General features: G+C 44.2%; 2 protein-coding genes across 2 annotated transcripts; both read right to left on the reverse strand.

Annotated features, from left to right (window-relative positions):
* Positions 1 to 19,620: 19,620 nt before the first annotated feature.
* LOC113010280 (cytolytic toxin-alpha-like) lies at positions 19,621 to 45,546 on the reverse strand. The gene is made up of 5 exons (XM_080292940.1): positions 45,489 to 45,546; positions 42,836 to 42,942; positions 33,136 to 33,245; positions 22,247 to 24,681; positions 19,621 to 19,641 (listed from the first exon to the last, which is right to left on the reverse strand). Exons 3-5 carry the CDS (start codon positions 33,230 to 33,232, stop codon positions 19,621 to 19,623), a joined length of 2,553 nt encoding a protein of 850 aa, XP_080149066.1. The 5' UTR covers positions 33,233 to 33,245; positions 42,836 to 42,942; positions 45,489 to 45,546.
* A 5,360-nt stretch (positions 45,547 to 50,906) lies between these two features.
* On the reverse strand, positions 50,907 to 59,217 carry LOC145421741 (uncharacterized). The gene is made up of 2 exons (XM_080292444.1): positions 59,072 to 59,217; positions 50,907 to 54,928 (listed from the first exon to the last, which is right to left on the reverse strand). Exons 1-2 carry the CDS (start codon positions 59,169 to 59,171, stop codon positions 51,636 to 51,638), a joined length of 3,393 nt encoding a protein of 1,130 aa, XP_080148570.1. The 5' UTR covers positions 59,172 to 59,217; the 3' UTR covers positions 50,907 to 51,635.
* Positions 59,218 to 72,089: the final 12,872 nt, after the last annotated feature.

Below are 72,089 nucleotides of genomic sequence, written 5' to 3' on the forward strand. Positions count from 1 at the left end.
TTTCAGTTTGCCATCTTAGGGAGAAATCAACACACATGGGTGTAGGTCCTCTGTTGCTGAGATTTATTGATAAAAACAGTACAAAAAACCAACCATTTGCACACATATTTACAAATAATAATAAAAAGTGAGTGAGTACATTACAACATTTTCAGCAATCACTCACAATCCTGGCACTGCCATGGTATCTGTAGTCTGCATTTACCACATGTGTATCTGTAGCAGCGAACACATCGCACAGTGGCATGATTGTTCTTGCATTTGTGTTTGACCTGACACATGACTCTTTTCCAGGGCTAGGTGTGGAGGGTTGTGTCCGAAGCAGCTGTTCTTTTCTTGCCTTCTTCTCAGCTACATGAGAGTGAGCCAGCTCTCGTGCAAGCTCCACCAGGAAGTCCACCCGTCTTTCCTTCGTCCCGGTGCATGCTTGATACAGCACATGTGCATTCAGTGCTGCCATGTCAATCATGTTGTAGAACACGGCAACTGGCCAGCGCCGTGTTCCTCTGCGGACAGTGTACTCCCGAACCATCTGGTCCATCACATCCACGCCACACTTTGTTTTGTTGTAAAGGGTGACAGTGTTTGGCTTCCTTTTGGTGGTGTTATCAGTCTGAACCACGCTGTGCATGCTGCTAAGAATATAGACTGTCTTCTTCCGTTTGGCCGCATACGCCGTCAGCGTGGCATCAGAGGTTGAAAACACCTAAGAAATAAGATAAATTGTTATTTCCATAGCCCTTTTACACACAATGAAATACATAAACATAATGAATTCAATTAGTTCCAGATATCAGATGCACCTTCCTGCCCCACAGTCAGAGAAACATTGGATCATGCTGCAGCTGTGACGACTGAAACCTCAGAAGGAAAAACTCAACTATAGAAAGCAAATAAAACAACTCTGACTTTTTATTGTTTGAAATCAGCTTAATGTTTTTCACATAGAACAGAAAATATATTAATGCAACTGACAGAAACTTGTAGGTAAGTTCGAGCCCCGGCTTGGACAGTCTCCGTCGTTGTGTCCTTGGGCAAGACACTTCACCCGTTGCCTACTGGTGGTGGTCAGAGGACCCGGTGGCGCCAGTGTCCGGCAGCCTCGCCTCTGTCAGTGCGCCCCAGGGTGGCTGTGGCTACAATGTAGCTTGCCATCACCAGTGTGTGAATGTGTGTGTGAATGGGTGTGTAAAGCACTAGTCCTTAGGGACGAGAAAAGCGCTATACAAATACAAGCCATTTACCTCTTAAATAAATGTAGTCTGAGACGACTAAAACCGCCCTTCCTTCTATGTTTCTCAGTGCTCCAACTCGTTCCTCCCAGCCTTGTTTGGTCTCGGATCTTTCTCCAATAATAAGCAGCTTGAAGTACTCTTCAGTGGAGAGAGGTTTTGGCTTCACTGATATCTCTCTCAGTCTGTCCAGACACTGAGCAGATCTCTGCAGTAGTGTCTTCACCTCATTTCGCAGATGACGCTTTTCATCCCACAGGTTTGATGTCAGTCCTTCAACAACTGTCTGATCGTTGTTGGTTTTTGGATATTTTTCTTTCAGCTCTTTCACTGTTTGTTTCTCTCTGACTCTCTGATACTCCCAACTGTACTTCTGTAAAAAATGTACATTAATGTGACATTTGCCTGGACACTCAGTGCAGAATCCATGTGATGCAGCTTCTTCACAGCCTTCCTTTACTGAATCCCTGGATGTGGAGGAGGGATAGTAACAGGTGACATGACACTGCTGACAGTTGATGAGGAAGTTTCCTTTACCAGAAATACGAGCTTTATAAGGCTTCATGACAGCGACTGTAAACTCAGGGTTCTTATTTCTGTTGATTTCTTCCCCGTGTTCACGAAGTTTTTGTCTTGTGTTTTTTAACTCTTCAAGCTTGGCTAATCCAAGTTTAATCTGCTCCTGCAAATCTTCCACTGAATCCTCGAGCTGCTTTCTTCCTCTGAGGACCTCCTGTGTCAGTGTCAAGCTTTTAGTTTGAATCACATTCAGAGCAGCAAAAAATATCTCCATGCTTTTCGTCTCCATGTTCCAAAACATCTCATTAAAGCTAATGACATCATTATATTCATCATGATTATATTGTTCTTCATCATCATTGTAATTGTCATCAACAGCATCATCTGTGCGTTTTTTGACACATGTGTTTTCTGCAAACAAGGCTGAATCATTGAACTTGAAGTGAACCGGCAGCCCGTCTTTTGTTTTAGGACATGGGACACCTGAAGCTTTTACTGCGTCTAGAACTGGAGGACGTTGGCTGTTTGTGAATGTCACCAGGATCCTGATGTTTTCTGCCACATCTTTGCCAAAGATTGAGAGCACTGAATCAAACACATATTTCTGTGTTGCTGTGAGTTGTGCTAAACCAGCCTGAGCTACAAAACACACAGCATCGATGTCAGTGACACCGTGCTGAGCAGAGAAGAGATTACGTAGCTGCTCTGTGATCTCTCTGTCTCTTTCTATGCCTCTTGTATCTCCAAAGCCTGGAGTGTCAATAATGGTCAAAGAGAACGGGATTTGAAATCCATCCTGGTGGTTGATTTTGTAAACAGTGACTTCAGAGGTCTGACTGTGAGCTCGTGATGTTGACTGATCCTCATTAATGAATTTAAACCTGAAACTGTCCTCCCACTCTACACCAACAATGTAGTTGATCATCCCATCGATCAGAGTGGACTTTCCTGATCCTGTCACTCCAAAAAGCATTATTGTACGATTCTGCCTCGTGATTTCTTCTCCAAAGTTAAACTTCCTGCATCCATCTATGTTCGTGTGTTCTTCTGTCAGAGGCAGTTTGTAAACTGAAGGGGAATCAGATTTGATCTTTTCACTTCTATCTCTCTTCTGCCAAACATGTTTCTTTGTTTCTGCCACTTGAAGTTGTTTTAATAGAAACTTGATTATCCGGGCCGACACCTGCTGAGGTCACTGCTCTGCATCTGAACACATACTCTGTGTTTGGCTTCAGATCTCTCACTGTGACTTCTTCAGCCTTTGCTTCTGTCTTCTGCTGCCATCCATCCTCTCCACTGACACAGTACTCAACAGAGTAGGAGGTGATGTTCTCTGCTCCAAACCTGGGTGGAGAAATCTTCAGTGTCACACTGTTGTGGTTTATGTCAGCTGCTGTCACAGTTCATCCTTTCCCAGAGAGGTGAAAACAAAACACACAACATGCTCTGCACTCAGACTTTCCTTGTACAGATCATTTTGAGACGAGATGATTTTGGTGTTTTCCATCATCCTGGTAAAAGACATTAAAGTGTCAACTTCTCTCTCTTTACAGTCCATCCACTCGTTCAGGTTTTTGCTGCTGAAAGGTGAAGAAAGTCTCTTCTTCAGGATCTCTGCAAGCTCAGCTTCCTCTTCTCCTCCTCCTCGGATTGATGGAAGTTTCTTGGCCAAAGTTTGTTGGAATTCCAGCTTGAACTCAGAGCACATTCCTTTGGCAAAACAATTAAATCTTTCAATCTGTGGGAACTGCTGTGCAGTGCTGGTTCCCAGTACATCATTGCTCCTCATCTCCAGTGCACTGAAGTCCTCCAGGACTGTCTGTGCTTCTTGAACTAATCCTGTAGTGATCTAACGAACGAGTTCAGCAGCAGAAGAATCTAAAGCTGTCAGTGGCAGCAGCCAGACCTTCACTGGTACAGATTTGTCTCCCAGTAATCCTGGCAGGCTTTGGTAGACTTCTACTGCATCTTGAAAGGTTGTTGGTGGTTTTGGAAGACAGAAGTCTCCATAAAACCTGCAGAAGAATTTATGAACACTTTCTTTGTCCTTCTCTTCCATCTTCAGGGAACCTTCACCCTCTATAGAAAGTAAGGGAATCTTCTTGATGGTCACGTTCAAGTTACCCTGAACATCTTGATGATCTTCGTGTTCAGAAACTTCACGGTCAAACACAAAGAAAGCTTGTGCTCCATAAAGAATAGCTGTGACTACATGTGTTGCTAAGCCTTGATCAAAAACATATGGATGCTTCACATTTTTTGTTCCAAGATGATTCATGGACAGCTGCTGGAACTTTGTGGTTGCCTTGTACTTCAGTGTTACTCTGGCCTGATTTCTTTAAGATTTACTATCATTCAGATATTTGGCAGATCCATCAACCTGAACCAGCCCACCTAAGAAACTTGCCTTCAGTGAAGCATCAACATTAAGAGCTGAAGATTTGCCAGAAATCGATTCAGATGCAACAATTTCGAAATCATTAGAGGGGGTTCAGGCCTATGCAGAACAGCAGTGGGGACAGAGCATCTCATTGGTAGATCCCGCACTTGATGGTGACTTGTGCTATGGGCTTGGAGTTGGCCTCTAGTGTTGTACGCCACATCCCCATTGAGTTCCTAATGAAGGCTCTTAGGGTCCCATTGATCTTGTACAATTCTAGGCATTCCAGTATCCAGCTGTGGGGCATTGAGTCATAGGCCTTCTTGTAATCAATCCAGGCAGTGCACAGGTTGGTCAGTCTGGTCTTGCAGTCTCGGCTGATTGTTCTGTCTACCAGTAGCTGGTGTTTTGCGCCTCTGGTATTCTTGCCAATCCCTTTCTGTGTCCCGCTCATGTATTGACCCATGTGCCTGTTCATCTTAGCTGATATGATGCCTGGGCCCTGGTGCTGTCCAACTCTTCATACTGGAGACCCTTTCTTGGATATCTGCCACTGTGATGCTTACTGGACCCTGTTCAGGGAGGTCACTGTGGTCTGCCCTCAGATCCACTAGCCACTGAGCATTGCCGTTATGGGTTGCGTCCTTCTCCCATATGCTCTTCCAGTATTGCTCCGTCTCCAGCCTTGGTGGTGCTGTTCTCTTATTATTATTATTGTTCCCTTACCACTGAGAGTACACCTTTGCTGGTTCTGTGGAGAACAGCTGGTTTATTCTCCTGCCCTCTATCTCTCTGGTGTACCTCCTCAAGCGGCTGGCCAAGGCTGTGAGTCTTTGCTTGGCAGTTTCCAAGGCCTCAGGTATGGACAGCTTGCTGTATTTCTTATGCACCTTCTTTGTCGCACCTTTCAGCAACTCCGTTAGTTGGCTAACAAATGGAAGAAAGCAGGCTTACGTGCATTGAAGGACATATCCTGGTCAAAAATCACTCCAAGGGCAGGGATAGCTCAGTAGGTAAAGTGGTCGCCCCATGATCGGAAGGTCGGCGGTTCGAATCCACTTAACGGCTACCCTGAGGTACCCCTGAGCAAGGTACCGTCCCTACACACTGCTCCCCGGGCGCCTGCTTAGTGGGCTGCCCACTGCTTCACTGAGTGAATGGGTCAAATGCAGAGAAAAACAAGTAATTTCCCCATGGGGATCAATAAAGTATCCATTATTATTATTATTAAGATTCCAAAAGGTTGATTCTGTTCATCTGGACGTAGCGTTTTTAGTGAGAGAAACGTTTCGTTACTCATCCAAATGACTTCTTCAGTCTCAGCTGACTGCAGGTTTCCCCAACCTTATAAACAGTACATTCTGCCTATTGCAATTGGATCACAGGGTCAAAGTGTGGAGAAGACACAGAGAATTCTATCCTGACTGCAGAATGGGGAATGGGGATGCTATTGCACAATAGTGTGCGCCCAGGCTGGTGACCAGCATGAGAAGGAGGTTGCAGGCTACTGTGGCTGTCTATGGCTCTTCCACATGCTACTGAGACTTCTTTTTGTTAAATGAATAATTTGTAAAATTGTCAATTATATTTCAAAAGACAATCATTCAAGTCAATAAATTACACCACACAGGAGTCAGTGGCAGAAAAAGCTGTTTGGCACTGTCAGAGAAAATTTTCCTCATAAATAAAGTGCCATTTAAGGGGAAATAAATATTTTTATCGACAACAAAATGACGAATGGAAAATTAAACAGAAAAAATTAAATCACTTCTATTCAGTAAGTAATTATATTACAGTTACAGATCCTGGTACCTTAAAAGGGAAACCATCTAACAAATGTGACAGTATGAGGCCCGTAAGACTGTTGAATTCCAATCTTAAAATTTTATGTCAAATTTGAGCAGAAAACAAAAAAATTATTAATTAATAAAGGCCAGAATTCATATGTAAGCAGAAGGTAAGGTTCAGTGTAAGTAAGTAACATTTATTTATACACCATTTTTTTTCAGAGAGAAATCTACTACAAAGTGCTTTACAGGAAAATAAAAATACATCTGACAAAAACAACATATTACACAAGATTCTGCTGTTTTTTAAAAGAGGCCACAGAGTCAATGGTGCATATGGGGGGGGGGTAAACTGTTCCCCAATTTTGGCGCTAAGTATAGGGCTTTTGAGATGGGCCACGCCCCCTTCCGCCATGAGAGTAGGCCAGACAAAGGATACCATTTCAGCTGTGGATCATACGTGTTGTGTTGTCAGTTGCAACGTTAGATCTCACGATCATGAAGGCAAGAAGCTGGATAATGGGCTCTCTCTCTTTAATCGTTTTCCATCCTGGAGGCAACGTGAGGGATCCCATGTATCCGATATTACTAAACAAAGACGTCAGGCTTGGATTGACTATGTGCACGAGAAAATGCTAACTTCCTGGTTTGAGACCGGATGTGGGGTTGTGCATTTCCGGTAGCTTTACTTTGCGGTCAATCGCTACTGCGAAGATATACTCCAAAATCATGTCCAAAACTCGAAAATGGAAAGATTGTGTTAAGTTGCAAAGAGCAGAAGGTGGGAACACTCACTGCTGTTGTGTCATAAAAAATCTTATGATCAATTTTGACGTTTAAAGAGTTTAGATCGATCAGTTGTTTACATCACTCAACACAAGCAGAACTGCATCACTGCAGCAGAAGACACCTCGTCCACATTCAGAAGCACATCTCTGTATAGTGACTGGTCTCATGATCTAAACAGGCAAATGTTCAGCATTCAAACTACAGGTGAACAATAGTCAAACCAGATGTTTCCTCGTTATGTCGAGATCAGCTAGTCAAGTACACACCTAGGGATGGGTATCGTTTAGGTTTTATCCGATACCGGTGCCAAATCGGTACTTTTGAAACTGTGCCGGTGCTCAAACCGGTGCTTAAAGAATGGAGAACACAAAATTGGTCCAAAAACCTCTCATGTTCAGCTGTTTTTTGTAAAAAGATAACAATGTTAGCCTTTCTGTAGCTATGGGGCATATATGGTATCACTCTTGGCTGGAAGCAGTGCTTAAACAATGGAAAAAACACAAACTTAAACCCTCTCATGTTTAACTGTTTTCCACTTTTTCTGGGCTTTTAAAAAAAACGCTATGCGTCGCCAGGTGTTTCATCGGATTTGAGGTGTTACCTCCTTTGACAGTATCAGCTTAAAGCACTTGTTGCAGGCTGCTGAGTTTGCATACTTTGCTGTGAAGTACAGCCAGACTTTGACCGCTTCGCCTTGGGCATTTTTAATCTGTAGCTCTGTACCTGGCCCCGCCTACTATCCTCGGAAACGTAAAATGATTGGCTAGAAGTGTATCCCAGCTCAGGAAAAAAAAGCACCGAAATAAAGCACCGAAATGTGCGCTGCTTTTCGGTCTGGTTACTACCGTTTATGTCAGAACCGGTGCCATCATGGCACCGGACACCGGTACCCATCCCTATACACACCTGCACAGCATGTTAACAAACCGTGAAAAAAGCCACACAAAAAATGAATGATTGCTGGTAAGGGTTTCTGTACATTAGTATTTACGAAGGGTATGTTGTGACTTACCTTCAAAATTACAGCGGTCCCTCGCTATAACGCGGTTCACCTTTCACCTCGCTGTTTCATGGATTTTTTAGTGCAAGTTTGCATTCTTTTTTTACGTCACATTGTGTCCTGATCGCTGCAGACGATCTCCTCCGTGACGTCTCTCCTGTACAGTACAGAATCGCTGCATCGATGCTAGCAGTGTGACTCTGAAGTGCAGTACTGTATGTCCACGATGTCCACGAAATGTTTTGCACTGTCAAAAAATAAAATTGGCTACTTGATTTTACCTCTCGCTGGTTATTTTTTAGAACATAACACCCGCGATAAACGAGGGACAGCTGAGAAATATAACATTTGAATCCCTTTTCTCTTTTGCTCTGAGGCGCGGGGGGAAAGATATCGACAAGTCGATGAACATCATTTACAGATATGTTGGGTAAATGCCCAAGACATCTATAGAAATGTAAATCTCCGCTTGATTCATTCATTTGCTTAACTTGTTTTGGACCGTAAACCAGGTGCGAATAGGACACCGGAAACAAAGCTCCCCACAGGAGTTTCCGCACTGGAAGTAGCATATGCTAACGTGCACATAGTCAATTGCAGCGGTGAGACGAGCGGATATCGAGTTCTCTGCAATCCCCAGCTTTTTTTGGTTTGCTCATGGCATTTTCTTTCCGGTGAGTTCTAAATTAATTCATATCACTCTTGAAAGGCTTTTAGTGTTATTTTCAATGTGCTGAGGTCATAGATAATGAGATAAAACATGCTAATGTGTGATGCTGCAGAACCACGTCATGTCGACTGAGTAGCTTATGATTTGGCATTATTACAGGCAAACCAGCATATGAAATGGATGTAACAAATCCAGACTGGGCACCAACACTGCACATGGGGCACGACGACATACCTGTATCAGACTCGGACCGGCACTCAAGGCATACGCAACGGAAGCGAAAAAGAGCACCCATCGGAGGTAAACAACCCCCCCCCCCCCTCTAAAAATATACTAAATTGCTATCACTGTACACTAATCCGCACATAACTTCCAGATGAATCACACACCTGTCATTGGAATATTGGTGTACATTTACCTTATGTCTAATTTTATCTTACAGGCTTTCGCTATGCAGCTGCAGAGTCTGAAGGTGTGCCCCGTTCAGAATCAGAATCAGAATCAGAAAGGGTTTTATTGCCAAATGTTGAGCAGGTTTACAACATTAGGAAATTGCTGCGGTGCTTCAGTGCAAACAGTGTCATAAATTAAGCTTAAATAGACATGAAAATAAAAATAAGAATAAGAATTAAAAGTGCTAAGTAGATAGATATATACATGATATATACATGAGTGCAGGTGGTGATCAGTGCCAAACATGGAATGATGCAGTGACACAGCGTAGGGTCATGTGTTAGTGGTGGGAACAGTCATATGGTTATTGTTCATGTGTCTGACAGCAGAGGGGAAGAAACTGTTCTTATGGCGAGAGGTTCTGGTGCGAATGGACCGGAGCCTCCTGCCTGAGGGGAGCAGGTCAAACAGACTGTGTCCAGGGTGAGAAGGGTCAGCTGAGATCCGGGCTGCACGCCGCAGTGTCCTGGAGGTGTACAGGTCCTGCAGAGATGGGAGTCTGCAGCCAATCACCTTCTCAGCAGAGCGCACAACACGCTGCAGTCTCTGTTTGTCCCTGATAGTGGCTCCAGCGTACCACACGGTGATGGAGGAGGTGAGGATGGACTCGATGATTGCAGTGTAGAACTGCATCATCGTCCGTGTTGGCAGGTTGAATTTCTTCAGCTGCCTCAGGAAGTACATCCTCTGCTGGGCTTTCTTAATGACGGAGGTGATGGTGGGCTCCCACTTCAGGTCCTGGGTGATGGTGGTACCCAGGAAGCGGAATGAGTCCACAGAGGTGATGAGGGTGTCAGTCAGGATGATGGGGGGAGTGGGGCTGTGTGCTTCCTGAAGTCCACAATAATCTCCACTGTCTTCTGGGCATTCAGCACCAGGTTGTTGTGGCTGCACCAGGACACCAGACGTTCAACCTCCCTCCTGTAGGCAGACTCATCCCCGTCCGAGATGAGTCCAATAACGGTGGTGTCATCTGCAAACTTGATTAGCTTGACAGACTGGTGGGTGGAGGTGCAGCAGTTGGTGTACAGGGAGAAGAGCAGAGGAGAAAGAACACAGCCCTGAGGGGAGCCGGTGCTGATGGTCCGGGAGTCCGAGACATTCTTTCCCAGCCTCACATGCTGTTTCCTGTCCGTCAGGAAGTCAGAAGTGATCGATGAAGATATGACATAAGACCAACAACAAAATCACAATGTCATGGAGGCAGTGGACAGCAGTTGTGTTGGACAAGTGGAGGTTGAGGTACCAGCTGCAAATGTGGACAGTGGTGATCGGACAGACAGCATCACGGAAGCTAAAGGGCAGACGAAGGATTGTGTGTGCAATGAACAGGGCAGAGCAGAAATAAACCGGCTGTTGGAGGAGAACAGACTGCTTCAATCACAGTTGCAAAAGACAGAGCTGAATGAACATTTCTTAAAGGATGATACTGAAAAAGTAAGATATTACACTGGACTACATTGTTATGCTGTCTTAATCTCCCTCTTCAACACTGTCAAAGATTTCCTGCCAATATCGAAGAAACTGACAAAAGGCTACTGTCAACTTGATGCAAGGGACTTTGAACAAACGAGAGCAATTGCCCACCTGAGAATTCATGTTGAGCGAGTAATAGGTAGTTTGCGCAACAATTTCCAAATGCTAGAAACTACAATGCCAATCCGATTACTCTTATCATGTGAGGGTGAAGACACAACACTGCTTGATAAGATTGTTAAGGTTTGCTGTGTTTTGGTGAATATGTGCCCCAGTGTGGTTGTCAAACCAGGGCCAAATGAAACCTGCTCTTGTTGAGTATTCATAAAACTGTTGTGTTGCATGTGTAGTTCATTGTAAATAATTGTACTTTGTGTGAAGTGGTTTCAATAAAACAGAAAAGAATAGTATATATATATATATATATTTTTATTCTTGATCTGTTCACATGTACTTAGCAAGTACATAAAAATGAAATGCAAACTATTTACATGGCAACACACAGCTGGCACCAATCTTGAACCACAAAATGAAACATTACAGGCTATTTAGAGCAGCACGTTGTTTGGAAAAGTATTTCCCAACAAGTTCAGGAAGGCACACTTTAAGAAAGAAGTCTTGTGCTTGGTTTAAACGCGGTTCCCAGAAATCCACATCAGGGAAGATGCGCATCACAGCAAGGTCTCTCTGTGTCCACACAACGAGGTCACAGTGGTCGTCTGGGTTTCCACTACACTTCCTTATTTCATACGGGTCCACAGTGATAACAGAGCTGTATGTTTAAATTTGTTTCCAAAATCCCTCAGTTAGGACATGCTATATTGTATTTAGATGGAATCTAGCGAGCTAACTTCCTGCTAATTTCGTTTTCATGGATGCCTGGATGATAAACTCAATTGTTACACATGGTAGAGCAGAACGCTGATCATTTTATTACAGATGAAAGACTTTAGATAGTTTTTTAACACTCAGTGATGCCACGGTGATCGTGTGATTCATGGACCTGCAGCGGAGTTCGAGCCCAGACACGGCTAGCGATGTCAGACTTAAAGACCGGATAAAGAGTGATATGAACATATCTATAACTTACCGGAATGAAAATGTCTGGAGCACACCAACAGATATTTGGAGATGGAAGAGAACTGGATATCAGCTGGTTTCACAGCTGCTATCCAGACTAGTGTCACGGACCGCCGGGGCAGACCGTGTGGAGTGAGTGGAGGACCCAAGAGCAAACAGAGGTGAGGACACAAAACCGGACTTAACAGAAGGCGAGCCTTTATTTAGGGCCAAAAACATAAGGAACAAGGCAGCAAAGGAACTGAGGGAAAACCCGAACATAGACTGGGAAAACTATGGCTAAACAAGGTACAAACTAGGACTAGTTGAGGCTGGGGAACTATGACAAGGGGTAGGGGAGATAACACAGACGACGCGACACAGACTACATGAAACACAGAGACCAAATACACAAGAGGGATGATCAGGGGAAGTGGCCACACATGGGAACACAGCTGACACAGATAAACATAACAAGACATGGCAGGAGTAAACAACACTGACGGGAGACTGTCAAAGTAAAACAGGAAGTACACAGAGGTGCAAACAGGAGGAGAGAGAGAGAGCACAGGCATAGTGGGCTGGGGAAACATGGAATAAAACATAAGGAGAGACGAGGGCTCACAGATACACAGAGGGGCACACAGGGGGCAAAAGCCACGAATGGAAAACACTAAGGGAACAACACAAGAGGGCAACTCAGAAAACACGGCCTAAAATAAGGAACGAAATACAAAAATACAAAGAACTAAGAATACTGGGCCCACATGGCCCAGGACCATGACATCACCCCCCCCTAAAGGGCCGGCTCCCGACAGCCCAAACCCGAGAAACAAAACAAAAACAGAAAACACCCCACCCAGGGCGGGAGGCGGGGGACCAGGACGGAGGGATCAGGACGGGAAACAAAAAACAAACAACAGAAAACACAGGAGCACATGACCGTAGTCCAAATAAGGTTCAGGGGGCCGACCCAGAGCCCACAGGCACAAGAGTACACGGGTCACACGGTGGGGGGGCCGACCAGGCGGGTGGCACAGGTGGCAGAGTTGGTCCGGAGGCCGGCCGTGCGGAAGGCAATGGCGGCGGCGACGAAGGAGACGACGGAGCAGTTCAGGGGGCCGGCCGCGCGGAAGGCAGCGGCGGCGACGAAGGAGACGACGGAGCAGTTCAGGGGGCCGGCCGCGCGGAAGGCAGCGGCGGCGACGAAGGAGACGACGGAGCAGTCCAGGGGGCCGGCCGCACGGAAGGCAGCGGCGGCGCACCAGTGTCAGGCGCACTGGCTGAGGCCCGGTGGACACAGGACCAGATGAGGCTGAAGACTCCGATGAGGCCGGACCAGACGAGGCTGAAGACTCTGAGGCTGAAGCCGGAGCCGGACCAGGCGGAGCAGGAGCAGCTGATGCAGAGGCCGGGCCGGGCGAGGATGAAGGCTCTGAGGCTGCAGCTGACGAAGCACAGGCCGGAGCTGCAGCAGACGAAGCACAGGCCGGAGCTGCAGCAGACGAAGCACAGGCCGGAGCTGCAGCAGACGAAGCAGATGCAGAAGCCGAAGGTGGCTGGATGGGCGGCTCGGGCCCCCCAGCAGACGTGGCATGAGGCTGGATGGGCTCCTCGGGCCCTCCAGCTGACGAGGCATGAGGCTGGATGGGCTCCTCGGGCCCTCCAGCTGACGTGGCATGAGGCTGGATGGGCTCCTCGGGCCCTCCAGCTGACGTGGCATGAGGCTGGATGGGCTCCTCGGGCCCTCCAGCTGACGAGGCATGAGGCTGGATGGGCTCCTCGGGCCCTCCAGCTGACGAGGCGTGAGGCTGGATGGGCGGCTCAAGCCCCCCAGCAGACGTGGCATGTTGCTGGACGGGCTCCTCGGGCCCTCCAGCTGACGAGGCGTGAGGCTGGACGGGCCTCTCGGGCCCTCCAGCTGACGTGGCATGGTGCTGGACGGGCTCCTCGGGCCCCCCAGCCGACGTGGAAGGAGGCTGGACGTGCTCCTCGGGCCCTCCAGCAGGAAGAGACGGCTGAAGCAGAAGGCAGTCTGAGGCGGAGAGAAAGCTCACGCCATTCCTAGCAGGCCGAGAAGCAACCTGTACAGCAGACGTGGCATGAGGCTGAACGGGCCCCTCGGACCCTCCAGCGGAGACAGGAGGCTGAACGGGCTCCTCGGGCCCTCCAGCTGGAAGAGACGGCTGAAGCAGAAGGCAGTCTGAGGCGGAGAGAAAGTTCACGCCATCCTTAGCAGGCTGAGAAGCAGCCCGTACAGCCGACGAGGCATGAGGCTGAACGGGCCCCTCGGACCCTCCAGCGGAGACAGGAGGCTGAACGGGCTCCTCGGGCCCTCCAGCTGGCGTGGCAGGAAGCAGCGGTGTCGCTGCGGGGTGCCGGCCTGGCACACCCGGGCATCCAGCAGCGGATGCAGGTCGGGCTGCGAACTGGGCAGGGAGCTGCGCTGCTAGCTGGGCTGAAGCCTGTGGCGAAACGGACCGCTGGGACATAACTCCACGCTCTGAGAGGGCAGGTGAAGAACTGTCCTTAGCACCTGCAATCTTCAAACAGGGGTCAAGAAAGTGAACGCTTTTAATGTTCACAGTACCGGCGTTAGACTCTGAGAACACAACGTCTCCTGAGTCAACAGTCTTAGAATCTTTAAACTCAGAGTTCATTGTCTCAGGTTTAATGTGAGAAAACTTGGTCACATGGACGACCTCCACATGGCTGCCAGCGGAAATATTGCCTAGGGGTACGTTTCCAGTGTCACGATCAGTAACACATACAATGTTATTCGTCATGTCACAGAAAACCAAAGTAGACTGCACTTCAAACTCAGCCTTGGGATCATTAGCTTCATGGGGCGTGGCTGAGGGAGCAACACCTGAAACAGAACTTTGTCCTTTTAAGCCATTAACGTGGCTTCTGCTGCCCTTGGCTGCCCTCGCTGTGGAGCTAAACACAGTTTCCTTATCTCTCACAGCATCCAGAACACAGTCCAGGTTATCCATAGACCCTCTAGCATGAGTCATGACTGTCTCAGGCCGAGCATATTCTGACACACAATACACCTTCTTGGCTAACGTGCCCATGTACTCACTGTTTATCAGTTCGCCACCTGGTCTCAGGTCCTGGACTGAATTACTCCTGGCAGAGGTGGAAACAGGTGCCCTGCCCTCACGGAATGGAGGAGGGTTAATTTCTGGGTCTAAGTTCCCATGCCTAGAATTCACAATGGCGTCCTCACCAACTAGAGTGGGTTCATGGTCACCATTCTCAGACGCATTCAACTGGGAGTCAAAAGGCTCAGTTATATAAGCCACACAGGAAACAGTCTCTGGTTTCTCTAAATCATTAACATGGTATCGGATTTCCTTATCTGCTCCCTCAGAACAGGTAGACACAGCCCTGCCATCCGCGCTACATGACACTGGCAGGGTTTCTGTTGGCGCTTGTACGGCCACATGAAGAGCTTCTACATCACAATTCCTGGAAACCCCACTTAATGGGTCACGCTCAGTTTTGCTCACATTTTCAGCAACAAGAATGCCCCCAGACTCATCATCAGTGATTGAGTGGTGGTTAACACAGGTCACACATGGAAACGCTAAACATTCATGTTGAGACACTCTACAACCCTTGGGGGGCCTCTCTAGCTGTTCAATTTCAGTCTTGCAGCTCGTAGTATTACTATCAGCTGGTCCATTTACAGTCTCTTTAGTCTTGGCTGGTAAAACAGATATTTGCACGGACTCTGGCTCTTTGATACGATCGCCTCTCTTATGGCTGAGCCCGCAAGGCAGTAGTTCAGCAGTGGGCATGATCTCGCCCATGGAAAAGACACGTGGAGCAAAAGCACAGTCACTCACCTCCATTTCGGAAGGGGCACGAGATGAAACGAGACCCTCCACAACCGCCAGCTGCTGCGCGGCGCCACGGTGACGTCGCCGTCGCCTCTTCCCTGAAGGCGATGCGGTGACGGAAGCTCCGGTTGCAGGGGAAGTGAAAGGGGGCAGGCCCTGACAGCTCCGCGGGCCCCCAAGAGCGAGGCGCGTTCCCCGAAAGACTTGCTCACAGTCGGGGGTCAGCCACGGCTTCCACCGGAGCTTCTCCTCCAGCTCCGCGAGAACCACCTGCTCCCGTTCAGCGATGTCCTGGGCAGTGATTTGTGGGGACATCTCCTCAGAGCCGAAAATCACTGTTGACACGGACTCGGAGGCGGCTTCGGCCAGCGGTTCCGGCCCAGGCGACTGCTCTGACGACACCCCGGACTCTGGCTGCGCTGACGTGCGGCGGCGACGAAGGCGCCGCTTCCTCCTAGCAGCGGCTGTTGACACAACATTGATAGCTGTGACGGCTGGCTCCTCATCCTCCGACCACATCCGTGCCAGAAAGGAGGCTGGAGAAGCGAAGTCCGAACGAAACGGCGAGGGTGAGCGGCTCGTGTACGAAGGAATGGATGGTAGCGACCCCAGGTTGCGTCCGAGTCTCAGTGAGCCAACTTTAATCACCCCGGAGCCGCAAGATGGTGGAGGCGGTGATGGGGAAGTTGCGTGACAGCGGAACGGTGGTGACGTGGCCCGTGCGCTGGGCGCCTGCTCCTGAGGACGGGGTTGGAGGATGGTGCGGAGGTAATCAGAAATCAGGGGGGGTAGCGCCTCCCACAGCCAGGGGAACACGGTTACGCTCACCCGCAATGGGTGAAGCAACTCCTCCGTATCCTCCTCCCCGGAACGCTGCATCCACTGACAGCATAGCGCTTCCACTGTCTGAACGACCTCCCTTCTCTGTGTCGCTGGGTCCATACTGGTCGCGTCGTACTGTCACGGACCGCCGGGGCAGACCGTGTGGAGTGAGTGGAGGACCCAAGAGCAAACAGAGGTGAGGACACAAAACCGGACTTAACAGAAGGCGAGCCTTTATTTAGGGCCAAAAACATAAGGAACAAGGCAGCAAAGGAACTGAGGGAAAACCCGAACATAGACTGGGAAAACTATGGCTAAACAAGGTACAAACTAGGACTAGTTGAGGCTGGGGAACTATGACAAGGGGTAGGGGAGATAACACAGACGACGCGACACAGACTACATGAAACACAGAGACCAAATACACAAGAGGGATGATCAGGGGAAGTGGCCACACATGGGAACACAGCTGACACAGATAAACATAACAAGACATGGCAGGAGTAAACAACACTGACGGGAGACTGTCAAAGTAAAACAGGAAGTACACAGAGGTGCAAACAGGAGGAGAGAGAGAGAGCACGGGCATAGTGGGCTGGGGAAACATGGAATAAAACATAAGGAGAGACGAGGGCTCACAGATACACAGAGGGGCACACAGGGGGCAAAAGCCACGAATGGAAAACACTAAGGGAACAACACAACAACAACAACAACAACAACCTTTATTTATAGAGCACATTAAAAGCCTAGGCATACCAAAGTGCTTTACAGAAAAACAATAAAATAATACAGTTAAGAACATTAATATCAAATATAATAAGAACAGCAGACAATGTTCACAGTAGAAAGCCACTAATAAAATGGACTGCAGCACATAGATTATAGCAGACCCAGTGCCGCATGATAGAGAACACCAAAAATGAAGGAATAGTAAAAAGTTAATGCAATAGGTCGCAGTTAACAGTCAGCATTTAACGGGTAGAAAAGGCAAGTTCAAAAAGATAAGTTTTAAGGCGTGCTTTAAAAGAAAAAATAGAATCAGACTCCCGAATGCCAATCGGGAGGCTGTTCCATAACTCAGGTGCAGCAAAGGCAAACGATCGATCGCCTCTAGATTTCAACCGAGATCTGGGCTGAACTAACAATAACTGCGAGGATGACCTTAAAGCCCTGGCAGGGACATAAGGGTTTAAAAGTTCCTTAAGATAGGTTGGTGCAGTATTATTGATAATTTTAAAAGTAAGCAGCAAAATTTTAAATTGAATACGGTATTTGATAGGCAGCCAATGCAGCTCAACAAGAACCGGAGTAATATGGTCAAACTTCTTGGTTTTAGTTAGAATACGTGCCGCAGCATTCTGAACTGTCTGTAATCTATGTAGAAGGGTAGCATGGAGACCAGAATAGAGTGAGTTACAGTAATCTAGTCTTGACGTTACAAAAGCATGAATGAGCTTTTCTAAGTCATTATACGGGATATAGTGTCTGGCCCTGGAGATGAGACGAAGCTGATAAAAACTAGATCTGACAACAGCAGACACCTGTTTATCAAGTTTAAAGGAGCTGTCAAACAAGACACCCAGATTCCTGACAGTATCAGAGAAAGAACTAGTAAGAAAGCCAAAGGCATCTTGAAGTTTGGCGCGAAGGGCATTACTGCCAAAAATCATGATTTCAGTCTTTTTTTCATTGAGAATAAGAGTATTTGCCAACAGCCATTTCTTGACCTCACTCATGCACTCACGAAAGTTATTTAAAGATAAAGCGAGATCATCATGTAACTCAAAATAAATCTGGATGTCATCCGCATAATAGTGAAAAGCAATGTGGTATTTCTCAAAGATAGCGCTTAAAGGAAGCATATACAGTGAGAAAAGGGTCGGGCCTAACACAGAACCCTGGGGGACACCACAGCAAACAGGTACAGGGGAAGAGGAAGATGAGGCCAGATGTACCGAAGAAAGCCGATTGGAGAGGTAAGATTTGAACCAGTCCAAGGCAGTGCCCTTAATGCCAACAGAGTGCTCTAATCTTGCGACTAGGATGTTATGGTCAACCATATCAAATGCAGATGAAAGATCCAATAGAACTAAAACAGAAGGACGACCATTATCAGCCATAAGTAAAAGATCATTAAAAACACGAAGCAGCGCTGATTCAGTGCTATGATGTTGTTTAAAGGCTGATTGGAATTTATCATTTATATTATTCTCGTCCAGGTAGGTCTGCAGTTGAAGTAGAACCACCTTCTCAAGGATTTTAGCCAAGAAAGGAAGCTTGGAAATCGGTCTATAGTTGGCAAAATCACTATGATCCAGGTTATTTTTCTTTAAAACGGGTTGAATAAAAGCATGTTTAAGAACTGAAGGTACATAACCAGAAAGCAAGGAGAGGTTCAATATAGACAATAGACAGGGTCCAATTACATTAAAACAATCCTTGACTATACGAGATGGAAGAACATCATGTACACAATTAGTATTGTTTAGTTTCTCAGTTATACGCTTCAGAGTGGGAAGTGAAATTAATTCAAATTGATGTAAGGCAGCAGAACAGTCAGGATTAGACATACTGTCAGCCACCAAAGGAAGCGTAGATCTAAGAGATAAAACTTTATCTAGAAAGTAGTTTGAAAATTTTTCACAGAGACCTGGGGAGCACGAGAGTGGCATAGAGGGACGAGGATTCACCACTGAGTTAAAAATTTTAAATAGGATGCGAGGATTGTCACCATTAGAAGTAATAATCTTAGCGAAGAAGGCTGCTTTAGCCATTCTGGCAGCAGATTGGAATTTCGAGCGGCTAATACGTAAAATGTCATATGATGACTGGAGTCTATCATTCCTCCACCTCCTCTCATCGCGCCTGCACAAACGCCGTAGAACACGTACAGAGTCGTTTAACCAGCATTGCGAGTAGGTTCTGGGGCGTTTGTGTTTGATAGGTGCAATAGTGTTAAGAATCGAGGAACATGTAGTTAAAAAAGTATTGGTAAAATTCTCAAGTGTGTGTGGGATAAAACAGTCCGACATATTAAATGAAGAATTAACAAAAGATGTAGAGAAGTTGACCACAGTATCGGCGTTAATAGTCCGAGTAGGATGGAGAGGAACCTCCAAGTAAGGGTCAGTGATACCCAGGTCAACGTCAAAGATGACCGGGGAATGATCAGAAAGTCCAGTATTTCTAATTTCCTTAATGCATATATCCACGTTAAATGAAAAAACCAGATCAAGGGTGTGACCCTTAACATGAGTAGGTTCATTTACCCACTGGGTAAGATTAAAAGAGTCAGTCAGTGCAGAAAAATCTTTAGACAGGTGGTCATCCATACAACAAACATGAATATTGAAGTCACCAGAAATAACTACAGAATCATATTTAAAAAGAATAGAACCCAAAAAATCTGCAAATTCAGAAATGAACATCTTATGATATTTAGGCGGACGATAAGCCACGACACACAGAGTAGTTCGAGGGCCAGTCAATTCCAATAGCTGAGCTTCAAAGCTAGAATAGGTTGGGGAGGGTAGCAGCCGTGCCTCAAGTTTATTTCTAAAAACCGAGGCTAAGCCACCACCTCTACCAGTAAGCCTCGATGAGCTAAAAAAGGCACAGTCAGAAGGGAGAAGTTCAGAGAAGGGGATGAACTCACCCGGAGAGGTCCATGTCTCAGTCAAAAATAAAACATCCAGACCCGAGGAGAGAAAAAAATCATTTAAGAGGAAGGCCTTATTAGAAAGAGACCTAACATTAAATAAGGCCATCCGAGTCCGAGGAGTCCTGTCCTTAGTAGTAGCTCGTTTGAGGGTACTGAGGTTGTTTTGCTGAACACCACGGCCAGGCAGTGATATCCAAGAACGAGCAGAGTGGAAGGCCACTGGACAGGCAGGATAGGACTGAGGGCCAACGGGACATATCCAACGGTGGTTGAGCAGTTTAGCCGCAAAGCGGCTACCAAGATGGTGGATGAAACGAGAAAATTCACAGCTAGTAGGGGGGTAATCCGTAGCCATGGCTCTGATATAAGCCTTGAAGCGGACACGGACACCACTCCTTCTACCCCGTCTCCTGGGGCGTATCCTGCGGGGCATGTGAAGAGGTAAATCGGTCAGATGAGTGGGAGAGACGGGCATCAGGGGAATGGCATCACCCGCGGTCCCAAGACAGTTCGGTCGTTGAGAACAGGAGAAACGAAGATTCAGGAGCGTGTTTCTATCATAGGTTATTAGCGTACAATCACCTAGAGAACAAAGTGCCAAAGATAAAGACACAAGGAGTACAACGCCGAGGCGCAGACGGAGTCGAAGACGGCCAGCCATGCACACCGGCGCCATCTTGGATCCAAGGATCCAAGAGGGCAACACAAGAGGGCAACTCAGAAAACACGGCCTAAAATAAGGAACGAAATACAAAAATACAAAGAACTAAGAATACTGGGCCCACATGGCCCAGGACCATGACAACTAGTGTCATGGTTCGGATTTTGAGGAAGAGACTACGACTGGGATATAGTTTGGGTCAGCACAGATCATTTATTAAAACACACATTACAGTGTGGGAAGAGCCGGACTTCTTCTTCGTTTGCACAAAGACAGAAAGCTTTATAGTCATTATGACGTCACACAGTTAGACCTTACTGGCAATGATAACAGTTCCTCGCACTCAAAAAGTTCTCCTTATATGGACATCATATGCTACTTTAGAGAAAAACAAGTGTGTAATACATTGTGCATTTTGTGATAGTGTAGCTCTCAGAGAGACTGTCCTAAGACGACCTTTCTGTTTAAGTGTGTGTGTGTGTTGTTACAGGCCGGCGTACGTGCAGAACTGAACGCAGACAGGCCGGTGTCCAAGTACTGATCATCTGTGTGCATTAATATTTGCTCAAAGTAACATAGATGTGATTCAAAGATTATTCTGTCCACTGATTCAACAATGGTAAATGATTAATCAATGATAGCTGATTATAAGAATACAAAATAAAATATCTCCTGGTCACACTAGACACCTTCTTTTGGTAACATAGTAGTAGTATTTATTTATTGTCATTGTCAAGAACAATGAAATTGCGTTTGGGGCTTCCATACAACCCAAAAAAAAAAAGAAGAAAATAATAAATACCCCTTAAAACCCAAGTGTACATATTTAACCCAGTGTGACTCCAATGCAATAAGACAATCCTTAGCAATAATGTTCGTAGAAATTCAGACAAAGACCTGAGAAACATGACAAAATACAACAATGCAACCCATTCAATATTATTGTACTGAGATATGATATCAGATATGATAATTATCTATTTAAGAAAGAGGGGGGGGGGGGGGGGGCCTCATGTTGCTTCCAGGTGGGGAAAGAATGAAAAGATAAACCATTTTCAACCTTATTCCCTTGCCGGTCGTGCGATCGAACTTTACAACCGACCACACAGCAAGTACGAACCATAGCTGGTGTTATCCGTGTACTTTGGCTCCTCTTTCGCTAGCGCATTGTTCGGCCCAGAAACATGGCGCCTCAACCAAAAATCCTGGCCACGCCCCCTCTCGTGACATCACTGTCCAAAAGCCCTATTAGGCTAATCGTTGTGTCACTTCCGGTATTTCAGACAATCCATTTCCGTCAAGGATTTTTAATTTGTTGCGGTTTTTTAATTTTTTGCGGATTTTTAATTTGTTGTGGATTTTTAATTTGTTGCCGTTTTTTAATTTGTTGCGCTTTGCATTTCCCAGCCACCGTACCTTGGTGAACTTAAATACATCAAACTGGCAGAACAGAAATGACCTGTAATTAAGACAAAGACTGATTATACTGAAATATTTTGACAATAAATAAAAAAACATCTGGCAGCAGTGGTCCAGCTGTCAGAGATCATTAAACATGTTAAAAAGAAAATTTTCCACATAGACAAGAAACAATCTGCTCATAGATTCTGGTTTAATTTAATGATTGTTGGGAGATTACAATGAAAGAATCTTAACAGCTTGAAGAGCTGGCCTTTTTATTTTACATATTCAGAACTTTTTATCAAGCTGCTTTAAATTGTTTAATCCTCATAGCACTGCTGACATATCTGTAGACCTTCGTAATATTAACCTGAATATCCATAGAAATTTAGAACTTTCTTAGCAAAGCCTTGCTTTTCCGTCTTCTCCTTTCTTTCTTCAGATAATTCCTCCTCCGTTTTTGCAAGTTTGTCTCGTCGCGTTACCTTGGAGATAAGATTTGCCCTCTCCTTCATTGCCTCCAAAGATTTGATTCGAGCCTGGTAACCCTCTTTGGCCTCTGATCTTTCTCCCTCAATCATCATGTCAATGTACTCTGGGGTGGTCAGAGGGTTTGGCCTCAGGCTGATCTCTTGCAGTCGAGTTATACACTGAGCTGACTGATCTATGAGGGACACCATCGTGTCCTGAAGGTGAACAATCTCTTCTTCCTGCCTCTCAATCAGTTCCTGAACAGTCATCTTTTCTTTATTAGCTGTTTCATACTTGCTTTTCAGCTCTTGCACTGTATGCTTCTCTTTCACTTGAACATACTCCCACCTGTATGTCTGATTGAAATGCACACTCCAAATGCATTTTCCAGGACAGACAGTGCACATTCCGTTCTTATCCATTGATGCACAGCCACGTTTCTCACTATCTTGTGCTATTGCACATGGGTAGTGACATGTTATTGAACATTTCTGGCAGTTGGTGATGAATGCTCCTTTCTCTGTGATTGGTTTTTGGACTGGTTTAATAACATCCACCTCAATCTCAAAGTTTTCATTTGAAGTTATGACTGCTTCATACTCTTTGACCTTTTCTTTGGTTGTCTTAATTTCTTCAAGCTTTGCTAATGCAGTTCTAACTTGTGGCTGCAAACCTTCAATGGCTGTTTCAAGCTGTTTGCGCTCCTTTAAGACTTCTTTGGTCATCAGCAAGCTTTTGTTGTTTCTGCCACTTGAAGCTGTTTTAATAGAAACTTGATTATCCGGGCCGACACCTGCTGAGGTCACTGCTCTGCATCTGAACACATACTCTGTGTTTGGCTTCAGATCTCTCACTGTGACTTCTTCAGCCTTTGCTTCTGTCTTCTGCTGCCATCCATCCTCTCCACTGACACAGTACTCAACAGAGTAGGAGGTGATGTTCTCTGCTCCAAATCTGGGTGGAGAAATCTTCAGTGTCACACTGTTGTGGTTTATGTCAGCTGCTGTCAGAGTTTCAGGCTTTGAAGGAGGCTCAAAGTTCTCACTGACAGCAAATCCACCTTCATAAAGGTGGATGCTGGAACCTTCCTGGGTCTCATTAGTTAACCCCACTGTCAGGAACTTCATGTTCTTGTTCTCCTTGTTGGCCTCTGCAAAATCACTGAAGAGTTTTGCTTTCTTCCTCATTTCAGCCGTTACTTCTTTTGAGGCGTACCATTGTTCCTTCTCTACATCATGAGTGTGAGGATCTTGAAGGTCTGGGTTGGTTTTTCCTCTTAAGTATCTTGATAAAGCTGAGAGGTACGGTTCATCCTTTCCCAGAGAGGTGAAAACAAAACACACAACATGCTCTGCACTCAGACTTTCCTTGTACAGATCATTTTGAGACGAGATGATTTTGGTGTTTTCCATCATCCTGGTAAAAGACATTAAAGTGTAGATTTCTCTCTCTTTACAGTCCATCCACTCGTTCAGGTTTTTGCTGTTGAAAGGTGAAGAAAGTCTCTTCTTCAGGATCTCTGCAAGCTCAGCTTCCTCTTCTCCTCCTCCTCGGATTGATGGAAGCTTCTTGGCCAAAGTCTGTTGGAATTCCAGCTTGAACTCAGAGCACATTTCTTTGAAACTTTTAAGCTTTTTACCAATCTGTGGGAACTGCTGTGCAGAGCTGGTTCCCAGTACATCATTGTTCCTCATTTCCACCTCACTGAAGTCCTCCAGGACTGTCTGTGCTTCTTGAACTAATCCTATACTGATCTGACGGACGAGTTTAGCAGCAGAAGAATCTAAAGCTGTCAGTGGCAGCAGCCAGACCTTCACTGGTACAGATTTGTCTCCCAGTAATTCTGGCAGGCTCTGGTAGACTTCTACTGCACCTTGAAAGGTTGTTGGTGGTTTTGGAAGACAGAAGTCTCCATAAAATTTACAGGAGAATTTATGAACACTTTCTTTGTCCTTCTCTTCCATCTTCAGGGAACCTTCACCCTCTACAGAAAGTAAGGGAATCTTCTTGATGATCACCTTCAAGTTGCCCTGAACATCTTGATGATCTTCATGTTCAGAAACTTCACGGTCAAACACAAAGAAAGCTTGTGCTCCATAAAGAATAGCTGTGACTACATGTGTTGCTAAGCCTTGATCAAAAACATATGGATGCTTCACGTTTCCTCTTCCAAGATGATTCATGGACAGCTCCTGGATCTTTGTGGTTGCCTTGTACTTCAGTGTTACTCTGGCCTGATTTCTGGAAGATTTACTATCATTCAGATATTTGGCAGATCCATCAACCTGAACCAGTCCACCCAGGAAACTTGCCTTCAGTGAAGCATCAACATTTAGAGCTGAAGATTTGTCTGAAATTGATTCAGATGCAACAATTTCAAAATCATTAGAGGCCTGCGGTCTTTCTCCAACATCTTTCATCAGGTCATCACGATCCCACAGAGTCATTCCTGCAAAAGAAGAAGCAACAAAAGTACTACCAGGACTCCATCAATTAAATCAAATTCTAAAATAAATGTTAAAAAATGATTTTAAAAAATGTGAATTTTAAAATAAATACACAGAGCGGTGTCTTTCTATGAGCAAACTTGTCAAACTTTTGCTGTTGATTTCATGATTTTCCTTGTTTTGTTTTTCATCTCTTTTTCTTTATTCACCAAAATGAAATCAAAATAGTAAATGAAGCACAAATATTTTGTTTGTCTGGATGAACCAGATTAACTGAGTTCTTTCAGATGAAGAGTTCAGGCTCTGCATCTGAGTTTTCAGTATTTAAGATAATGACAGTAATAATGTCAAAAATGGCAGTTTGGATTTTCGTGAGGGAAACGTTCTAATAACTAATTTAGTGACGCCACTGTCAAAAGACTGCATGTCACTGATCAGCCAATCAGTGACATGCAGTTGGTACTAAAAAAGTATCTGGTACCAGGTATTACCAGCTAATGATGAAATCGTAAAGACTGAGTCGACTCAAGCCAACCTGAGTAGCTCCAAATGGAAAAGCGCTCTAAGAGTTGGAGCGGATTTCCAGGTGTTGCATCATGGCTGCCAACTTGTTTTAATAGTGACTGACTTTACTCATGAGGATCAGGGAAGATGTTCTTATCTTTATGTTATCTTTAGGCCCTGTCAGTTGCACATTGATTACAGCAGCTAGTTAGAGCTTGTTTTTGTTTTGTTTTTTCTTTTACAAAAAGGCATAAATAGAAGTCAGAAGCAGGAATAATAAAACCTCGGCTGTTTCCAGAGGACTTCAAACACTAATCTGCTAGAATCCAACAACTTTGAGCAAGCAGCAGGTTTTAATTCTGTTTGAAGGCTCAGTTTGAACCTTCTTTGAGAATTGTAAAAATAAAAATTAGCAGGACAAAGGAACAGTCCGGATCACTTTAACACAACTGGGTGCAGTTAAAACCACGAGGCAACCTGTGGAGCTGAAACTTGGAAATGTTAAACACTACAGTTCCTCTGGGTACCACAAGGCTCCAAAAAGGAGTTAGTCCCAACAGACAGTGACGGTTCTAGCCTGTTTGGCGCCCTGGGCGAAGACTCCCTCTGGCGCGCCAGTTGGTTGTTTAGGGAGAAGGGGAAGTTTTTAGGAGTGACACCCACAACGGAAAGCGGGTATCACTATGTGAGACATTAGTGATGTTTAGCGTGTTTGGAGGCTGTAGTTAGTGTGTTGTGTAGTTATTGTTTTGTATTGTGTGTCAGTTAGACTGCTGAATTTCATATTTGCTCTAAAAAAGCCGTCAAAGGCAGATTCCAGTGTAAATGCTGTTCCCACATGGAAAACTGGACTGATGCACCTCCTGCTGTCAGACCTGCAGGTTTAGGCCTGTGCTGTTCTCCTCTGTCTTATACTGAACACAAACTACATTTTTTGGACTGGCACAAATAATTTGTGTGCCTTCTTCTTTGATGCAGCACACCTGATTGTTCTGTAAATAGATTTAAATGGTTATATAAAAAACGCCTGAGGTCTTGGCTGCATTTTTAGGTAAATAGTACCATATAACTTTGTTGTTTGCAAAACTTGTGCATAATTTTTTAGAAATGTACAATTTCTATTTGCATTTCAAGCTATGAAAATGATTCGTTAAACATGTTTGTGGGTTTTACAGTAAAAAATATAACTTTTTTTTACTCGGATTTTGAATTTCCTGTCTGAGTTTAGATCAACTGTGCTAATATAGTATACTAAAATGAAAAAATAACTCAAATTTCAGATATTTGAGGTTGTGCTGAAAACAATGATACCAAACAAGGCAAGAAAAACATATTTTAAAGGTGAAATATAGAGGTAAAATTAAAAGTAGTCAAAAACAGCCAATTATACCCTGGACCCCAGAGGGTTAACATAGAACTTTTGTCGGAACCATACTGAATTTCACCAGAGAAACACACACACACATATGAAGAGAGAGAGAGTATGCATTGTATTGTAACGATGGTTAAGTGTTATTGTACAGTGACATGTTGGTTATCTCTGCACACTGTTGTTGTTCCTTTAAGATTCATGTTTGGTTGTGCTGCAGGAAGTAGGGAGGGTGGTGTAGAGGAAGGGGAGGGGGGACCTGGTTGTTCGGTGTTATGTGTGTGTGCCAGGCTGAAGAGAGGTGTAGCACGAGGGCGCTCTCCCCTGAGTTAGCAACCCGCTTGCTTATGTGCCGAATAAACGGACAAACTGAGACCCAACCGTCTGGTTCTTGTGAACGTTACATTGGTGTCAGAAGTGAAGAAAGAAAAAAGAACCCCAGAACGCCCGACACCCTGTTGCTGGCGACGCTTGCCGTTACGAGACGAGGATGTTGCCGGGCAGGATTAAGAAGGAGACGGAGGAGAGGGAGGAGAGGGAGGAGAGGGAGGTTCGTCCGCGCGCGCCCGCCCATGGAGTGAGGGAAACGGCGCTGCGGCTGTCTGCCGAGGCTGGATTTTCTCCAGGTTTGACTAGGCTCGGGAACTGTTCGCACAGCGGCCGCGATTCCGGCGGGAAGGAGTCGACCTCGCTTGGCGCGCCGTCACGTGATGTAAACAAACATGGCGGCGCCCAGCAAGCTGCAGCGAATATAAAAACGCCTAAGTTCAGCGGCAAGACGCCATGGGAAGTGTTTATCGCACAGTTCGAGCTGTTAGCTGTTGCAGCTGGCTGGTCTGAGGAACATAAAGCTCTCCAATTGGCTTTGTGCCGTGTGAGGATGCAGCTGCATGCCTGCTGCTGCTGACCGAGGAGCAGAGGGGAGATTATAATGCTCTGGTCGGAGCACTTCAGAGGCGCTTCGGGCAGTATAACCAACCAGTGCTGCTGAGGTCGGAGTTCCACAACAGACGCAGATTGCCAGGTGAGCCCCTCCGCATTTTGGCCCATGAAGTCGAGTGCCTTTGCCGGAGGGCGTATGACAGCATGCCACCATCAGTGCAGGCGGAGTTAGCTCGGGACCAGTTCCTGCAGGCCCTGAGCCCTAAAGAGCTCCGTATGCAAACTCAGCTTGCTCGACCGGCCACACTCAGTGCAGCCCTGGAGCTAGCGTTGGAGAGGGAGATGCTTGCAGGATCCTCTGGGGGCGCTGATGACGCACACGTGGTGAGGGCTGTGTCAGCACCTGTGGAACAGATGGAGATGCCAGCGGGCCTGTGCAGTTGGGGATGTGGACAAGTCGGACACCTCATCAGGCAGTGCCCCAAGCTTGCAGCGGTTCAGGGAAACGCCCACGGGCCCGTGTAGGTGGAAGTACACGGGCCTGGGAGAACGACATCCCCACACCACCTCCACCCGGTGCGGCCATCGCTGTGGGCTGGACCCAGGTTGACGGCTTTTGCCATGTTCCAGTGACGATTGCGGGGGTGTCCTGTACGGCCCTGCTGGACACGGGGTCCAATGCAACGCTGGTCCGACCCGATGTTGTCCCAACCGGAGCTGCTGTGCAACCGACTAATGTGCAACTTAAGACTGTGACCGGTGATCTGGCCCCAATGAGAGGGAGGGGAGTGTTCCAGTTCAAGGTGGGGGACCTCGGTGTGTCTTATGCTGCCTGGGTGGCTGACGTGCAGGACGCCTGCATCCTTGGGCTGGATTTTTTACGAGCCATTGGTGGTGTACTGGACTTAGGCAAAGGATTCCTCGTACTCCCTGATGGGAAGAAGGTGCCGCTTATTCCTCCCCCGGTCTGCACAGCATCTGCCGCGGCGTCCACCTCCACCGCAGAGACCCCTACAGACCCGCCAGCAGAACAGCGGGCGGAGGAGGAGGAGAGGCTCTCAGCAGTGAGGAGTATCTGGTCAAAGAACTGTGAGGGGCTGACTCCACAGCAGGAAGAGAGTCTATGGCAGGTACTAAAAGAGTTTAGTGACATTTTTGCCCTGAAAGAAAGTGATGTTGGCTTGACACACTTGGTAGAGCACATCATTGAGACCGGGGATGCCCAGCCTATTAAAGTGCGCCCCCGCCGCCTGCCCCTGGCTCATCAGGAGGCTGCGGACAGAGAGTTGTGTGAAATGATGAAGGCGGGCATCATAGAGCCATCTGATAGCCCGTGGGCCTCCGCGGTGGTGATGGTGCCTAAGAAAAAAAGTCCTAGGATGTGTTTCTGTGTGGACTACAGACCACTCAACAAAGTGACGAAGAAGGACTCTTACCCCCTTCCCAGGATTGATGAGTCTCTCGACTTAGTAGCCGGGTCCTCCTGGTTCTCCACCCTGGACCTGCGGAGTGGCTACTGGCAGGTGCCACTGTCCCCTGAATCCAGACCGAAGACAGCCTTCTGCACTAACAGGGGACTATGGCAGTTCAAAGTCCTGAGTTTTGGCCTTTGCAACGCTCCTGCGACCATCGAGAGGCTTATGGACAGTGTGCTGGCTGGCGTCCCACGGCAATGGTGTCTGGTTTACCTGGATGATCTTCTAGTGCACGGGGGCTCCTTTGATGCTGCCCTGGATGCCCTGAGACAAGTGTTGGAGAGGGTGGCGGCTGCAGGCCTGAAGCTGCATCCCGACAAGTGCCACTTCATGAGGAGGGAGGTGGAGTTTCTGGGCCACAAGCTGGGTCGTGAGGGCATCAGCACTTTGGAGGAAAAAATTCACACCATTACCGGGTGGCCCACACCAGCAGACCAGAAACAGCTCAAAAGCTTCCTAGGACTGGCGTCTTATTACAGGAGGTTTGTGAAGGGCTTTTCCTCCATAACCGCACCACTCTTCCACCTGCTGCAGAAGGACCGTGACTTCATCTGGACACAGGACTGTCAGCAGGCGTTCGACACCCTCCGCAGATCGCTGACAGAGTCCCCAGTCCTTGCCCCCCCTGACCCCACCCTGCCTTTTGTCCTGGACACTGACGCAAGTAATGTGGGGCTGGGAGCGGTGTTGTCGCAGGTTGGGCCGAAAGGGGAGAAGGTGGTGGCGTACTTCAGCCGGGTCCTGAACAGGAGTGAGCGGCGCTACTGTGTCACACGACGAGAGCTGTTGGCTGTGGTGGCGGGGGTGAGACACTTTAAGTACTACCTGTGCGGCACAGCATTTGTTATCAGAACTGATCATGCTGCCCTTCAGTGGCTGATGTCTTTCAGGGAGCCAGAGGGACAGGTGGCTCGCTGGCTGGAGGAGCTCCAAGCCTTCAATTTCAATGTGGAGCACAGAGCAGGGACGCACCATTCTAACGCAGACGCCCTCTCTTGCCGCCCATGTGCTGCAGCTGGCTGCCGTTACTGTGAGAAGCGAGAGGAAATAAAGCGGGAACTCACGACAATAGACGGAGCAGCACAGCTCGCCTGCAGGGCTCTTCTGGTGGTGGATGCAGCGGAGTGGAGGGCATGGCAGGAACAAGACACGGACCTGCTGCCGGTCCTGCAGTGGCTGGAGAAGGGGGAGCAACCCCTTTGGGATGAGGTCACTGGGTTTTCCATCTGTACCAGGGGGCTGTGGGCCAAGTTTGCAGCTCTCAGGCTGAAGGAGGGGGTGTTGGAGTGTACCTGGAAGGATCCTGCCACGGGGGAGGAGAGGTGGCAGGTTGTGGTGCCAAGGTCGCTGAGGTCAGCTGTGCTGGAAGCCTGCCATGGGAGCACTGGCTCCGGCCACTTTGGGGTCTCCAAGACTCTCCGCCGCCTCCGCCAGGGCTATTACTGGGGTCAACAGCGGAGGGATGTGGAGGACTTTTGCCGCAGCTGTGATGCATGTTCCTCACACAAAGGGCCACAGGACCAGTCCCGGGCTCAGCTTCAGCAGCAACCAGCAGGAGCCCCAATGGAGCGAGTAGCTGTGGACGTCATGGGCCCATTTCCTCGCACAGACAGAGGAAACCGCTATGTTCTTGTGGCCATGGACTATTTTACCAAGTGGCCGGAAGCATACGCCGTCCCAGATCAGGAGGCTGAGACTGTCGCTGATGTATTAGTGGAGGGGATGTTCAGCCGCTTTGGAACAGCAGAGATCCTCCACAGTGACCAGGGGCGTAACTTTGAGTCCAAGGTTTTTGCTGCCATGTGCGAACGCCTTGGGATTAAGAAGACCCGCACCACCCCACTTCACCCCCAAAGCGATGGGCTGGTGGAAAGGTTTAACAGGACGCTGGCCCAGCAGCTAGCCATCCTTACCTCAGAACACCAACGGGACTGGGATTACCATCTTCCCCTTACCCTCATGGCCTACAGGTCGGCAGTGCAGGACTCCACCCAATGTACGCCTGCCCTGCTCATGTTAGGGAGAGAGCTGAGAACTCCTGCAGAGTTGGCTTTTGGGAAGCCCCCGGACGCGCCAGAGGCACCACCGGGCCGGGACTACGCAAGGAAGCTGCAGGACCGGCTGGATTCTGCACATTCCTACGCCCGAGAGCAGCTGGCGAAGGCAGGCCTGCGCCAAAAGAGGAATTACGACATCACCACTAAGGGGAGGCACTTCCGTGCTGGGGAGCTGGTGTGGGTCTACAGCCCAAAGAGGGTGGGGCCTTGCAGCGTCCTAGAGCGAGTGGGGGAAGTTGTTTACAGGGTGCAGTTGCCTCCTAGGGGGAGGATAGTAGCGCTGCACAGAGACCGGATGACCCCCTACAGAGGGCAGTCCCTCCCCTCCTTTCCAGAGGGACGTGTACAGAGCGTCCATGACCCTGCTCAGAGGGGCCCCCGACCGGGGCTGCGTTCCCCTCCCTCGGACTCTTCACCCCAAAGCCCCGAAGCTCCGCGTCCACCTCAGGGGCTCAGGAGGTCAAGGAGGGAACGTAGGCTACCACCCCGCCTCAGAGACTGTGTCGTTCCCTCGGGGACGAGGAACTTATTGCTGGGGGGGCAGTGTAACGATGGTTAAGTGTTATTGTACAGTGACATGTTGGTTATCTCTGCACACTGTTGTTGTTCCTTTAAGATTCATGTTTGGTTGTGCTGCAGGAAGTAGGGAGGGTGGTGTAGAGGAAGGGGAGGGGGGACCTGGTTGTTCGGTGTTATGTGTGTGTGCCAGGCTGAAGAGAGGTGTAGCACGAGGGCGCTCTCCCCTGAGTTAGCAACCCGCTTGCTTATGTGCCGAATAAACGGACAAACTGAGACCCAACCGTCTGGTTCTTGTGAATGTTACAGTATGCAAACAGCTACCAGACAGCCATCATAACTCGTCACACAATGAGAACAGGACAAATCAACAACTGACAATGACTAATTAATATTAAAATCTGTAACATAATGTATTGTTTGGAGCTTAGTCTGTTACTGTTGCTATTTTTACCATATCTTCTTGGAGCAACTGTAACTCACATAATTTGCTTAGGGATTAATAAAGTATTCTGATTCTGATTGTTTCAGGATGAGCTGCCATTATCCAATCACACATCTGCTTACCTGCATCTTTTGCTCGTTTCTCCTCCTCTTCTTTTCTCTTTTTTCTAAACTGAGCACCTGATGGCTTTGAACCCAGGATTCAAATCATTAATCCATAATGAGCTTGGATTTACAACAGTATGAATGAAATGTGCTCTATTTGGAAGCAGCAGGGCCCCCTCCCCTTTCCACGGGTTGTGTGTGAGACTTTAAATCATCAAACTATAAATTATACATTTTAAATTGTTATTGATCCCTTTACCCCGAGTCCTAAAGTGTATATTTATTTTCTTACTCTTCTTATATATATTGTTTGTTTACTTGCACTGCTGTAACTGGAGCCTCGTCGTCTCGTCTCTCTATCTACTGGACTGTATGTAGCGGAGATGACAATAAAGTTTACTTTGACTTCAGCAGCGAGCAGGCGCACCGAGGAAAAACAAACTATAAGTCTGTATCATAATGTCTGGTGTTTTCGTGTTTGTTGGTTTGTTATTACTTTGTTTTATTGGTTATTAGTATTGTATTGTAGATCAGCTTGTTAGTGTCGGTAATCGTGGTTGTAGGTATTGTCCGTAGTAAAAGTAGCCACGGGTGAATTATTTTATAACACGTATCTGATACTGGAGTTAGGGGCGTGGCTACTTTTACTGGCAGAAAGGCTGGAGTGATGGGAACCTGTTTGGGCTCACATCTGCTGCTTCAGCTGATGGTCTTTATGGTCTACAGTGACCCCTTGTGGACATTGTTAAATACCTCTGTGTTGAGTAGATGATGTGTTGTGATTGTTTCTTAGTTACTTTTGACTCTACTGATTACAGAATTGCCTGTTTCTGTTTCCAGAAAACCATGCTCATAGTCACATATACCGTATCTTCTACAACTGTAAGTTCACGTATGGCTGCACTGCATTTGGATTAAGCCTGGCAAGCTCTGATGTAACCAATTCTTCTGTGGAACTTAAAGAAAATTAACTCAAGTCCTGGACTGCTGCCGTCATCAACAGAAGACTTAGGCCAGACTTATATATATATTATTCTACAGTCGACTGGCTTTAAAAAACGAAAGTTTGTGATGCATAAAGAATTTTTACATGTGAATTCTTACCAGTGACGAGCGAGTCACTGCGACAGTCGTACAGCATCCCGACGCTGAAAGGCCGACCGAGCGCTGCCACCTCCATCTCACCTGATGTACCGTCCATTCTTCAGTCTAACCTGGAAAACACAGAAAAATTTTGAGGATGTTTTTCTGGTTCTTCTGCTGTCCAGCTGTTTGTTTTTATACCCATTACTATAACTGACAACATCTGGAATAGTTCCACCTGGCACCTCCTGGGTGAGACAGTGACAGTGTAGTAGGTTGTAAAATGCTGCACGTTCAGTTTTACGGAAACAAACTGTTTCTGTTTATGACTGTCAATAACACCTCTTATATATTTACATACTTGTGGTGTAATCTGTTTGAGTATAACCTGTTTTATTGTGAAAGGGGGTTCTGAAACAGGAAGTAGACAATAAAGGTCGGAGTTTGAGTGCTCTACAAGGTGTCGCTTGAATCCTTGCCTAAAACCACGACTTGGTGTCAGAAGTGGGATTGCAGTAAGAGCCTTGTCATCGGGGAGTGACAGCAAGCGGCTTTGGGAGCGGTAAAGAGTTTTTCCTCCAGACGATAAGATGTCGGACGAAGAAGCGGGAGCTAGCGCAACAGCTACACAGCCTCGCACGTCACCGCCCCACCAGCAAGCTAACGGCAGCTATAATGCTAACGCCAACTTACCCCCGAATGCCACATTCACCATCCATCCTCCCGAGCTGTTTGATTTCTCAAAGCCACAGCAATGGGAAAAGTGGATAAGGAGGTTTGAAAGATTTCGACTTGCAAGCAACCTGCACCTTAGCTCAGAGGCTAACCAGGTGAACACACTCATCTACTGCATGGGGGATGAAGCAGATGATATCCTCCGAGGGCAACCTTTATCGGACATACTGCTTTGTACTGCTGCCTTTGTAAGAGACACTTTGGATACGTACTTTGTTCCCAGGAAAAACATTATCTATGAGAGAGCCCGCTTTAATCAAAGAACACAGCAAGCTAATGAGACTGTTGACTCGTTTGTCACCGCACTTTATGCTTTAGCTGAAAACTGCAGTTATGGTGCACTGCACGATGAGTTAATAAGAGATCGCCTCGTCGTGGGTCTGAGGGACATCAGCTTAGCGGAGAGACTTCAAATCGACAGAGATTTGACATTGGAGAAAGCGGTTAATCAGGCCCGGCAGTCTGAAGTCATCAAAAAACAACAGACAGACATCAGAGGGGAAAATAAGATGGAAATAGATGCTGTGACAGCGAAGCACAGGGAACAAAGGCATTCAACATTCAAACCCCGAAGAGAACGTAAATGCACAACAAAGGACAAAACACCAAATGGGAGATCATGCTACAGGTGTGGGAAAACCCCTGCGCATGGTAAAGGACAATGCCCAGCAAAAGATGCAACATGTCACTCATGTGGTAAAAGAGGACACTTCAGTAAAGTGTGTAAATCTGTTAAATCTGTGCATGTGACAGAAACAGAGAAAAGTGATGATACACCCGTGTTTCTTGGTTCTGTAGACGCAGGTTCAGATCCTTGGTATGCAGACCTTACTATCAGAAACCACAAAGTTAGATTTAAGATGGACACAGGAGCTGACGTCTCTGTTATCCCAGCCCAGATGTATTACTGCATAAACCAAAATGAGACAGAGTTATGTAAACCAGATAGACCATTGTTTGGTCCAGGTGGTACTCCACTTGATGTGTTGGGTATGAGCAGAGAAACAATTTGCAAAGGTGAACAGGAAATACAGGAAAATGTCTACATTATCAAAGATTTGCACATAGCACTGTTAAGCAGGCCAACAAGTGTCAAGCTGAACCTTGTGTGTAGAGCTGACAGTATTGACATGAATGTGTTGAATGAGAACTACCCAAAGCTGTGTCAGGGATTAGGTTTAATGCAACAACCTTATACGATTAAGTTGAAACCCAATGCTGTGCCTTCTTCCCTGGCCGCACCAAGACGGGTCCCCATCCCTTTGTTAGGAAAGGTGAAACGGGAACTGGAAAGAATGGAGTTCATGGGAGTAATCAGCAGAGTTGAAGAACCAACAGAATGGTGTGCAGGTATGGTCCCAGTGCCAACAAAAAACGACTCTGTGCGTATTTGTGTTGACCTCACCCACCTCAATGAAGCAGTGTGCAGAGAAAAGTACATCCTGCCTTCGGTTGAACAGACACTTGGATCCCTGGCGGGAGCAAAAGTCTTCAGTAAGTTAGATGCAAACAGAGGCTTCTGGCAGGTTCCATTGTCACCAGAGTCAGCACACTACACAACATTCATTACACCCTTTGGGCGCTTCCACTTTAACAGACTTCCCTTTGGAATAGCGTCAGCCCCAGAACATTTTCAGCGTAGAATGTCAGTGATCCTTAATGGGCTGCCAGGTGTGGTTTGTCACATGGATGACATCCTCATTTGGGGACAGGATCAGCAGGAGCACAACGCCAGGCTGCACATAGTGCTCAATAAACTCCAAGAGGCCGGTGTCACGCTAAACCTGGAGAAATGTGACCTTAGCAAACAGGAAGTGAAGTTCCTCGGACACATTTTGTCTGCGGAGGGAGTACAGCCAGACCCAGACAAAATTAGAGCGATCACAGCAATGAAAGAGCCGTCAAACGCCAGTGAAGTGCGCAGCTTTCTCGGGATGCTTAACCAATTAGGCAAATTCATCCCAGGACTGGCCGAAAAAGACAAGCCCCTAAGAGACCTGCTCTCGAAGAAAAATCAGTGGGTTTGGAGCTGCGCACAGCAAAAAGCGTTCAATCAGCTGAAAGGCGATCTGACGTCAACTCCCATTCTTGCACTCTATGACCCAAACAAAGAGTTAAAACTGTCTGCAGATGCTTCCTGCAACCCTTAATGCCAAGCCAACTCCCTGAGAGACCATGGCAAAAAGTTGGAGCAGACCTTTTTACGTTTAACAACAGCAACTATGTGCTTCTGGTGGACTACTACTCTAAATTTGTGGAAATAGCCAAACTTACTCCCACAAGATCGGAGGATGTTATAGTGCATCTAAAATCAATCTTTTCCAGACATGGGATTCCAGAGTTTCTCTACAGTGACAATGGACCTCAGTTTTCAAGCCAACAGTTCAAAGACTTTGGAGCAGCTTATGGGTTCAGACATGTAACAAGCAGTCCAAGATTTGCACAAAGCAATGGTGAGGCTGAGTGTCATGTCCAAACTGTGAAAAGTCTGCTAAAGAAAACAAAAGATCTATATCTTGCACTTCTAGCTTACAGAGCAACCCCATTGGCTAATGGATATAGCCCTGCGCAACTACTAATGGGACAAAGACTGCACACGTCAGTTCCCCAGCTTCCTTCTTTGCTCAATCCCAGCCTGCCCAACAAGGCTACAGTGTTGACAAAAGTGAGAGAGAGAGTGATGAAGGACAGTGTTGCGTACAACAGGAGACATCGTGTGACAGAACTTCCTCCACTCTCACCGGGACAACCAGTGTGGATTACAGACACTAGGCGTGAAGGGACTGTCATCTCCTCTCACTCCACACCCCGCTCATACATTGTCGAGACCCCTTCAGGAGCCATCAGGAGAAATAGGCATCACCTCCAGCCATTGCCAGATGCCACACCAAAGTTACAAACCCCAATTACGCCTCTCAGTCCAACAGAGAACGCCCTGCCTGCTTCAAACCTATCGGCGACTACAACTCTGACTCCTAAGACAGAAGACCCAGGTCCTGTCAGAACTAGGGCTGGCAGGGTTGTCAAAAAACCACAAAGACTGGACTTGTGAAAATAAACAAAACAAAAAAGAAAAACATGGGTTTAAAAGTAAAGGAAAAAAGGTTGAAGAGAAAGAAAAGTTTCTATGAAAGGTTCTAAGAAAAAAAAAGAGAGTACAGTTTTCATATATGCTGTAAATGTTCTTGTAAGTTTGATGTTTTCAGCGAAAGGAGGATGTGGTGTAATCTGTTTGAGTATAACCTGTTTTATTGTGAAAGGGGGTTCTGAAACAGGAAGTAGACAATAAAGGTCGGAGTTTGAGTGCTCTACAAGGTGTCGCTTGAATCCTTGCCTAAAACCACGACAATATTAAGATAAAACCTTATTACATCAGTAGATGGTGATCCTGCACAGCTGTGCATCCACTGGAAAGCAAACAGCTGCAGGTTCAGGCATTAAAACTCTTTATTGATCCACATCTACTGCAAAGCTTCATTTGAAATGCTTCTAAACACATTTTGTATAGTTTTTCTTCACGAGTATCGTACGTTGGCAGTAGGTCATTTCCAGAAAACTGTTAATCTAAATATTTTTTAATGAAATCGAGTTTATTTTATATAGCACGAAATCACAACAACAGTTACTTCAAAGTGCTTTACATTGTACACTAAAGACCAGAATAATACAGAGAAAACCCAACAATCAGACCCTCTGGTGTATAAACTATTGCTGTCAGCGTTGATCTCGTCAAAATGACGTTAACCCCATAACCGCATTAACGCGGCAAATATCCGTAAGCAAGTTGACGTGGATCGCCCCATGCGTAGGGCTGCATGGTGCTCACGCGTTTACGAGCTACCGGAGATTTGCCGCGTTAATGTGGTTATGGGGTTAACGTCATTTTGACGAGATCAACGCTGACAGCACTGGTCACTTCATTGTCATTAGTATTTAAACAAATAAAAACCTTACTCTGTGCAATACTGTACTAACTGCCACTCAAAATTTTGTACTGTTCAGTTTGTACTGCTGTTCACTCATGCCACTTTATCTCATGTGCAATATCCCATTTGCCCCCCCCCCCCCCCAATAACATGTCAATGGTTACATTCCTATTTAAGATTTCCTTTATCTATTCACAAGTGTGTGTGTATTTCCTGTTAACTTTTTTCTTTTTACTATATTTTATAAACATTTTGCTCTTACTGTTTTTTACATATTATACTGCTGAATTACTGTCTGCTGCTCGTCAAATAGATTTCATTGCAATGTTGACCCTGTGCTAACTTGCATATGACAAATAAAACTGAAACTGAAACTGATAAACACATAAAATGGTAACTGAAGAAAAAACACTCAACGCATCATGGGAATCCTCTTGCAGGTTAAGCCTATAGGAGTGTAACTAAGGGAGGATTCAGGGTCACCTGGTCCAGCCCTAACTATATGCTTTAGCAAAAAGGAAAGTTTGAAGCCTAATCTTAAAAGTAGAGATAGTGTCTGTCTCCTGAATCCAAACTGGGAAAAAATGATTGACAAAAATTCAATTTAACAATCAGATGAAACAAAACCTCTTTGTAGAACAAGCACAAATATATAATGTGCATTTCTTTTCAACACTGATGCGAACATATCATACACAATAATAGAAGAATAGAATAGAAGAATAGAATAGCCTTTATTGTCATTGTACAAAGTACAACGAAATTGGAGTGCCACTCCCTTGGTGCAAGTTTCAATAATAAATATAAATGTAAAATATAAAAAGTACAATAAAACAATCACAAGTACTCAAACAATAGTAAGTACGATATATACAGGATAGCAGCATTAATATAATGACAGTATGAATAGCAGCATGATATAATGGCAGTGATGGTATGGTATAGCTAAGCAGGTTCAGTTGTTTTTGTGCTTATTTACTACGGTGATAGCTCTGGGAAAGAAGCTATCCCTGAATCTGTTTGTCCTGGTTTTATGTGACCTGTACCGTCGGCCTGACGGTAATAGTTCAAACAGTTGGTTGCTGGGGTGAGAGTGGTCCTTGATGATATTGCCAGCTCTGCTGAGGTACCGAGAGTTTGCAGTGACCTCCAGGCTGGGCAGAGAGCAGCCAGTGATCTTCTGGGCTGTGTTGATGACCCTCTGCAGTACTTTCCTGTCTGCAGCTGAGCACCCTGCATACCATGTTGTTATGCCGTACGTTAGGATGCTCTCTATGGTGGCTCTGTAAAATGTCACCAGCAGCCTCTCCTCCAGGTTGTTCCTCCTGAGCACTCTCAGAAAGTGGAGACGCTGCTGGGCCTTTTTAACCACCGCTGTAGTATTTGCAGTCCAGGAGAGGTCATCAGAGATCTGCACGCCCAGAAACCTCATGGAGTGTACCCTCTCCACACAGTTCCCGTGAATGTAAAGTGGGGCCGGATCTGCTCTGCCCTTCCTGAAGTCCAAGATAAGTTCTTTAGTTTTCGTGGTGTTCAGTTGGAGGTTGTTAACTGAACACCACTCAGTCAGTCTGTTGACCTCATCTCTGTAGTCCGACTCATCCCCCCTTGAGATGAGTCCAACCACTGTGGTGTCATCCGCGAACTTTATGATGGTGTTTGAGAGATGGGTAGGGGAGCAGTCGGATGTGTAGAGCGTAAACAGGAGGGGACTCAAAACACATCCTTGTGGAGACCCGGTGCTGAGTGTGATGGTGCTGGACCGGTGGGGGCCGAGTCTGACAGACTGTGGTCTATTTGTCAGGAAGTCCTTGATCCAGAGGCAGATGGGGGTGGAGAGTCCCAGGTGAGACAGTTTCTGGACCAGGATCTCCGGGATGATATGATTGAATGCTGAGCTGAAGTCCAGGAAGAGCATTCTCACATAGCTTCCTCGGTGCTCCAGGTGACTCAGCGCAGTGTGGAGCGCTATGGTGATAGCGTCCTCGGTGGAACGATTTTTCCTGTAGGCAAATTGATGGGGGTCCAGAGTGGGAGGCAGACCGGCCCTGATGTGCTGACAGACCAGTCTCTCAAAGCACTTCATCACTACAGGCGTAAGTGCAACAGGCCTGTAGTCATTTGGGCTGGCCACAGCTGTCTTCTTGGCGATGGGGATGATGGTGGAGGTTTTGAGGCAGGGCGGGACGGTGTTTGATGACAAGGAAAGGTTGAAGATTTTAGTGAAGACTCCGGTCAGTTCGTCAGCACATGCTCTGAGAACCTTTCCATGTATTCCATCAGGACCTGCCGCCTTCCTGGGATTCACTGACCTTAGAACACACCTCACTTGATGCTCCCTAAGTGTTAGTGTGCCAGTGCTGGGGGCGGGTGGAAGTGGTGTGGCAGCTGAGGGCCTGGTCGTCTCAAAGCGGGCGAAGAAACGGTTTAGATCCTCAGCCAGTGAGGCATCAGTCCTAGATGTCGCCTGGTTATTGCTTCTGTAGTTGGTAATGTGATTGATCCCCTGCCACATTTTTCTGGGGTCGTTGTCAGTAAAGTGATCTTCAATCCTCCTCCTATAGGCAGCCTTAGCTTTCCTGATGCCTCTACTCAGGTCTGCCCTGGCCGCCCTATACGCAGCCCTGTCCCCTGACTTGAAGGCAGTGTTGCGGCTTTTTAGGAGGGATTGCACTTCACTATTCATCCAGGGTTTTTGATTTGGAAACACCCTGACCCTTTTGTTGACGGTGACATTGTCAACACAGTTCCTGATGTACGAGAGTACAGTGTCCGTGTACTCCTGGAGGTTGTGGCTGGAGAATAAATCCCATACAGTTGTTGAGAAGCAGTCCTGCAGTTGAGAAAGGGCTCCTTCAGGCCAGGTTTTTATTGTCTTTGTCTGGGGCTTTGTTTTTCTCAGCAGGGGGGTGTAGGTGGTGGTGAGGGACATGCAGAGGTGGTCAGATCCAGCCAGGTGGGGGAGGGGTGTCGCTCTGAAAGCATGCCTGATGTTTGAATAGACATGGTCCAAAGTGTGTTCTCCTCTCGTAGCAAAGTCCACAAACTGGACAAATTTAGGAAGCACAGTCTTTAGGCACGCTTTGTTAAAGTCGCCGGCGACAATAAAAACCCCATCGGGGTGGGCAAGCTGTTGTTTGTTTATGGTGTTCAGCAAGAGGCTGAGAGCCGTGCTGACGTTAGCATCCGGCGGTATATAAACAGCTATCACAATAACTACTGTAAACTCCCTCGGGATGTAAAAAGGTCTGCACGAGACTGCCAGAACCTCCAAATCAGGAGAACAGTGTGTGTGAATGATCCTGCTGTTACAACACCACTCGTTATGCACGTAAACACATAGCCCCCCTCCTCTGCTTTTACCTGAGTTGCTGTTTCTGTCGTGCCGGTGTAGCGTGCGGCCTGCTAACTCGACTGCAGCGTCGGGAATCAGCGGGTGAAGCCACGTCTCCGTAATAAGAATAATGCTGCAGTTACGTGCAAAGCTCGTGGTGGCTATCTGTAGCTCCAATTCGTCCAATTTGTGGGTAATGGATCTGGCGTTCGATAGGAAAAGGCTCGGAAGCGCTGGCCGGTGTGGATTTTTGCATAGCCTAGCGTCTGAACCCGACCAGCATCCCCTCTTCTGCTTTCTTTCCCTCCGTCGCCTTCTACGCTTGCTGGGCGGGCAGACCATCCACGGTGACCCTGGTGGTCTCGCTATCTCCTCCAGGATTTTGTGTTCGCTGATAGTTGCCAGAAACAAACAAACTATATTTAAAACCGAGGTCAATTAGGTTCTGGCGACTGTAAGAGATGGCGGCGTTGCAAACATTCAAAAATATCCACATTAAAAGTAAAAACAAGCACCAAACTGGAGAGCTAAGAGCCGCTGCACCCGTGCGCGCCGCCATCTTCTTTTACAAAAGAAATATAACAAAATAACAAAAAACTAATATAACAATAGTTCAGTAAATGTAATCAAAGGAGAGTGTGAGTCACTCTCGCTCACACTGCTCCTCTCATTGGTGAGAAGACAGAAAGCTGAAGTTTCAGTGGTCTAAGTCAGTAAACCACAAGGTTGCCAACTGACTGGTTCTTATACAGCACTTTGTATTCTGAGCACTGAAAGTGCTTCACACAACTTGTCTCATTCACCTGCTCGCACAAGCACTTTTTCTGAAAGTATTTTCTATCTAACATTCATACTCCAGTGGATGCATTGGAGAGCAACTTGATGTTGCCCAAGAATATTTGGCATGCAGACCTGCGGATTAGTCGGTGACCTCCTGAGTTACAGCCACACCGAGATTGAGAGAGACAGTATTTGAAACTGTAAGAATGACAACAGGCAGTTTAAGCTACAGCGTCTCTACAGCTGATGGACATTTCTTTTATAAAACAGCAGCTCGGAGTTCATTTGGCTGATATAGTTTTGTGGTACGAACGTAATAAGCAAATTATAAAAAATAAATAAATGTCTGAACAGGAAATAACCTGAAAATGCCTTGTAAGATAAGATAAGATAAGCTAAAACTTTATTAATCCCTCGGGTGGGTTCCTCTGGGAAATTCGGTTTCCAAAAGCACAGCAACGACCGAAGTTACAGAGTTACAGAATATTATATATATACACACACACACACACACACACACACACACACACACACACACACACACACACACACACACACACACACACACACACACACATATAAATACAGAGACAAATATAAATAAAATATGCGAAGGGGATAAATAGAATAAATAGGAATAAAAATACAAGTGAATTGCACATTTCAAGTATTGAGGTCTATTGCACCGTTGACTATTAACAAAGGTATTGCACAGTGAGGTGAAGAGGCACTACAGCTTAGTTGTTCCCCCCTCCTTTGTCCTCCTGTTTCCCCTCCCTCTCCCCTCCAGAGAGGAGTTAAACAGTCTGATGGCGTGTGGGACAAAGGAGTTTTTAAGTCTGTTAGTTTTTGTTGTGACTCACAACAAAAAATATAAAAAGAAATCTTAGCGATGAGGAATCAGGAAGATCTAAAACAAACAAAACAAGTCAAACCACATACTCACAGCAGAATGAAGTCCCTGACAGGAACACACTCCACCAGCTATTGTTCCTTTGGGAAGGTCAGGAAGAACTCTGATTTCTCAGAAATGGTCTGAGCTTTATGCTGCAGCTTTAACCAGGAGGGAAAACCAGAGAAAAAACACCTTTACAAGCAGAACAGCTTATCTGAAGCTTTATAATCAGTTTAACTCTTGATTTGTTGGTGCACTAAAGAGAAAAAGCCCAGAAAACTGAAAACAAAAGTGACTTGATTCTATACATTTAAGAGTTTCTTATGCTTTGACTGCTGTTACTGAATTATTCCATCACAGTATTGCATCCAGTATTAAAGACCTGCTGGTTTCACACTCAGGACCTTCCACATGTTAGAAAACATGGACGTGCACGAACAACGATGGACACAAATAAATCTGTGAGAGCAAGTTGAGGTTATTCATGTTACTAAGACTGTATTTAAGGAACACCAATTAAATTATATGTGTGAAGTATGTACTTATAAAGTATTGTTGAATTAGTTCTTAAATATATTTCAGTTCTTACTATGTTTCAACTGCTTCAGAAAACGATTCATATAAAATTTCACCTATTGAGCTTCCCTCGGCCCTTTGAGGTGGAAACGTTTTAAAGTAACATTATTGCATGGGCTGCATGTGTATCCTGTTGGTTTGTAACAATTCTGAAATTGAACGTCTGCGATATCGTTCCACCACCGTGACTCCCACAGAGCTGTTAATGACCAGTTACAGAAGCTTCTCTGGTGAAACCTGCAGATTTAGTTCCTCCAAAAACAAAACTGGAAATATTCAGAACAATAAATTTGATGCAGTCTGGTCTCTGGTAAAAACAGTTTCTTCAATGACAACATATTTAACATAAAAACAAAACAAACATAAAACAAACCTGATGGAACTCAAACTTGAATTAACAGCCAGCATAAAAAGTGAGTTTTAAACGCGATTTGAAACGCTGTATAGACTCTTAAGTACAAATATTGAGTGGCTGATGTTCCAGAGTCTAGGTGCTGCAGCTGTGAAGGCCCCATCTCCTTTATTGGGCTGTACTAAGATCTCAGTGCTCTATTGCAGTTATATACGTTGAGGAATTTGCTTAAGTAACTGCTCGCCAGATCATTTAAAACTTTGAAAGTAAGTAAAAGCATCTTAAAATCAATACAATATTTTACAGGGAGCCAGTGTAAATTTGCTAAAACTGGAGTGATGAGTTCAGACTTTCTAACACCTGTTGGAAGACATGCAGCAGCATTTTGGGCGAACTGCAAGTGATGGAGAGATGAGTGTTAAAGACCAAAGTAGAGAGAATTGCAGTAGTCCAGTCTAGAGGTGATGAAGTCATAAATGTTTTACTAGGTCTTTAGGAGGAAGATGAGGCTTCGCTTTGGCAATTTCACATAACTGATACAAACTGATTTCGACAACTGTGGACACTTGTTTCTCTAATTTGAAGATCTATCTAAAAACACTGAGATTTCTTACAGTGTGGAAGTGATGACAAGCAAGAGGACCGAGCGTATCAGTTAACTTATCCAAAGGGGCATCACTTCCACAAACAATAACTTCAGTCTTATTTTCGTTTAGGCTGAGAAAGGTCTGTGTTAACTGTCTACATCAGCGGTCCCCAACCCCCGGGCCTCGGACCGGTACCGGTCCGTGAGTCGTTTGGTACCGGGCCGCGAGAGTTGAGACTAAGGTGTGAAATGTATAGTTTTCAGGGTTATTTTGTTATCGTTTTTATCGTTAACTCGGTTTTCCTGGGTCTTTTCACGTGTGTTATGAATAAATCTTCTTTTTTTCGGTACCGGTACTAGTTTTATTTTGTTGTATTTATCCGCGACACATTAAAGGCCGGTCCATGAAAATATTGTCGGGCATAAACCGGTCCGTGGCGCAAAAAAGGTTGGAGACCGCTGGTCTACATGATGTTAAAGACCGGTTAAGCAAAGGCTGCAGTGGGACAGAGACATCCACCAGTATTACAAGGTCTTAAATGGTCGATTGCTTCCTTTAAGACTGAAAAATTCCCAGGCTCAAACTGCAGAAAAACAGCAGAGAACTTAGAAGGCAGATCTAGGTCTAACACTGCCTGTGAATGTGGAGACCTTAAAGATGAGATTTTGATAAATGGAAAATGGACTGGTTCTTTTATAGCGCTTTTCTACTCTATCATGTGCACTCAAAGCGCTTTACAGAACTCGTACAGTCATCCAATCACTCCCATTTGCACAAGCACTTTTTCCTAAGCTGTTAGCTAGTGCTTCTTAACTAACATTCACACACACATTCATGCTCTGATGGATGCATCGGTAGGCAACTTGGGGTTAGTAGTAGTTAGTTAGTAACAGCTGACTCTGTTGTGTTTTCAGTGGCCATGAGTACCATTCACAGAAGGTTCAATTCAATTTTATTTATATAGCGTCAAATCACAACAACAGTCATGTGACTGTTGTTGTGATTTGACAAAGTGAGATTATTTGAAAAAGCTGATGAAGGTAAATGATTTTTAGTAAGAAAATTAAAGGTTTCAACTGTTTTCTGTTATAAGAAAAAAATACTGACTTGATATAAATACTGATTAAGCTTTTATTCAAAAGATAACTACAGTCAGGAAGCAAATAAAATATGTAACCACAGTACTCACTGCACACAGGAGTTGGTCTCTCAGGTTGTTCTGCCTCTGACGTCTCTGTAAGGAACAAACTTTGCCCACCTTTGGGTTTTATAGGACATACAGAGAGGAGGGACTGATTTCTCAGGAATGTGTGACCTGCTTCCTCTGTAAACAGGGAGAACCACAAGTCACACTTGTTATACAGGATTTACAAAAAGGAAAGAAAAAGACTTTTGAGAACAGCTTAAGCACCCACACTGTGTTATGGCAGTTTAAATTTATTCATGCTTAGTTCATACATACACATGTCTCATTCTTGAAACTTTCTCATACTCTTTTCAATTTAAAGTTCAGTTTTATATGAATATACACACATGTATTTGCTGTTTTAGACTTGTAACTTTAACTTTTTAATTTTGAACTAGGAAAGATTTATTTGTAATCCTGAGCTGCTGCAACACTTGAATTTTAGCCTGTAGGTGTGAATAGACTGTGGAGTCCTGGACCAATGAGCTCTTCTATGTTCTGCCATCTGTTTTTGCAAGAGGTTGTTTGTACACTACATTACTCTGTGTCAGGGGACCAGTGTTCCAAATTAACTGGTGATGTTCACACAGATGTGTCACAGACTTTTCAGGAGCCCTACTGACTGATCTGTGACATTTGTGAGGTTGATTTAAACACAGTCTGCATTCTTCTTTCTCTTGACCAATAAAATATTAAGAACTTTCTGGAGTTTACCCGGTGATATCCCCATGTTGTGGAATGTTTTTATGGCATATATACCTGTATACACTGGACATATACTCACATATACACTATGTAATTATATATACTCGTATACACTATATACACCTACACTGGAGTGTTTATATAATGGAACCACTGTGATACGCATCTAACCTAAATCTTCAAATCACAAGACCCATATATTTAGGTCAAATATTATTTACAAATATATTAATAAAGTCTGTGCCACTTGTTGTATGAGCACCTGTTCATCAGTACTGTTTGAAATGTAGTTGTTAGGGTCAATAAGTAACCTCTGATCATGTTATGGCCAACGGTGACAAGTCCAAGCACAGGGTTAAATAAACCTGACCCTGCTAAAGATGCACCTGGGAGCCTCTCTGCCCGTCTTTGCTGCCAAAACGTTGTAAACAACCCGTCTTTAACAAATATAGTAAACACACTTGGCCTGGCTGAGAATCAATGTTTCCTTGTTATGCAAACAACAAAGTTTTTTGCAGCTGTTTACCTAAAAATGCAGCCAAGGCGTTTTTTAAACAAACATTTCAAACTATTTACAGAACAATCAGCTGTTCTGCATCAAATCTGATGCCACACAAATTATTTGTGCCGCTCCAAAAAATAATTCCTGTCCACTATGAGATGAAGGAGAACAACAGCCTGATACCTGCAGGCCTGACAGCAGCAGATGTGTCACTGCTGTAACACCTGTAACACTCAGCAGTCGCCTCATTGTTCTGACACACAACACAACTACTGACTACACTACACACTAACTACACACTAACTACACACTAACTACACACTAACTACACACTAACTACACACTAACTACACACTAACTACACACTAACTACACACTAACTACACACTAACTACACAAGATTTGTGCTAAACATTGCAAATCTCTCACATCTCAAACACGCCGTCACTCCTAAAACTTCCCCCTCCCTAAACAACTAAATGCCATGTTGCCATATCCTGTTTTGATTGGTCCACATGGTACATTTTTCCACCAATTGGAAAGGATGGGAGGGGGGGGGGGGTGTTTTTGCTCACAGGCTTTCGAGCGTTTTCCTTATAAAACGCCGTTTTTACCGTTTCTTCCCGCAGTAAATATAAACAACGACAGTATTCAGGAAGAAAAACAAACATTGCAGATATTTTATCATAACTCTGGTTTTACGTGGCCGATCAACACAGTTTAAAAACTGGTATAAAGTCCACACTTTGTCCGTCAGTTGTTCCGTCTGTCCTGCTCACATCTCCAATGGTTGTGCACGTTGTCATTAACGTGGCTTCACTTTTTGTGCGCAACGCAGATTTTCTGTGCGCAGAGACCGAGCCAGCGCAGCTTAGAGGGAACATTGGTCCTATATAAGAAATATTCTTCTTAAGAAGGCTTTGTGAAAATCATTCCAGACCTATCTACTATTATTTATTCAAAGCCTTTTGGTTATATGATGTTGAGATTTAAATATAGATTTTAAGGCTTATTTTCTTATTATATTGTTTTATGTACTTTAATAATGAAGGTTTGTACAGCAAGGCCCCTTTAGACTCATAAACTAAGTGCTCAGCCAGACTGAAAAGCAGGAAGTTAGTGTAGAGCTATACAAGCATATTAATAAATACAGGAAGCCAGACAGAAAAGAGGAACTTGTACCATATAAGGAGTGTTTGTATCAAAACTGTGTGACGTGTAAAGTACCAAAATAACACCTATATGCGAGACGTTTTTAAATTCTAATGTTAGAGTTTCTGCAACTGGCTTTGGGCTGTGCAGGGCTCTCTCTCTGTCTCTCTCTTCTGGAAGATGATTGAATAAAAAGAAATATAAATGTTTTGACCACTATGAGTTGGTTTTCTCTGTTCTATCATGGGGACAAAAGGATCTGGTTTTAATAAGACCTACCTCGGCTCTTGTGCAGGTGAAACCAAAGGGAAGATTTGCTTCACCATATTTTCTAGTCTTTGGCTTAGAATGAAGTTGGTTTGGAAACATATTCAACGATGTTTCATCTCCTGCTTTGCGTTTCTGTGGGCGCCCGGTGATAGCAGTGTCCAAGCGTTTTGTTTTTTCCCCCCTTTTCATTCTGCGCCCCACCTGCAATGGCTCTGCTCCCCCCCTAGGGGGCGGGCCCCACACTTTGGGAAGGTCTTCTCTAGCAGATCATTACATGAAGGAACCTGTTAAACACAAGCGCACTCATGCTCACAGGTGTACACACGGGTGCTCACACACACAAACTACACCCTTTTTGGCTCCTACCTCAAAGCACACTGTGTTCTGTTGATCTTATGTGCTGCACAATAATGTTTAATATTTAGTATTTACTGTCATATTCCCATAGTTCATCGTGATGTTGTTTATTATGTTGCTCTCGTTTTCTTTGCTTGTTTTCTCTTTTTTCTTTCTCAACAGCTGATCCAGGTGATTGATATGTATATTTTTTGTCTGTTTGTTTTGTTCCTCTTCCACACTGTTTTTCTTTCCCTCTTTCTTTCTCCCTTTTCTTTTCCCCAGTCAAGTCTGTCCCGTGTGTAGCAAGTGAAAATAAAATAAAATAAACAATAAAAGCAAAGGCAAATCAAATAGACCGATACAGCAAGGCTGGGATGGTCCAAGTGCCAAACAGCCCTGGTGGAGTGAGGAGCTGTAGAGAGAAGCAGATGCTCTGTTTATATTCTTTTTCTTATTTTTTATTATTATCTCTTTTATTGGGACAGCTGTTGAACATAACAGTAGTTTGCCTTTTTACATTTTCTTTGCTGTCACATTTTAACTTATAATTGAAAAATAAAGAAGACAAAAAAAGAAGAGAAAAGAAAAGAAGAAAAAAACAAACCCCCCCCCCCCCCCCCCAAAAACAACAACAAACAAACAAACAAAAAAAAAAAACTAGGGTTAGGAGGCAGGTAGGTTTACATAGTACTCAGGGTTGTAACATCATACGCAAAATCACACCTCATATGCTTAACATAGTCTGTCCATTTAGACCATATTCCGTAGACGGTATCCCTCTGAAGTTTAAGAGAAAATGACACTTTTTCCATCCTATAGATCTCTTGTACAGAATGTATCCAGTCTTCTATCGTTGGTGGTTCAGGCTTAAGCCATCTTCTCGTAAGAGGCTTTTTACTTGCGGCCAGAAGGATATACAGGAGTCTTTTATCGTTGGAATTCAGTTTATCCACTGGTGCATTGCACAAAAACATGGTCTCAAAAGTTGAAGGAAAAACAAATGAAAAAACATTTTGTAAATGATCATGGATTAGAGACCAATACTGGCGAATAACTTTACAGTCCCAAAAGATGTGGAAATGGTTAGCTCCGTCTCCCCCACATCTCCAACATTCATCACCAATTCCTCGATATCTTTGTTGAGCAGGGGTAATGAAAAATCTCAAAATGTTTTTCCAGCTAAATTCACGCCAAACATTAGACCCAGTGGTAGCCCACTGTATCTCGCATGCGTGAGCCCAACACTTGTCTGTAATTGTCAAATTACCCTCCTTTTCCCACTTCGCTTTAATATACAGAGTGCTGTCGTTTTTACATCGCCGGATGCTGTTATATAGTTTAGAAATAATTTTACTTTGCACTTCAGATTTGGTTAGTAATAAGAATGTTTCTACAAATTGTAATTCGTTTAGGTTCACTTTTAAGTTTTGATTAAAATAATTTCTGATCTGTAGATATCTAAAAAAAGCATCAGATCCCAAGTCATGTTTGCTCCTTAAAGATTCAAAGCTTTGAAATGCACCCTTATGGACAAATGAATAATAATTGGTTAAACCTTTTGAAATCCAGTTTTTGAATCTATTATCATATTGATTTGGAGTAAAATCTGAATCATATGCACACCATCTTAAAACCTTAGAGGCATTTTCCAAACCACCAATTTTTATTACTTCTTTCCAAGCTGATATCATTAATTGTAGTATAGGTTTATCTGCCATATGTATTTTATTCTGCAATTTTATGTCCGATAGTAAAGCTCTGTTTATATTCTAAAAATGTTTTAAGCTTGTTTCAAAGATTCTGTGCAGCAGCTTTAAATGTTTTCCAAAAGCACACATACACTTATCAGTGTTTCTCACACTTTTCACAGTGACTGAGAAAATGTCAAGCTCTCCCAAGTAGCACTATGAAAGCATGAAACTCATAAATCTTACAACACAAAATTACAATCTGTTTCTAAAATGAAAAGTCACACTGGTTAAAATAAAATACAAACTGTGCAGAGCCATAGTAGAATCTGCAGTAAAGATCTTTTCATACATTGTAGAGATTGTACCAAAGGCAGAGGTTCCTCCATTTCTATAATTCTTTTATCATTATTTTGTACATTCGTAGATTTCAAGGATTCTTCTGTTTTTGTAGTGTATTTTTATGTACCCGTGTACCTATTATGTACCTATTATACACACATGAAAAGTGAATCTCTGTCCAAAAATGCACTCAGTTTACTTTTGACTCACTGTGAGCATCATTCATTATTCTCCCAGTAATTAAGGTTAGGATTTGTATATTTTTTATTCCAATCCATTCTTCTTTTGCAGCATTTAAATAACCTTTATCAGATTTGATGGTTTTGTTACAGACTTTTCAAAATGTGGGATTAAATTGTGTTAAAATGTACAAAACAGTGATGTCATGTTTTGAGACGAGGACCGAGGCACAGAGAGACTTGATGAATTTAAGAATCTTATGATTTAATAAAGAAATTTGCAGACTTGCACAGAGATGGTAAAATTATGATGCCTGATAACGGAGACGAAGACAACAGACGACGAGGACAGGGAGGAACAGGGGTTTAAATGCACCGAGGAGACAGTCAGAGAGAACTCGGGACAACTGGAGACACTTAAGGATGCAGGGACTGACAGAGACGGTCTCAAACTCCTCCGAGTAAAGTTTGTTGCCTGGCTGGTCAGCTCTCTGGGTGCTCAGCACCCTCAAAGCTCTGATCCTAGCAGCGCCCTGATAGCTGATAAACATTTACTGTGTTTTATGAAGCAACTAAATTACAGAAAAATCCAGAAAAATTACAGGAAAGTAAACAAAAAGTAAAATTACACTTTTTAAATAAAAGCATAAAAATCAACACAATAAAAAGTCCATAAACATCAACATCAGGAGTCACTGAGAAAATAAACGTAATATTAGATCAAAGTTAAAGAATATAAAATATGCTGAAAACAAAAAGTTAAAGGTTGAACATTGTAATGTCCAATAAAATATAATCACACTTCTATGTTAAAGATAAATCAGTTCAAAATGAGATCTTATCAGGAAGCAAACAGTAAATATGAGATTTTTTACGTGTTGTTTGTCTTCATCGACTGAGTTCAGATCTTTATCGTCTCAGTTCAAACTGGTCTCGACCTTTTCTTTGTTCTTCTTTGTGATCACATGAATGTTCAGTGAAGGAGTTTCTCTCCTTGCTCTATTTTAGCCGTGAGCTCTGCTTTTTCTTTCATGGACCTCAGAGACTCAACTCGTCTCTTCCAGCCTTCTTTGCCCTCAGATTTCTCTCCTTCAATAAGCATGTCGATGTACTCTGGAGTGGACAGAGGGTTTGCCTTCAGTGCTATCTCTTTGAGTCTGTTCAGACACTTGGAATATTTCTCCATCAGTTTCATCACTTCAACCTGTAAACTTTCATATTGAGCCTTCAGTTTTACAGCAAATATCTTCTCCATTCCCAGGTATCGCAGGTATGGCCTCCTCTCTGCTCCATATATGTTAAGTTTATCACTCGTCTCTTTTATCTCCTCAAGCTTGGCTAACCCAAGTTTCACCTGCTCCTGCAGACTCTCAACTGAAATCTCGAGCTGCTTTCTTTCTCTGAGGACTTCCTTTGTCAGTGTCAAGCTTTTAGTTTCTATTTTATTCAGAGCAACAAAAAACCTTTTCATGCTTTTTGTCCCCATCTCCCAAAACATCTGATCAAAACCTCCTTCATCATCATCATCATCACTCATTCTGTCTCCTTCAGCTGATTTGTTATTTGCAAACAGCGCTGAGTTATTGAATTTGAAGTGAACCAGCAGCCCGTCTTTTGTTTTAGGACATGGGACTCCTGCAGCATTGATCGCCTCGAGAACTGATGGTCGCTGACCGTCTGCAAATGTCACCAGGATCCTGATGTTTTCTGCCACATCTTTGCCAAAGATTGAGAGCACTGAATCAAACACATATTTTTGTGTTGCTGTGAGTCGTGCTAAAGCAGCCTGAGCTACAAAACACACAGCATCAATGTCAGTGACACCGTGCTGAGCAGAGAAGAGATTGCGTAGCTGCTCTGTGATCTCTCTGTCTCTTTCTATGCCTCTTGTATCTCCAAAGCCTGGAGTGTTAATAATGGTCAGAGAGAACGGGATTTGAAATCCATCCTGGTGGTTGATTTTGTAAACAGTGACTTCAGAGGTCTGACTGTGAGCTCGTGATGTTGACTGATCCTCATCAACTAACTTAAACCTGAAACTGTCCTCCCACTCTACACCAACAATGTAGTTGATCATCCCATCGATCAGAGTGGACTTTCCTGATCCAGTTGCTCCAAAAAGCATTATTGTACGATTCTGCCTCGTGCTTTCTTTACCAAAGTTAAACTTGCTGCATCCATCTATGTTCATGTGTTCTTCTGTCAGAAGCAGTTTGTAAACTGAGGAAGAATCAGATTTGATCTTTTTACTTTTACGTCTGAGAAGTTCTGCGAGGCGGTTAAATGTTGTTGTGCAGACTTTAACAGTGATGCTTTCTTTGCTTCTTCCAGCTGAACCACAATCACATCTGACCCTGACTGCATATTCTGTCTCTGTCTGGAGACCTGAAAGGATCACCTTTTCACCTGCTGACTCTGTTTGGTTCCACTGCAGAGCTTCCTCATTATCATCTGTTTTTGAATACTCCACCATGTAGCTCAATATCTGCACATCCTCTCCGAGCTCAACAGGTTTCTCCCAGCTCACTGATATCTCAGTTGAATTTGGTTCAAGTCTAAGTTTTCCAGGAGGGCTGCAGGGTAAGGTTTTAATAGAAACTTGATTATCCGGCCCGACACCTGCTGAGGTCACTGCTCTGCATCTGAGCACATACTCTGTGTTTGGCTTCAGATCTCTCACTGTGACTTCTTCAGCCTTTGCTTCTGTCTTCTGCTGCCATCCATCCTCTCCACTGACACAGTACTCAACAGAGTAGGAGGTGATGTTCTCTGCTCCAAATCTGGGTGGAGAAATCTTCAGTGTCACACTGTTGTGGTTTATGTCAGCTGCTGTCAGAGTTTCAGGCTTTGAAGGAGGCTCAAAGTTCTCACTGTCAGCAAATCCACCTTCATAAAGGTGGATGCTGGAACCTTCCTGTGTCTCATTAGTTAACCCCACTGTCAGGAACTTCATGTTCTTGTTCTCCTCGTTGGCCTCTGCAAAATCACTGAAGAGTTTTGCTTTCCTCCTCATTTCAGCCGTTACTTCTTTTGAGGCGTACCATTGTTCCTTCTCTACATCATGAGTGTGAGGATCTTGAAGGTCTGGGTTGGTTTTTCCTCTTAAGTATCTTGATAAAGCTGAGAGGTACGGTTCATCCTTTCCCAGAGAGGTGAAAACAAAACACACAACATGCTTTTCTTCATACAGATGATTTTTAGATGCGATGATTGTGGTGTTTTTCATCTTTTTGGTGACAGATTTTAAGATACTGATTTCTCTCTCTTTACAATCCATCCACTCGTTCAGGTTTTTGCTGCTGAAAGGTGAAGAATGTCTCTTCTTCAGGATCTCTGCAAGCTCAGCTTCCTCTTCTCCTCCTCCTCCTCGGATTGATGGAAGCTTCTTGGCCAAAGTCTGCTGGAATTCCAGCTTGAACTCAGAGCACATTTCTTTGAAACTTTTAATTTTTTTATCAATCTGTGGGAACTCCTTTGCAGTGCTGGTTCCCAGTACATCATTGGACCTCATTTCCAGCTCACTGAAGTCCTCCAGGACTGTCTGTGCTTCTTGAACTAATCCTATACTGATCTGACGGACGAGTTTAGCAGCAGAAGAATCTAAAGCTGTCAGTGGCAGCAGCCAGACCTTCACTGGTACAACTTTGTCTCCCAGTAATCCTGGCAGGCTTTGGTAGACTTCTACTGCACCTTGAAAGGTTATTGGTGGTTTTGGAAGACAGAAGTCTCCATAAAACCTGCAGGAGAATTTATGAACACTTTCTTTGTCCTTCTCTTCCATCTTCAGGGAACCTTCACCCTCTACAGAAAGTAAGGGAATCTTCTTGATGATCACCTTCAAGTTGCCCTGAACATCTTGATGATTTTCCTGTTCAGAAACTTCACGGTCAAACACAAAGAAAGCTTGTGCTCCATAAAGAATAGCTGTGACTACATGTGTTGCTAAGCCTTGATAAAAAACATATGGATGCTTCACGTTTCCTCTTCCAAGATGATTCATGGACAGCTCCTGGATCTTTGTGGTTGCCTTGTACTTCAGTGTTACTCTGGCCTGATTTCTGGAAGATTTACTATCATTCAGATATTTGGCAGATCCATCAACCTGAACCAGTCCACCCAGGAAACTTGCCTTCAGTGAAGCATCAACACTTAGAGCTGAAGATTTGTCTGAAATTGATTCAGATGCAACAATTTCAAAATCATTAGAGGTCTGTGGTCTTTCTCCAACATCTTTCATCAGGACATCACGATCCCACAGAGTCATTCCTGCAAAGACAGACAGACTTCATTTAATCCCACACTAGGAAAATGAAAACAGAAAAAAGATGAGAAGAAAAAAAGCCAAGATACTATACTGTGTACAGATGGTTACATTAAAATACCACAAGATTGCCATTATTATTATTATCCATCCATCCATCCATTCGCTTCCGCTTATCCTTTTTCAGGGTCGCGGGGGGCGCTGGAGCCTATCCCAGCTGTCATAGGGCGAGAGGCGGGGTACACCCTGGACAGGTCGCCAGTCTGTCGCAGGGCCGACACACAGGGACAGACAACCATTCGCACTCACATTCACTCGCACATTCACACCTAATGGCAATTTTGATTTTCCGATTAACCTATCCCCACAAGCTGCATGTCTTTGGACGGTGGGAGAACATGCAAACTCCACACAGAAAGACCCCGGCCTGATGTTGGAATTGAACTCAGGACCTTCTTGCTGTGCGGCAACAGTGCTAACCACCGTGCCACCGTGCTGCCCTGTTGTTGTTGTTGTTATTATTATTGTATAAATAAAGTGCAGTGGGAGTAATATTAATACACATGTATTTTTTAAACAGTATTTAAAAGAAGTAGAACTCAAGTTCAGCTTCCTGAAGAATCAAAACACGGAGATCATTATAGATAATAAAATTATTGCAACAGTCTCTTCATGATGTATAATCACCAGTGCTGATAATTTGGAACCTTATAAACCACGTCTGTCTAATCTCTCTTGTCCATAAATCCTGAGTCAGTTCATAATACAGTTCCTTTATCAACTCCTTAAACATATTATAGGCAGAGTGATCTTCTTTTTTCATGGGTAACAGCACAGCAACAGCTGAGATCTCAGTCGTTTCTGTTCTATGTAGTTTAACCTCAACAGCAAGAAAGTTTTACACTGATATATCGTGTGAGCTAGAGGATCTGGGGATCGATTCACCAGTCTAACAAAAGATTCACTCCTCCATCTTATCCGCAGCCTCCCTTTTAAACGTTCCTAAATAATATAATTTATTTTTAAAAAGTACATAGTACACAGTTGTCTAAGGAGCTTGGAAAGAAAAGCGTCTGGACTTCTTTAAGTTGCTTGAAGACGTTCCACCTCTCATCCGAGAAGCTTCTTCAGTTCTAAGGTCAAATGGTGGAGAGTCTCAGATTTAAGCCCTGTGGGAGTATCCCCCCCCCCACCTGATAGGGACATGGACCCCCTAATGATCCTCTACGTAATCACACAAGTCAAGGTGTAAAAATGGGTGTGAGTCCCAATCAGCCAGGGTTTCGGGTGAGCTCAACCTGAACCCACCCCATCACATGATTTCCTGAGGTCAGATGGCCCAGGATGTGAGTGGGCGTTAAGGCGTCTGGGAAAGACCTCAGAGCTGGATTATAGATGGCAGACAGTTGGTGTTGTAAGCCCCGCCCTCTGTTCAAAGATGGTCGCTCACAGTGGACATAGATGGCTTCATTTACTCCTCTTTCAAACTATCTGTCTTCTCTGTCCAAAACGTGAAGAGCCACCTCGATGAGACAAGACCATCTCCAAAGGACAAAGTTCACTCCTTTGAGGATGCCAGTGTCCACGTTTTCATTCAAGGTATTTCATAGAAAAGCAACAAAAACAGCACAAAATATAGGAAGGAAAAATATCTCATATTTTTGCTAAATCTTCAACTTCATGTGACTTAAGTGGATGAACAGGAGAGAAGCCTGAATGAGTAAAAACAGGAGGGTCAGGATCCAGTAAGTTGTTAATTTTTATTATTTGACAAAATAAAATCTTTGAAGTAAATGTTTTGCTCCACAGCTTTCAGCAATCAAGATCTGGAGTGGAAGTTTAAAAAAAAAGGCTAGCATAATTACTGGGATGGGATGAACTGTCTCACCAGCTGACAAATAGGATTTACTGTTCTAGTATGTTTTTGCAGAAAGCAGCTTTGGGATCGCTGGATCTGAATAATGGGGAACATTTCCCATACAGATATTCATAGGTCCAACCAGCAGTGTAGTGTTGTGCCTTTCTCAAAGGAAAAGTGGAGACAAGGCAGGAAGGTTAAAGCTGAGGGGACGAGGTGGAGATATTTGATTTGTCTCTTTAAAAAAAAAAGTCTTCTAATCCAACTAAACTGCGTATATTCTGAGGAACATTCAAACATACCTAGAATTTCCTTCCTGTTTGGGAAACTTCACAACACATATATATTCCCCTCATCTCTACAACTAATCAACAAAACACTAGTAGAAAAACTTCTGTTAACCAATGATCTGTTATTAAACTGAACCACATTCTGGTGCAAAAACTGAATGGAGAAAAAAACAAACAAAAACAAACAGAAGTTTTCCTTGAAAAAAATAAATAAAAAGACTTTCAATTAACTTTAATAAAATGAGATTAATTGTAGCCACTTAACTGACATTTGAATGTTGTATATTACAGATTTGCAGGACGAAAAACAAACTACATGAATGTGATCCATGGTGTTTTGCGGTGTTCTGGATCATTTCACTTGTGTTGATTATGAAATGTTAAATACTGTAAATCCAACGTCTCTAAAATACTGTGATTACCTGCATGCATTTTGTATTTTATATTCCTTGTTGGCTCTGAAAGAAAAACTCCTACAAATGCACATGATCTATAAAAGTAACTGCATCCATGTCCTTTGCCTTAAGGAAGAGGCACAGTGTCAGTTTTAAAACGGAAAGACGTAGACACGGATGTTTTGGTGGCTGGCCTTATTGCTTTGTATTTGAAAGAATTTCTCTTTCACAGCATTAAAGGAGAATATTTAATTCAGTCACACAAACATGATTTTCTAAGGTTTACTAAGTGTAATGCTAACTTTTGATGCTGAAAGAGGCACATATTATTTTGATTGTGGGGTTTGTGATAGTTGGTGTATAAGTGTGATGGGTCACAGCTTTAAGTCCTGTAACTCTTCACTTCATCCTCACAATGAGTGTTTAGAGATAAGTCCTCTTCTGCTCCTCAGGGATAATACTCGGATTATATTGTAACTTGAACTGAACTAAAATGTGTTTCAGGTTTTAGCTGGATTTCTGCACACAGATTACATACCATACTAAAATGTCAAAATGCAGCTGTTAATTAAACTGAGTTTTATCAGTTAAATGTCTGAAATACATAACATCAACTAATAAGTTCCTGCCACCTCACAACCTGCAGAAAAACAAGCACAACTTGCATAATTACACACTGCACAGTAACTGTGTTCATTAACAAAGGGAGGCCTCAGCGTTTGAAGGTAAATAATGTTTGATATTTTTCTGCACATCCTACAGGTTGTCTGATTTCAGGCCTATATGGTGGAATAGTTTGTAATAATGCAGCTCTAATCTGGATAAATTCTGCACCCACCTGTATCTCAGTCCTCAGGACCTCACACAATCTTTCTAACAGAAGAGTTATCCTTCATCTCAAAATCATACTGACTCTTCTTCAGCGTCGTCTCATTTAACTGCCACACTGTTTTCAGAGAGAAACATGTAAAACCTGTTTGACTATATTATTTTGTTTGGACATAATTTGCTTCCTCATTGGCTGCTTGTTTCTGAGCCACTAATTTGAGCAGCTTTTAGTAATTATTGAAATGAACCGATTGCATCTTTGTATATCATTAGGTGGATTGTTAAATCACCCAAAGGACTTCCATGGGCAAAATGCGTCATCAACTACTTCCCCCACAAAACTGATTGAGTGCCTCTTTGGTAAATGCCAACAGTAGATTTTTTTTGTGTGTGTATGTTCTGTGGTTTTGTGTTGGCACAGACTGTTACTAAATATTGTTTTTGTTAACTTTCTTGCATGAAATATTCTTAAAGTGAGAACTACATTTCAGCACTCCATATTTTACTTCTGGATAAAAATGGCAGAGCATCACTACATTATGTTCCAGCAGGCCCACCCCTCTGCTCATATTAAACTTTGTCCCATGCTGATACTTTCTTGTTCCCCACTGACTTCTTTTCTCCCACTGTACCTGAACTAGCAGACACTTGGTATTTTATCAGCACCTGATTTGTTCAACAAAGCTGCAAAGTATTTCTTGGCTAACTGTGTTGTCATGTCACTTTTTTCTTTTCTGGAAAAAATATATCTGTATAATCTATATATTGAATTCTTACCTGGGATTAGTGAGTCTTTGCGGCAGTCATACAGCATCCCAAGACTGAAAGGCCGGCCGAGTGCCGCCACCTCCATCGTACTGCCAGATTCAGAGTCCATGGCTCAGTCTGAACAGGACCAAATGAACAGCTTGTTAGTTTGTTTCTCTTCTGTTTGTTCATGTTCTCATTCGTACTACTAACCATCCTCACACTCTTTAATCTTAGCATATTTAACTCATTTCTCTTTGTCCTGCTACAAATTTACTGAATTTGGTTGATGCTCCGCTCCTTCACAAAATATTTCTTCAGGGCTACGATCTTTTTGCAGTACTTTTACTTCATCTTTGAAACAGACTTCGGGTTAGTATTCAGACCAAGTGTTTGTCAGTCATTCTTAAATTTGGTTTCTTACACTTCATTAACTGTCCTAGTTAATAAGGGTTTAATGTGAGATTTAAAAGAAAAATGCTTTACTAACTTACTCTTAATAAAATTATTATTGTAAACATCTAACATACTGTTTAATAATTCTAATTAGCTCCCTTTAAATGAGAAAAGCCTAAGAAAATTCTATTTGTATGTCAGCTTTCAGCACATTTCCTGCCAGTTGAAGTTCTCATTTATATAAAAGTAACATTTCATTTCTCAGTTCAAGCTGTGTGCGTTGGATAAAAATTTGCTTGTGTTGGTAAAAAAGTTACTGTTACAGTACTTTTCAGTACTGTACAGTACTGACTGTGGCTGGAGAGCTAAGTCCTCAGTTTGAGTTAGATATTAAAATAAAAATAGTATGCCGTCAGTGGAAAGTTATTTGCCTTACACAACTTTACTGCTTTATTTTTTAACCTTGGTCTTTACCCTTAATTGTTATTGTTGGGGAGGAACTCTGATACGAGAGTTGGATGTGATAAGCCCGAGAGAGATACTTTTGCTTTCGTGTCCTAAATTTTTATGCTTCACCTTGTTCTCATAATTAATACACAGGTTATGCAGATAATATTAAATTATTTTCTTATTGCCCAACTTATATATTTAGTAAGAAATTCCACATTAATCAATTCATGACAATCGATGATATATTGTATAAAGCTGCCATCCTGTTTATGTGTCTGTTTAAACATGCACACTGTTGACCTACAGATTAATGTTTTTCCTTTAACTTTGCTTTATTAGCATTTAACTTCTTACATTCTGCACTCTAAAGCATCTTCAATCTTAAAAGCCTCTCCTCTACTTTTAACATAAGAAGACAACACATTACTGTAACTGTAGCATCAGTTCATTGGCTCCTAGAATACAGTTCAGTATGCATTAGTAGTTTGTCCATTATTATAATACATAACGGACCCAGAGCTAAGTCCATATATGCACTTCCACCTGGAGACAAAAAGAAAACCTTGGTGTACTCACAGGAGAAAGCTGTGGGATCCTCTGACCTCATCCTGTGCTTTCTGCCTTTATAATCTCTGCAAGGGACAAACTCCACCTGACCTTTACTCATTAACAATAACCATAAACCTCGGTCTTTACCCGTAATTGTTATTGTTGGGTGTGATGGACTGAGTTGAAAACAGGAGGAGTCACAGGAATTATTTGAAAAATAGGGTTGTCATTTAAACCAAAAATTATATTTACAAAAGTAATAAATGTTGAACTCATAAAAGAGGTCAAATAAACAAAACTCAACTGAAGCAAGAACTGAAACGTAACAAACCAGCTGACTGCCCAAACAAACATAACTGACCTAAACATGAAATGACACACAAGGGTTTATATAATGGCTGATCAGACCATTGTGACACACAAGGAATAACTAAACAAAACACAATTGTAAATAACAAACAAGCAGTACAGTCTAGTTTGTTAATAAACTAAACACCAAAGAAGAAAATCAAAAACCATTAAACCCTAAACTCAATATTTAACTAAGTACAAATACTTTGTTTTTAAATGAAAGAAAACAATAATAATAATGGATTGGATTTATATAGCGCTTTTCAAGGCACCCAAAGCGCTTTACAATGCCACTATTCATTCACTCTCACATTCACACACTGGTGGAGGCAGCTACAGTTGTAGCCACAGCTGCCCTGGGGCAGACTGACAGAAGCGAGGCTGCCATATCGCGCCATCGGCCCCTCTGGCCAACACCAGTAGGCTGTAGGGTAAAGTGTCTTGCCCAGGGACACAACGACCAGGACAGAGAGCCCGGGGATCGAACCAGCAACCTTCCGGTTACAGATACGCTTCCCAACCCCCTGAGCCACGGTCGCCCCAAATATTTAGTATTTACTGTTATATTCACATAGATCATCGTGATGTTGTTTATTATGCTGCTCCTTTTTTTTCTTCTGCTTGTTTCCCCTTGTTTCTCAACAGGTGATCCAGGTGAGTTTAGACGCTCTCCAAGATTACATCGACCGCTTTTTCCAAGATTTAGTAATGCATAAGGCCCAGAGTGCATCTTCCCCGGCCAAAATTGAGACACCGTCATCGAAGAGATGTCGCCTGGCAGACTCCCCCGGCACAACATCGCCTGCCGGCAAAGATATCGTCGACATCCTGGAGTCAATCGACAAGCGATTGTCCAGTTTCGATGCGAGGTTGTCCCCGGTGGAGATTTTACACCGGGAATTTAAATCTCTGAGAGAATCCCTGGAATTCAGCCAGCGGCAGGTGGAAACGCTTGCTGCTGAAAATGCCACGCTACGGGAGTCGGTCAAATCTCTCACCGATAACGTGACCCAGCTAAACATTGAAAATAAAAAAATAAAAGAGTCCGTTATCGATCTACAAGCCCGTAGCATGAGAGATAATCTTGTGTTTTCTGGTATTCCAGAATCTGCCGGAGAGGACGCGGAGGCAACGGTGAAAAGCTTCATTAAAATCCACCTGAAGCTGCCGGAGGACACCGTAAAGAACATCGATTTCGATAGAGTGCATCGCTTGGGGGGCGTGCGGTCGCGGACCGGGAGACCACGGCCTATTGTGGCCAAATTCAGTCAATTCAAACAGAAGGAACAGGTGAAGAGTCGCGGCAGAGAGCTGAAAGGAACGGACTTCAGCGTGAACGACCAGTTCCCCAAAGAGATCCTGGAACGACGCAAGGTCCTGTTCCCAGTTCGACGTAGCTTCATCCAGAAAGGCTCCCGTGCTGTCATCGCCGTGGACCGGCTCTACGTGGACGGACAGCTTTACCGCGACCTCGGCACCACACCGTGGTTATACTGACTGCACTCCAGATAAGAACCCGCTACACTCTTTTCTTATTCATTCACACTCTCTCCTTTAAAATGTGTTTAACCTAGTAATATCAGTAGGATGTCATAGCAGATATAACACCGTCACCCTCCGTCATTGCTTTAATTGGAATGTTTCCGTTTCGTTTCTTTTTTGTTGTTGTTGCTCACAGTTCATGTGGTTTCTTTCTTTCTCTTGTCTTTCACTGCTGTGGTCACCTACTTCCCCACTCACCTACAAACAACACCCTCTATTTCTCCATATTTTCACAACACGATCACGCAAACACATCAGCTCAACGGCAGCACATCCACAACAGCCTCACAGCACGCACAGACTTGCAGGACACATAAGCAAGCCACGCTTGTTCATATTAGTGAATATTCACACACATAGTCAGACTTATGGAGCCTCTCACCACACTTCTTTTTCTCTTTTTATTTACAAACAAGTGATGTTTCCACATCCTCTCCACCTGTCTAAACGAAACACCCAGCGTACATCATTAAACATACACGCACAATTATGGGCATGCTGAGGTTTGTCACATGGAATGTAAATGGAGCTGGCACCAGAGGAAAGAGGTTAAAAATATTTAACCAGCTTAAAAAACTACAGGCAGATGTTGTTTGATTACAAGAAACTCACAAACCTGTCACAGGTTTAAATGAACTTAAAACACCTGAGTTTCCTAACGTGTTTGCAGCCTGTTATAATTCTAGACAACGGGGAGTAGCAATTTTAATACATAAAAATGTTAATTTTACAGTACTCGATACAGTTATAGATCCAGAGGGTAGATTTCTAATTATTAAACTATCAATATTGAACAAAAAACTATGTATTGTTAGTATATATGGTCCAAATGTTGATGAACCCTCATTCTTCCACGGTTTTTTTAGTGCACTCTCTGAACACCTTGATTGCACACTCATTCTTGGCGGCGACCTCAACCTTGGACTAAATGAAGACATGGATAGGCTCAACACAACAGGAACTCAGTGCAATTGGCAGTCCACAAATATAATCAATCAGTATATGAGCGACTTTGGTCTTTGCGATGCATGGCGCTCTCTTCACCCCAACAGTAAGGAATATACTTTTTTCTCGCATGTTCATCACTCTTACTCTCGTCTGGATTATTTTTTGGTCAGCAGCTCACTGCTGTGTGACATTTCAGACACTGAGATTCATCCTATAGCTGTCAGCGATCATGCTCCCGTATCCTTAACACTAATACACAAGAATAACACTACGCCAAGAAAAAACTGGAGATTTAATATATCACTACTTAAAGATGAAGACTTTATTAAATTTTTTAAAAAGGAATGGACTTCATATTTAGACTTTAATGACACTCCCGAAACATCAGCTTCTGTTCTATGGGAAGCAGGGAAAGCTGTGATGAGAGGTAAAATAATTTCTTTTTCATCACACAAAAAGAAAGAAGAAAACAAAAATATTCAGGAATTAGAAAAAACCATCAAATCACTAGAAGAAGCCTACGCGTGCAACCAAGATCAGGAAACATTGAACAAAATATGCAAAACAAAACTAGAATTAAATGAAATTATTAATAAAAAAACACAATTCCTTATACAAAGACTACGCTTGCAGAATTTTGAACACAGTAACAAATCAGGTCGATTTCTAGCTAACCAGCTAAAAATAAATAAAGAAAAAATAACTATATGTGCTGCTAAAGATTTATCGGGGAACACAATATATGATCCTGGAAGAATAAACAACATTTTTAGGGATTTCTATGAAACTTTATACTCACCACAAATAAACCCATCTAAAAATGAAATTGATCTGTTTCTTGACAACGTAACTCTTCCAAAATTACTAGATAGTCAAGCAATGGAACTGGATTCGCCACTGACGCCAAGTGAACTCCAGGAAGCCCTGATAAGTATGCCCAATAATAAGGCTCCAGGTCCAGACGGCTTCCCTGCAGAATTCTACAAAGAATTCTGGACAATTTTGGCACCAGTATTCCACGGCATGTTGCAGGAAATCGAGGAAAATGGCAGACTACCACCAAATATGAATTCTGCCAACATTAGTCTCCTGCTAAAACCAGGCAAAGACCCTTTATTTCCCTCAAGCTATCGTCCAATTTCTCTTTTAAATGTAGACCTTAAAATAATCTGCAAAGCTCTCTCAAAGAGATTAGAGAAAATGACCCCCCTCTTAATTCATCCTGACCAAACTGGTTTCATAAAAGGTCGGCACTCCTCAACAAACACTCGTAGATTACTTAATTTAATAGACTACTCATACGATAAAAACATCGAAACCATAATATTATCTCTAGATGCAGAAAAAGCGTTTGACAGAGTTAACTGGAAATTTTTATTCGCAACTTTACACAAATTTGGTTTTGGAAACTCTTTCATAAACTGGATAAGAATATTATACAATTCCCCAACAGCTCGTATCAGAACAAATGACCAGACATCCTCCAGCTTCTGTCTCCTGAGGGGCACCAGACAGGGATGCCCACTCTCCCCTTCACTTTTTGCAATTTTTATCGAACCTCTAGCAGCAACATTTAGACAGGCTACAACAATTAAGGGCATAAAATGTAAGAACATAGAACATAAAATCAGTCTCTATGCGGATGATGTGTTGCTTTTTCTGCAAAACACACAAACCAACCTCTCTGAGGTAATTACTCTAATAAACTGGTTTTCAAGAGTTTCAGATTATTCAATTAACTGGCCAAAATCTACAGTTCTCCCCATTAACTGCTCCTTCCATAATTCTTCCTCTGCCCCACTGCAATCCGGAAATATTAAATATTTAGGTATTAATGTCTCTCCTAAGCTTTCAGACTTAACTAAATTAAACCACATCCCACATCTAAAGAAAGTAGAAGGCGATCTGACTAGATGGAAATCTTTACCCATATCACTCATGGGAAGGGTCGCCACTATAAAAATGATGATCTTGCCAAAAATAAATTACTTATTTTTGATGATCCCTAACAAACCATCACAAGCTTGGTTCAGATCTCTGGATTCATATATTTCCAAATTCCTTTGGAAAGATAAACCCCCGCGTATCAGCTTAAAAACGCTACAAAGAACCAAGGATAGAGGAGGATTAGATCTGCCTAATTTTCACCAATACTTCTTAGCCAACAGGCTTCAGTTCATCTCAGAATGGTTAAAACATACCTTCTTAGTTGAGCCCTGGCTAGATGTTGAACAGGCACTATGCAAGGATCTAGAGATTTCAGACCTACCATTTATTAGCTCAAACATCAAAAGACATGAATGCTTTAAAAGTATCAACATCAGCTTTTCTCTGACAGCATGGTGGGAGTTTCTAAAAATAACGGAGTCTTCATTAATCCCATGTAAACGTACACCTATCTGGAATAACCCTGACATATTACAAAACAATAATATGATTAATTTCCCAGAATGGAGTTGTAAAGGAATTAAATACTTAGAACATATATTAGAGGGAACAGAATTTATTCCATTTGACAGACTAGTTGCACAATATGGGATCAACAAGACAAGGTTTTTAGAATATCAACAAATTAAATCCATAGTAAAAAAGAAATTTAACCTCAGTCAAGTTGAATTACAAACACCACTAAGTGCGGCACATTTTCTTACTCTTAAATCCCCCAAATTATTATCTAAAATATACAGAACACTTTCTAAATTAGATGAATCAATATCCCTTCCTACTGCAAAGTGGGAAGCAGATTTATCAGTCAGCTTAGACCAAAACTTCTGGTCTGAGATTTGCTTAAAAACCTTTAAATTAATTAAAAATCCCAGTCTGCAATTAATACAATACAAAATACTTCATAGAGTGCACTATACAGGTCATCGGATGTTCAAGATGGGCTTTACATCTTCCAACAACTGCTCACACTGTCAAGGCAATACACCAGACAATTACATCCACGCTCTTTGGTTCTGTCCACCAGTTCAGAAGTTTTGGCGCGAGATATGTGAAGACTTATCAAAGTGTCTGAAATGTAACATTCCAACTTCCCCCTTAGTGTGTTTGTTGGGCAGCTTAGATAATGTCACTTCAGAAAAGAATATAGCCCATATGGTTTTCACTGCCCTATGCATAGCCAAGAAAACAGTCCTCATGAACTGGAAAAATAAAAATAATCTTAATTCTAACCAATATAGAAATTATCTATTAGATTACATTAGTCTTGATACAGCCTCTGCCACCACATCAGATCAATTGCTCTGGGCTCCTTTTATCAGCTCCATCACCTAGTGGGGGTGGGGGGTCATAGTTTGGTCCCGCCTTCACTGTTGTGATTGGTGTGGGGATAGGGACAGGCTTAGGGCGTCGGGGGGTTCCCCGGAGGCATCTTCCTTGGGGGGCTCAACCCGGGGTAGCGGTCATGTCCGGTTGGGGGCTCTGTTGGCTCTCAGGTGACTGTTTCCTCGCGGCTGCGTGCAGCGGGGCTAGGGGAGGGTCTGTGCTGACGGACGTGGGTTACTGACCTGGTAGCCTGGCTGCCCCTGGGTGGGTCCGGGATGGGCGTGAGGTTCTGGGGGCGCTCCGTCTCTGGGCTGGGGCCCGGGCCGGGCCTCGGGGCCTTGGGTCCTGGTTGGTGTGTTGCCGGGGTTGTGGGCGGGTGGGTGCATGGGGGCCCAGCCCTGGAGCAGGGTGCCGCCGGTGCGTCGAGCCACCTGGGGGGCTCTTCAACTGGTGGGGGAGATTGTCACATCTTGCAGGAGCTTTCCTCTCTTCAGGGACTCTCTCTGCAGGAGGGGGAGATACAGGAGAGGTGGAGGAAGATCTCAGCCTGGGCGTTTATTGTCTTGTGTAGTCTGGAAGATGAGTGGATGGTGGGGTGGGTGCAGTTTTCTCTGTGGTGGGGTTGGGTGAACTGTCCCGGGCTCTGTGGGGCCGGGAGGCGCTGCTGCACTGGGCCCCGGTCTGGATGGGCCTGGGCCCTCTTTCCCTGGCGGGTCGCGGAGTGTGGGAGTGCCTACTGGGGTCAGCGGGGGAGCTGGCCCCAGGGAGGGGTTACCTGCCCCTCCCTTCCTTCCCTCCCCATCTCCAGCTGCCTCCCTCTTCCCGCTCCACCACAACCACCCACACATGCAGGGCCTTGGAGTAGGGGTATGTCACCAGGGTGCAGAGGAGGCTACCCCCCCCTCTGTCCCCTTCCGGCTGCCTCTGCCTCAATTTTATCCCACAACTTAGACATTCACATTACTCACACTCTCATTACACATACATATAGGATCTTGGGGGTGGGCACAATCACGGAGTCCAAATTACCATCAGGGTGTACACCCCACCCCTGGCGTCGTTGCCCACCTCTCAATTTTAAATACACGTAGACATTGAGGGCTATCAGGAGGGACCATGCGCTTACCTGCTGCTCCTTGGCAGGTAGCTCCATGCCCTCCTGGGTTTTAATTGCACCTTAGAACACACATGCATCAACATTACAATGAGCGGGTGGAGGGAGGTTTGGAGTCTTCTCCCACCCCCATTCTCTGCGGCCTGCTGGAGCGGGAGGGCTAGGAGGAGTTGGCCGTCCGACTGCGGTCTGGAGTGTGGAGCCTTCCTGCTGCTGCGGAGTCGGGGCGGTCTGCCTCTCCCCACCGCAGGGAAAAGGGTAACACCACCTGGGTCTGGGTGCAGTTCCCCCCTCCAGGGGCGGGGGCACCTAGACCCGGTTTGTAGAGTACGCTTGGGGAGTGTGATTGTGTGTACAGCGTCTCTTTATGTCTGTCTCCACGTTGGTTGAGTGTGGAGTGAGTGCATATGAGAGCATGAGGGTGGGAATGGATGTTTGTGTCTGTGTGTGCCTGTATGTCTGTGTCTATATGTCAGGTTGGGTATCAGACACCACCTCTCTGAGGACACCTCAGGCCCTCCAAGGTTTGGAGGCCTATCTCCACCCACCACCACTTCCCCTGCCGGTGGCGGACTCCCTCAGACATCGGTGCATTGGTGGTTCTTTGTGTCTGGGGGTGGGCGTCCAGGTACACACCGGCTCACTCCTTGGCGGCCGCTTATCGGGGCCTGGAACCTGGGGCTCGCTCGGACCACTTCGGAGGTGGGGTGCCCCCGGCCTCTCGGCCTGGGGCTCGGTCACTCAGGCACAGCTGGCTGCCGGCGGAGCTCACGGGCGCGTCACTGCAACTCCCCCTGGCTTCTGCTCCGCGGCTGCTGAGTGAGCCCTCATCTGGGACTCTCCTCAGCTCTTGTTGGGACAGTGGCGCGGCTGCCCCTCTGTTGGTCTTCCTTGGTCTCTTGTGTTCTGGGGGCCTCTGGATGTCTGGAGTTTTGATCTCCTCCATACCTGCTTCATACCCTGGAGGACGGGGCTGTGCCCCCCCCCCCCCCACACTCCCTAGCAGATCGTTACATGGAGAAACCTTTGGAATACAAGTACGCTGATCCACACAGGTATGCACACGGGTGTTCACTGCTCATAGACTTAAATTACACCTTTCTTGGCTACTACTTCGAAGCACATCTGTCCTGCGTGCTGCACAACAACATTGAATATTTAGTATTTACTGCTGTTTACACTTAGCTAGATTAATGCGATGGTGTTGTGTTTAGTATGTTGCTTTGTTTTTTTTGTCTTCTATTCTTCTCTCAACAGGTGATCCAGGAGATTTTTTATTTTTTTTCTCCCCCCCTTTCTCACTGTCCCTCTCCCCTTCTGTTTTTCCTTTCCTTCCTCTTTCTTTCTCCCTTTCCTATCCCTCACTGATGTCTGTCCCGTCTGTAACATCTGAAAATAAAATATAATAAATAATAAAAACAAAGATCGACCAAATGGACCAATACGGCAATGCCACGAAGATCCATTTGGCAAAGTAAATCCATTGGGTATCCTTGTTGGTCTTCAGACAACAATTCTGATGGCTAAAGAACCAAATGGGACAGGCAAAAAAGAAAAAAAAAGAAACAAACGTCAGCGCGAACTATCGCATGTCCGCCATTTCCTGCCCGAAACCGGAAGTTACGTCATTTTCGCAGAAAATGTAGTTTTTTACTTGTAGGCCTTAAAAGACTATACTGGTGTTTTTATAAGTCATGTTTGACTTTTCTGAATAGTTGCTGGGATGCTTAGAACTCGAATTGCACTGCTGGAAATAGTTTATTTTGATGCACCTGCTGCTTTATTTGCAAATTTGCATCATAGGATTGTTTTTTTTTTGTTTTTCCTGCAGTATATAAAAATTGCTGTATCTCCAAAATAAAACTATGAAGACACTCAAAATAAATTTCCTGTTGTTGTAAACTATTTTTTGCAACTTTTTTGTATTTAAAGTTTTGAGGGATAAGCCTCTTAAATTTCTCTAAGTAGAAATATATGTAAAAACAACAAAAATGACTTTCAATTTTTTTGTAGTTTATTGCACTTTTTTGCAATTAATGTAGTTACTATGGACTTAATGCATACATATTATTAAAATATGGGCTATAACAGTTGTATTGATGTATAGCAACTTGAAATGCTCCCACAAATGGCACTACAACATGTAAAAAAATAATATAAGCTCTGGCGGACTTGGTTCTATGGTAGGTCTTAAAGGGTTAAATAAATATCGTCAAATAATCGAGATCTCAATTTCAGTGAAAATAATCAGGATGATCATTTTTTCCATAATCGAGCAGCCCTACTCTGCCCTGCCCGTCGGCCTATCGTAGGAAGGAAAAATATATGTCAATGCTTTTGCATTCTTTCAGAAATGTAGCTGGGTAATTATGTCATTGGCATCGGTGAGCCACTGTCAATATGTGACATATTGAAATCGTGTTCGAATTTGCGCTTGTTTTTTGCTTTCACTTTGCAATCGCGCGAACTGTGTATAGAGAGCGACAGCACTGATCTGTGAGTGATGATAATTTGTGCACCAATTCCTCTGACATCGTCTTATTAATTGTTAGCTTACTATGCAAACATGACAAGTGAAATCTCCCGCAGCTTAAACATGTGAGAGGTTGATCGCGCAGAGAATCGCTGAGCTTATGTGAGTGCGTGTGTAAAAGCAGCAGGATATATATTTTAGTTCTGCTGAGCCAAATAAGACAGGTCAGGGTGAAGAAGTGACAGCCAAAGAAAAGCTTACCACAAAATGGAAAAGTTATGACAAATCAGACTATAAGGCAAAAAGAAAGTGCAGCTTTATGGTTTCATGGACAAAAGAATTTCTGTGGCTGCAATATGACGAGCTAAATAACCAGGGGTGCACATAAGTGGTCCGCAGGTGCGCATTCGCTGTCAAAATAAAAAACGCACACAAGATAAGAAGTTGCAATGCGTGTTTGTGTACATAAGATTTTCAGGAGGAGGACAGACATTTGTTTAGAACTCTTAAAGATGTCGAAGAAGCTCCTTTAAGCAATTACTTTGGTTTTCCTCCACCTCCAAAAAAATGTCAGAAGGAGTCCGAACCACAAAAGAAGCACGTATTCTCGGAAAAGTAGTACCAGGAGGTGAGCTGGCTTCAAACAAATGATGAACGCACAGAGACGTGGTGCAGAATGTGTGTGTGTGTGGGTGTGTATATATATATATATACACACCCACACACACACCCACACCCACACACACACACGTCCAACTTTCCTATGTTAAAATCATGTTTAATGCCTACTATAAGAACTGTTTTGGTCTCTGTGGACAGAGTCTCCCTTCAGATCAATTGCACAGTGAATTATTTGATATCATGTATGTGATACTGGAGTTAGTGGACAGCTGGAGTGATGGCTGTCATAGGGTAAGGGGTGGGGTTCACCCTGGAAAGGTCGCCAGTCTGTCGCAGGGCTAACACAGAGAGACAGACAACTATTCACACCCATTAACAATTTAGAATAATCAGTTCACCTAACCTCATGGATTCAAATTTAGGACCTTCTTGCTGTAAGCTAACAGTGCTAACCACTGTGCTACCTAAATCGATTACAAAAGCAAAAGAATTTAAAATAGCTTCAAATACTGAAACTTCAGATGTGACAGGTTAAATCTGGTGAAAGGTGAAATCTTACCAGGGACAAGTTTATCGCTTCGGCAGTCATACAGCATCCCCAGGCCAAACGGCCGGCCAAGTGCTGCCAACTCCATTGTATCACCAGATTTAGAGTCCATGGCTCAGTATGAACTGGAAGTAATCAGAAACAGTTTGTCAGTTTTCTGTTCTCACTTTACTGTTGTCATGTGACACTTTGTGGCAGGCAGGATGTAGGACCCAAATGCAGGACTCAGGACACGGAAGGATGAACGAAAGGAGGCAGCTTTTATTGCACTGCATAAACTTGAACACTAAATACAAGGAACAAAACACAACTAGAAACTAGACAACTAAGAACTCAGGAAACTAGAAACATAGAAACACAGAAGCTAGAAACTAGGAACTGACAAGAAGCAACAATGTGAACCAAGAGCACGGCAGAAACACACAGCACTGAGAGGGTACGACGTGACAACGGACATAGGGAAACACTGGGCTTAATTACACCAGGGAGTAACGAGGGAATGGGAAACTCAGCTGGGACTAATGTGACATAATGAGATGGAAAGGAAGCAAAACTGAAAACATTAAGAAAGGACGTGAGACTGTCAAAATAAAAGAGGAAACAGGAGACAGGCACAGAGACGTGGACTTGACAAGGAGACGCTAGACAAGAAACTAGATGAGGGATGTGTAACACAGGGGAGGCATAGAGGCAAAAGCAGAGAACTAGAAAGCAAAGAACTAGACATCAAAAGATATAATGAGAAACTAACTGAATCAAAGAATATTAATAATCAACAGCACTGAGT

This window comes from Astatotilapia calliptera, chromosome 18, assembly GCF_964374335.1.
Source record: "Astatotilapia calliptera chromosome 18, fAstCal68.1, whole genome shotgun sequence".
Taxonomy (NCBI): Eukaryota; Metazoa; Chordata; class Actinopteri; order Cichliformes; family Cichlidae; genus Astatotilapia; species Astatotilapia calliptera.

Bases quoted from the DNA above. Each gene is read 5' to 3' on its own strand.
- LOC113010280 (XM_080292940.1), bottom strand. From the start codon at position 33,232: ATGGACGGTACATCAGGTGAGATGGAGGTGGCAGCGCTCGGTCGGCCT. The intron at 24,682-33,135 runs GTAAGAATTCAC...CTTCTTTTGCAG, and splicing joins CAGTGACTCGCTCGTCACTG to GAATGACTCTGTGGGATCGT. The intron at 19,642-22,246 runs GTAACGCGACGA...TGCCTTTTTTAG, and splicing joins GGGCAAATCTTATCTCCAAG to CTCATCGAGGCTTACTGGTA.
- LOC145421741 (XM_080292444.1), bottom strand. From the start codon at position 59,171: ATGGACTCTGAATCTGGCAGTACGATGGAGGTGGCGGCACTCGGCCGG. The intron at 54,929-59,071 runs GTAAGAATTCAA...CTGTCTTTGCAG, and splicing joins CAAAGACTCACTAATCCCAG to GAATGACTCTGTGGGATCGT.